At 45.5% G+C, this 72,089-nt stretch overlaps 1 protein-coding gene across 5 annotated transcripts in view; it reads left to right on the top strand.

Moving 5' to 3' along the window:
• SETBP1 (SET binding protein 1) overlaps positions 1–1,146 on the top strand; it is a 585,862-nt gene extending 584,716 nt beyond the window's left edge. For all 5 annotated transcript variants that reach the window (XM_033935289.1, XM_033935271.1, XM_033935279.1 and 2 more), the window contains one exon: positions 1–1,146. This exon is cut by the window's left edge. The gene's annotated coding sequence lies outside the window, so the exon portion shown is untranslated.
• The last annotated feature ends 70,943 nt before the right edge of the window (positions 1,147–72,089 follow it).

Here is a 72,089-nt window from a genome sequence, read left to right as displayed (position 1 = left end):
AAACAGACATTCCGAGAAATGATATGAAACAAAAAGGCCGTCCATCCGTAGATGTAATTCAGATACATACTAGATTTAAATTTTAGGGCTTAAATTAAGATCCCAAACCTTCTTTATATTGCCTACCAATATTCTGAAAATGGGCTTTCCCGTTTTTGTTTTCCAGAGAATAGAGATGTTCTAAGCTGCTATGTAATATATGAATCCTGATATTTCAACAGCTTTAACACCTTGACTATGGCACTCAAGACAGAAAGCAAATATGTCAAAAAGCCTTCATTGCAGTATATCAAACTTGCACCCCCACCCAATAATTTCTCTTCCCATCACACGGTTCTTAGAACTCTATATTTGCCATGTCTATGGACACATTCATGACCAAGCGGCCTGCATTTGCATTGTATCCGAAACTGGGGTTCACTTAAAACAATTAGAAAGCACACTTCCAATTACGAAACATTTTCCAGTTCTTTGTAGATGCCTGCTTCGATTCTGTAAAACACTACAAGCAAAATTTAAATCTTATAAAGATGTGAAAAAGCTGCCAATTGGTCAGCATGGGGAGTGCAGTCGAAAACCCATGCTGGTTTCTCTCTTTTTAAGCTATTTCTTAAATAATAAATGCACATGAAGTGTTACATATGTACATATTAAAAGAAAAATGAATGGGGCACAAGATTGTTTTACAAGTCGTGCTGGCTGATTTTTGGTTTGTATTCATAAGTGGTTTTTAAAAGCCTTTTTTAAAGTGTATTTGCATGTTCAACTTTGATTGTATGTAAACATATTTTAGAGCAAAAAAAAAAATGTATTTGTATTTTATTGAATATAGAAGCAAGAAGAACCTGTACATTGTTTGAAATGTTCTTTTTGTAACAGTTTTTACTCATGAAGCATTTTTGTACATTTAAAATGGATATGGACTTGCTGTTATTTGATCCTTAGATACATCTGGCATGCTTTAACGTCATGCTCTTTCATGATCTTAGATGTTGGTTTTTAAACATTTTTTTCTAAAACAAAGCTCAGTCTTTTCGCTACCAAATCAGGTTAGCAGTATAGAGCACTTAACAAAAAAAAAAAAAAAGTTAATACTATTCATATGTTATTCATTGTGTGAAATTAAAGGAATTCAATTCAGTCTAACATGAGTGGTGAATTCTATTGTCTTATTTTCCATCTGTTTCACATCACTAAAGAGTTTAATAGTCTTGACATAATTTGCTCTGGACATTGTAATAAAAACAAAAGTCCAAATTCAGTTTGCATTTTAAAGCTTTGCTGGTTTTAAAAGCAAAGCACACGGTTTGCTCAAGGTCGCTGAACACGCTTCGAGTTTGGGTTATCTGGGACTCTGGGATAGGAAGGTTTTGGGAGTCGGCTCTTGGGGAATCTGGGGAAGGGCCAAGCCAACAATCTGGTTCTTAAGATTATTGACTCAGCCCACTGTCCTGAAAACCAAGCCTGACAGGTGAATTTCAATGGCAACCTACAGAATTCAAGGTTTATTAAGAATTTTGACTAATCGCCTGAAAAGGATTTAGGTCCCAATTCCTGCCCCATACTCTCTCTCTGTCTGTCATTTGTAAGACAGATGCATCTGGGGACATATCTTAAAGACAAGAAATCATCTTCCAAACATGTCCGCTTTATTGTCAGCATAACACCTCTTTTATATCATTTTACATGAATCAGTGTTGTCAGAATGTGTCAGCATGTGACGTAAATGCAAACCATATATGGACACAGGTCACATGAAACTTTAAAGACATTTACAAGCATTTTCTATCTAAAGACTGAAGTCCAAAGGGTGCCTTGGTCAGCAGAGCCTCTTATCTAAAGCTGCTTGTAAATACAGCTTATGAAAACAAATGAATTCACTTCACAACAAGATAAAAACACATCTTCTCAAACATAAAATGGCCTTGTAGTATTTCAGAGAAGGAAAAACAAACAGGGTCTGGTTTTCTTACAGTTTCAAACACAGCCTAAGGAAAACTACAAGATGTGTCCCTTCATCGCCTATCATAGTTCTAGGCGATATACAGTAATGTGTTTTTTTTTAAAAAAAAGGGGATTTACAAATTTTAAATATTCAACATAGACAAAAAAACCAAAAATCAGACGGACAAGGAGTAGGGATGAACTACAATATAGTAAGAAAACTGAACAATGAGGGGAAGAGCAAAAGGGAAGGGGAAAATATTATTCATAGCTGCCTTTACAGAGGACCGTATCAATGTTCAGTAGCCTCTCTATATAAGAAGCTTTTTAAAGCTCCTTTGAATTGATCTATATTAGATTTCTCCCTGAGGTGGGAGGGCAGAGCGTTCCGGATAAGAGGAGCAGTGACAGCGGATGAAGTTAAACGGCGCGTATGGAAAGTCTTAAGGGAAGGGACAAAGAATAAATTCAGGAAGATTTTTTTATTCAGCTCTTATCTTGTCCAACGCAACTAGCAAAGAAAAGTGGGGAGAAAGGCTGTAATAATGAAAAAAACGAAGCCGAAAAACATAGGGGAACAGGGAAGATTATTAACAAAGAATTACCGTATTTCCCCAACGATTGGCTGCCCCATTCTATAAGCCGCAAAAAAATGCTGGTTTATGTTTAAAAACTGTAAGATAAGCCGCCCCATGTTATTAGCCGTGGCGTTACTTAACTGCATCTATTCAAGCTAATGCCTTATGGAGCGAATGTACCGGTACCTTTTAAAAATTCTGGTTCGCTCCGGGCTCTCCCTCGCTGGACGACTGCCTCCTCCAATCGCACAGCCAGCAGTGCAGGGCCGGAGAGAGCTTTCACGCTCCAGCCTGGCCCCACGCCACTTCCTGAATGGCTGCCAGGATTTGAAAAGGTACGGGGGTGGGGGTGGGAAATGATTTTAAAAGGTATGTGTTTTTAAAAAGAGTTTTCATGTATTTAGATAGGCCACCCCATTTAAGCAAGTCACACCCACTAGTTTGCAAAATCAATTTATAAGCCGCGGCCTATCGTTGGAGAAATGTGGTACAAATAACCTAAAAGGGGGATGGGACTTGATATACTGCTTTTTCTTTGTGGATACAATCAAAGTGGTTTACATATTTTAGACAGGTTCTTATTTGTGCCTGGGGCAATCAAGTATTAAGTGACTTGCCCAGAATCACAAGGAGCTGCAGTGGGAATTGAACTCACAACCTCAGGGTGCTGAGCTTCTCTAACAACTAGGCCACTTCCCCACTCCTGTTCATTAAATGGCACACACTGACTTAAAGACGATGCAAAAACAGGTACTGAAGTGTTGAAATACAGAGTTCAATATTCAGCAAGATGTCGTCTACTTAAAAGATATCTGGATAAGTTACATGGGCAATCTCTAGGCTTATTTTCACACCACATGTTTAAACTGAGCCACTGTGTACAGGGCAGGATTAATTCTTCGAGGTCCCCTGGGCACCCAAGTACACTTGGTCCCCCTGGTCATGCCCTGCCCCCATTTATCTGTTTTCTTATTTACTTATTTATTTCCACTTGCATTTCTTTTTTTTTTTTTTCAAAACAGTGCACAGTTTTTCTTCTATGCAACCCCCAAACATCTCTGAACAAATCCCCCTTCCTTCCCTTCCCACCTACTTACCCAGGACTTTAACTCTGAACCCTTTCCATGCGTATATAAAAGTGTTCAAATATTTGTAAAGCAGTGATACTATCCGAAATATAAGTCTATATTAATAACCAAGTTTACAACGCCTTTCAACTGCCTCACTCTATATCAACCAACTGTAACCCATATGTTCAAAGAAGCGTGGGATGAACACAGAGGATCTAGAATCAGAAAATAATATTAAATATTGAACTAAGGCCAGTCCTAGGCAGACTTGCACGGTCTGTATATGGCCATTTGGGGAAGGATGGGCTGGAGAGGGCTTCAATGGCTGGGAGGATGTAGATGGGCTGCAGTAGGTTTTGATGGAGATTTCAGCAGTTGGAACCCAAGCACAGTACCGGGTAGAGATTTGGATTCTTGCCCAGAAATAGCTAAGAAGAAAAAATTTAAATTGAATCAGGTTGGGCAGACTGGATGGACCATTTGGGTCTTTATCTGCTGTCATCTGCTATGTTACTATGTATAAACAACCAAATCTGTAACTCCTCTAGTACGTTCCACTCCATGTATGTTAACTTGCAACGAAACAACAAGGCAAGCAGTCCACCAAAGAATCCAACATGAAACAAAAGAAGATTGGCAGAAAAATGAGATTCAAATCAGGTTAATTCAAGGTGCTCCCAAGAACCATGCCTGATGCATTTCGCCAAACAAGGCTAGTCAACGCTAACAAAACACCATGTCTTTCATACAAACAGAACACAGAAAACACATTTGCCTAGTATGGAATATATAATCACAAACTAACCTCTCCCCCCTTTTACAAAACTGTAGTATGGTTTTTAGCCCCGGCCAGCGCTAAAAAATGCTCTACAGTTTTGTAAAAGGGGGGGATAAAATAGAAATACATAGACAAAGGTTAAATAAAACCACCAAGAAGCTGGACTCTGCATACAATGCAACACCACAGAAACAGCGATGCAGGTCCCCTAAAGCAAAAAAAATAAATAAATATAATTTTTTTTTCTACCTTTGTCTTCTCTGGTTTCTGCTCTCCTCATCTTCTTGTCACTCTCTTCCTTTCATCTGTTGTCCTGTGCTTCTTCCAAAAATTGTCTGCCTCTCCCTTCCATCTCTTCTTTCCCCCTCCCCATTGATGTGGCATCCATCATCTTCTCTTCCCTCCTCCAATGGTCTGGCATCTCTCTCCTATCCTTCTCTCTCCCACACCCCATGGTCAGTCATTTCATTCTTTCCTCTCCCTTCCTCCCACTTCCATCAGCATCTGCCCCCTTTCTCTCCCTCCAACCCAATTCCATCCAGGATCCTTCCGCCTTATGTCTCTCTCCCCTTTCCTTGCACCCCAATTCCATCAGCATCTCTCCCCTTCCCCTGCACACCAATTCCATCAGCCTCTTTCTCTCCTTCCACATCACCCTGTCCCCTTTCTCTTCCTCCACCACTCTTCCATACCATCCTTCTCACAACCATTCCATACCACCTTGCCCCGTTTCTCTCCCTCCACCACTCTTCCATGCTCCTTTCTGCCTCCCCCTCCAAACATTGCAGCTGCCAGCTCTGCCTGCAATGGATTACCCCCCACGGCAACGCCCCTCCCCCGCAGCAATGGCCCCCACGGAGCAATGGCAACAGGCCCCCCCACAGCAATGGGCCCCCCTACAGCAACAGGCCCCCCTGCAGCAACGGCAACGGGCCCCCCTGCAGCAACAGCAACGCGGCCGAATCTATTACAGGAAAGTCCCGCGATGACTGCTTCTGCCGGTCCATCCCCCTTCGACGTCACTTCTTCCAGAGCAAATAAGTGACGTCGGAGGGGGATGGACCGGAAGAAGCAGTCATAGCGGGACCTTCCAGTAACAGATCCAGCCGCATTGTCATTGCTGCGAGCGGAGGGGGGGGGCGGTCCGTTGCTGCAGGGGGCCTGTTGCTGTTTCTGCAGGGGGGGCCCATTGCCGTTGCTATGGGGGGGGCCTGTTGCCGTTGCTGCGGGGGGGCCGTTGCTATTTAAAAAAATAGCAAGGTGATTTGTCCTTCAGCAGGCCCCCCTCGCAGTTCCAGGTCCTAGGCATGTGCCTACTGGGCCTATTGATTAATCCGGCCCTGACTGTGTACAGCAGGGGTGCCCACACTTTATGGGCTTGCGAGCTACTTTTATAATGACTAAGTCAAAATGATCTACCAACAATAAAATTAAAAAAAAAAACACAAAGCACACTGAAAGGCAGAGAAAATGTTAATTATTCATATTCCGGGTTTTTTCAAAGAGGTCATGGCAGATGACTCTATGCAATGTCACCTCAGTAACAAAATACAAAAATAGACAAATACACCCCCTCCCTTTTTACTAAACCACAATAGTAGGTTTTAGCACAGGGAGTTACGCTGAATGCCTCGCGCTGCTCTCAATGCTCATAGGCTCCCTGCGCTAAAAAACGCTATTGCGGTTTAGTAAAAGGGAGCCATAGTGCAAAATATAGACAGCAGATATAAATTCTCAAAACAGACACATTTTGATCACTAAATTGAAAATAAAATCATTTTTCCTACCTTTGCTGTTTGGTGATTTCATGAGTCTCTGGTTGCACTTTCTTCTTCTGACTGTGCATCCAATCTTTCTTCCTTTCTTTCAGCCTCCTGTATGTTTCCTCTCCTCCAGACCTCATTCTCTCCCCCAACTTTTTCTTTCTGTCTCCCTGTTCCTCCTTCTTTCTGTCTCCCTGTCTGCCCCCTTTCTTTCTTTCTTCGTGCCCTCCCCCAAGCCACTCGGTTTGCTGCCACCGCCATCGGAGAACAGCCCCCAAGCCACCGCCGTCCCAAGCTTTCCCTGCAGAAGCGTCGCGCTGACCAGCATTCCGCTCCCTGATGTCAATTCTGACGTAGGAGAGGAAGTTCCGGGAAAACAAGGCATTTCTCCTCATTCCATCCAGCCTGAGCCCCATCTCTCCTTGATCCAGCATTTCCCTTCTGTGTCTGTCAGAATTACCATTCCACCTATTTTCCAGCATCACCCTTCTTTGTGTCCATCTCACCTATATCCCTATCTCACCACTTTTTCAGAATCTTCATTTGTCTCTGTCCTTGTCTTTACCCCATGTTCACCATTTGCCCTTTCAATGTCTTTATCTCCCCCCCCACACACACACTTTTTCAGCATTACTTCTATGTCTCTATTTCACCTCCTCTTCATGTCCCCTCTGTATCTCTATCCTTATTCAATAGGTCCTGCTTACCCTTTCTCTTCTTTGTGTCACTATCTCCATTTTCAGCTTCCCCCCCTTTTCCTTTGTTACTGCACCCTGTAGCCAGAATCTTTCCACCCTCCCTCCACTCCGGCCCAGCCCAGTATGAAATATTTCCTTTTGTTTCCCTCCCTTCTCTCTTTCTCTCTCTCTTCTCCTCCCTCACCCACGAGTCCTGCATCTGGCCCTCTCCCTTCTACCTGCACCTGGCAACACCCCCCTGCTCCACGGCTTTCTTCAACAACTCGTCAGCAGCGGTGATCAAGACAAGCTGCCGACATCAAGGCCTTCCCTCTACGAGTCCCACCTTTGTGGAAAAAGGAAGTTGAAACAAGCGGGACTCGCAGAGGGTAGGCCCCGACGTCAGAAGCATGTGTCGATCGCTGCTGCTGAGTTGCCGAAGAGAGCCGCGGAGCAGGGGGTGTGGCCGGAAGCAGGTAGAAGGGAGAGGGAGATAGGAAGGCTGAAGAAGCTCCGGAGCATGACACCGACTCTGGCCAGGATGATTTCTTTTTCAGGCTGCTGCTGCCGCTGCCACGCTCCCCCCCCCCCCCCGAAATGACAAAAACAGCCTAATGCCCGGCGTCGGCGTCTTTGACGTCGGGGAGAGGAAGGCTGATAGGCCCGGTAGATCGGGATGGCAACATGAGTCTATCACGGAGCCCGGGATGGGCTCTGTGATCGACTCATGTTGCCTTCCTGAGCTACCGGTCGATCGCGTTCGACGTGTTGGGCACTCCTGGTGTACAGTATATGGTCCAAAACTGTAATACAAGGGGCATTCAATAATTTATCTACCTCAGTAGGAAAGAAAAGAATTTTCAAAAAATTTTTATTTTTCTATACAGTCACCTGATAGGTACATACACTTCATTCACTTTTCCTGCAATGATTTTAACCCCTTTGAAAATAATTATTCTGTTTGACCTTCAGACCAGGACGTCACAACTTCCTTGACGTCTTCATCACTTGAAAACCGCTGTCCATAGAGAGATTTTTTCAAAACTTGGAACAGGAAATAATCCAAGGGAGCCAGGTCAGGACTGTAGGGTGGATGGTTCAGCTGCTGTGAGGTTTCCTCATCTTTTCTCTTTGAGTGACTCCTGCAAAGTGATCATTGATTATGACTCCCTGATTATGGTTGTGTTGTGTGGCATGAACTCCAGAAGCAAAAGTCCTTAATCATTTCAGAATTTTGGTGTGCTACAACTGAATTGACTCCATTTTGGACTCAGGATCTTTGTGATAGATCCAAGTCTCATCTCCAGTCACCAAATGATGAAAAAAATTCAGTTGGTCTTCACGGAGTATCTCCAAGTTCTCCTGACAGCATTGGAGCCTCATGGCCTTCTAACATGGCATCAGCATTCTTGGAACCCATCTTGCACTGACATTGGACTTGCCCAACTTTTCCAAACTATACCTGCCAAGATGCCTATTTCTTTAGATATTCGGGAAACCTTAATTTGTCTGTCTGACAAAATTAAATCATAGTCTTTCTTGCACATTTCGGCGGAAGTTGCTTCCACAGGTCGTCCAGTGTGAGGGTCATCTTCAATGGACTCTATCCTACTTAAACTGCTTGCTCCAAAATTATACTTTGTACGATGATGGGGCAGAGACTCAACGTTAACTGCAGTCATGCGTTCGTGGATCTCCTTTGGCTTTTTTCCTTCTTTTGTGAGAAATTTTATTACTGAAGGGTGCTCCAAATCTATCAATTTCTTACTTGATTTGCACGAAGACTCTATTGACATCATGTCTCTTGGAATGTTAGACTTGCACTGAGCCGCAACTGTTCATGAGTAACCTTGAGACATGTCACAATACGAAAACACTTCTTTCAGCATGCTACTTTCTTTCATGCTAAGGTAGATAAATTAGTGAACATCCCTCGTAGGTAAATTGTCCTTTGCAGTTAAAGCAGATATTTGCCTGATCCTACCTAAATGGTTAAAGTTGTCCAGAGAGAACTGGATGCTGGCCCTATTCAAATATCTTTTAATCCCCACCTCCCAAATTGCTTCCCAGCCCTTTTATTCCTAAAACCATAACCTTGGGTCGGTCATTAAGAAGTCCGGTGAAAAGTTCTGTGGCAGTCAATTATGAATTATCAGACCAAGTAATTTATGCAAGCGCAAGTCAGTGTGCACAGCTGACTTGCATGCACAACTTAATTGTTAAGCTAATCCGCGCTGCTAACTGGCAATAAACACCTAATTGACCCTAATTTGCACTAATTAGAAGTTATGTGCACAATTTGGTAGGTGCACAGCACTTCTAGAGCATAAATCTCAAAGAGGGTGTGTAGCCAGGGGAGGAGCTCTGGAACAACCTTACCTCCCCAATTCAGAATCTGAACTCCGTCCAACTTTTCCGTAAACATCTGAAAACTTGGCTGTTCTGAAAAATGTAATACTTCCTCCCTCTCTGGTATACTAAGCCCCTCTAAACATTCTTTATACTAAGGCCTATATCCCTCCTTGGAGTTCCTTTTCTATCCCAGCTCCTGTAAACCGTGCCGAGCTCTACGATTGTGGAGAGGATGCGGTATACAAACCTAAGGTTTAGTTTAGTTTAGAATATGCCTAATCTGCGCAGTTTAAGTGCAGACATTTAGGCCTGGTTTTCCTTGGCCCAAATGTTTGTGGTTAAATTTTAGGCCGCCTACGGCTGCTAAGCATGATTTTATATATAGCGGGAGTTTATATAGAATCACACTAACCCCCTCTTTCACTAAGGCGCGCTAACCGATTAGCACGCACTAATTGAATTAGCGCATGCTAAGCGCTAATGCGTTCATAGACTAACAGGCACGCGTTAGCGTTTAGCACGCACTAAAATCGATTAGCACACGCTAATTGGTAAACGCACCTTAGTAAAAGAGGGCCTTAGTGGTTTGTTGATCATCACCATTTTTTGGGCAATATAGAGAGGGGGGGGCGGGAAAACAAAAATAATTGAAAATGATTGTTGCACTGCGGCTGAACTCCAGCCTACTGGAGTTTGATTAAGCCTTTGGTGTTGAACGTTGACTGCTGGATAGTTCGGTTTGTGTAGCCATTTCTATTACCTTGATTTGTCACGTGACCAATAAGGACTTGTCATGTGCTGGTGGAGCAGTTGTTGTTATTGCAACTTTCAATAAATACAATTTAAAAAAAAAAAAAGAAAGAATTTGGCCCTTAAATTCCAAAGTTACTCACATACATTATTTTGAATATCATCAGCAGTGGAATAGTTGAGCAAGACGGTGGACCGCCCCAGGTGCTTTCTTTCAGGGGAGGGGGCTGCTGGTGCCAGGGCCAGTGCCTCTCCACCCCTGCCCCCCCCTCCCCAATGTACCTGTTTAAATGTTCGCTGGCATGAGCCATGTCTTCCACCTGCTGCTCATGCCGGCCTCGGCTCCTTTTTGACTTCACTTCCTGGTTGTGGGAGCAGGACGCGATGCCAGAAGGGAGCCGAGGCCAGCATGGTTTTGTGTTGAACAAGAACATAAGAATTGTCATACAGGGTCTGGCCTAAGGTCCATCAAGGCCAGTATCTTATTTCCAACAGTCCCAAGTATCAGGCAGAAACCCAAAGCGTAGCAACATTCCAAAGCAGAGATTGTGATGTCATAATTCCTCATTCCACCAATGCCTAAGAGCCAGCCTCATTAGTGATGTCACAATGGCTTCATTACCCTATACTTGACTCACATAAGAACCTAAGAGCTGCCATACTAGGACAGGCCTATGGTCCATCAAGTCCAGGATCCTGTTTCCAACAGTGGCCAATCCAGGTCACATGAACCTGGCAAGATCCCAAGAGGTAAAACAAATTTTACTCATCTGCTGCTTATCCTAGGATTTCCCCCAGTCCCTCTTAATAATAGCTTATGGGCTTTTGTTTCAAGAAATTATCCAAACTTTTAAAATCCCTTTTAAGCTAACTGCTTTCACCAGCAACAAATTCCAAAGTTTAATTACACGTTAATTATTGGCACGCCCCCTCCCCCCCCCCCTCTTTTACAAAACCGCGAAAGCAGTTTTTAGCGCAGGCTGCTGCGCTGCTCCCGACACTCATAGAGTTCCTATGAGCTTCAGGAGCAGCACAGAGCATTCAGCGCACTGGCCTGCGCAAAAAAAACGCTTTCATGGCTTTATAAAAGGGGGGTATGTGCTGATACTGCCCCAGAATACCCACAAAATAGCTGGTTTTGGCTTCAGTGCTAATTGGGCATTTTCAGTAGCACCATGTGGTTAAGTGCAGCCCGGTTAGCCCCAAGCGAGTGATTTAAAAGGCTAGGAGCCATTTCTGGCTATTTAAATTGCTTTGAACGTTGACCCTTGAAATTTTGGATCCACTGATACCAGGTTATGCTAGAATTCTCTTTGACACACTAGAGCTGAACCCAAATATGGATAATCACTCTTTTTTGGATACTCAGAACGACAACCAAGCAGTAAGCTCAGTGTGGCAGCACTCCTCATTGATCCTTAAAGATAAGTGATTCTTTCATCTTTTACTTTCTTTCAACTTCATTAAAATCATTTATTTACTTATTCAGTTTAATAGCATTGTCAATGACTTAGCTTTTGAAATGTAGTCGCATCAGCCCCCGCCAACGCGGTTCATTATTTCATCAGGGTCAGGGATACTGCTGGTACATAGAATCAAAGCTAGATAGCTTAGCCTATCAAACACCGCCGTGGCTCTTAAAGAGCCTCTTCTTAAGCGCCTCTCCAGACTGGTGCAGTTCGCTGATGGGTAATGGCTTGCCGTGGCCAGCAGGTGGAGACTGGGACAGAACCTTTTTGGCTATGGTGCAGGTGGCTGCGCTTCCCCCTAATATAGCCAGTCTGTTCTCAGTCTCCAAGCAGGTATGGTAAGCTGTTGCCAGGCTTCCCTTAGTTAGTGTAGGACTGTTGGAAGTTGTTTAGTGCCCTTTTTGTCCCCATTTGGTGCCAGACTGAGCTTGGGGGGGACCCTTTCGGGGATCCGTCTGACCTCAGGGGTGTCCCACTCAACGGGTCACGAGTTGAGTCCCTCCCCCCATTTCCTCCACCTCCCCTAATTTTTATAGAGGTGCCTCAGTGATTGTCCATATTTGGGTTCAGCGCTGGTGTGTGAAGTATTGGTGAATCATCATATCATACATTATTGCCAGAAATTACTTGAGAATTCTATTTGGACATCTAAAAGGAGGTGCCACTTATAGAATCATATCTTAATGTGCACCGTACATATGATCTGCCCGAACTCTACCAATATATACTGTATACTGATGCCAGCATTCAGACCACAAGAGGCTAACTCCTGCAGTCGGAGAAACATAGTAAATGAGAGTACATAAAGACCTGAATGGTCCATCCAGTCTACCCTGTCTTTTTTCTTTGTTATCTCTGAGCCATAGACCTTAGAAGTCCACCTGGTACTGTCCCTAGGTTCCAACTACTGGAAAGTTCTTTTTATTATATAGACTTATACCAAAAAAAACCATTACAATTCAATACCTTACAAAGTGACAGCAGCAAATATCATACAAATAATACAAACATAAACTGACATTTCACTATCCCCACACCAAACCTGTACATATGAAACTAAACATCCCCAAACCCTGTACACAAAATGACTAGAAAACCCACCCTCCCTCCCAGCAATAAATAAACATAAATACAAAAACTCAGTTAAAACAAAAACTGTAACACGCATCAGGGAGGCCGAAGCCGCATCCTCTTCCACAGTAAACACCACTGCTGTTCACTCCTTCTTTTTCTCTCTGCTCCTGCAACTTGGCACACTGCCCGCACCACATCCATCGCCACTGTGTCCGGTGCCAGCTATCGCTGCCTCAGCGACATCTGGCAACGTGCCATCCAAATGAAATACTTCAGTATGGATAAAATAATAAAAAAAGTTTCACCATACACCCTCTTCCCCCCACCACCCCCATAAACCCAATCCGCATAATTCAGACTTTCAAACAAACCCACCTGAAACCCCAAATCCCTGGCCACCCTCCTCCCCACCTCAACTGAAAAGGGGCAAAAACACAAAAAATGTTCCATTGTCTCTAACACTCCCTGGCACTCCCCCCTTGGACACTCCCTGTCAGTCACAGGTCTACACTTTAGATTCGCCCGGACATACATCTTGCCATGCATTGCCAGCTATGCCACATCGAAGTACTTAGGGGGCAGGCGTGGCATCGCCACATAACGGAGTGCCTGCTGTTGACGTATCCCCGGGCAATCCTTCAGCAGAGGTTCCACCGCATAACACTGGTGCAGCACTCTTTCCGTCCATGTCTTCCTCCCCTCCACCACTTCATCCACCGTTACCCTCCAACTCCTAACTAAACGGGCCTTGTCCGCCTGACCCGGCACCCCTGCCAAAACCCCCACCACCCGCTTCTTCCCTATTTCCACTCCCCCCAACCAGTCTTTCCAAAACACTGTACCCCACATTTGAACACTTTCTACCCATGCCACCCTTTCCTGCTGTCCCCTCACCAACCCCCCCAAATGGAACTGGAGGAAGAGGGAGGAGAAAAAAAGAATGGGGTTAACCATCCCCAAGCCCCCTTGTTCTTTTGCTAAATACGTTACCCCCCTCTTTATTGGATTTAAGCGGTTACCCCAGAGGCACTGAAAAAAAAGACTGTACATTGTAGCATGCAACCCCTGCGGGAGCAAACACACATAACTAAGGAATAGGAACAAAGGAACCAAATAAACTTTCATTAGACGCACCCGTTCCAGAAATGTCAGCTTCCACTGCTTCCAAGCTTCCACCTTCTGCCGCCCTTCCTGGATTTTTCCCTTCCAATTCTCCATTTGATACGCCTCATCCCCACTGAAGACAACCCCCAGCACCCTTACCCTCCCCTCTGGAGGCAAGAACCCACTTGTACTCTCCACCTCCCATGCCGGATCCCCGAGTTTCAATAAATGACTCTTTTCCTGGTTAATGCACGCCCCTGTGGCTCCTGAATACTCTCCCAGTATTTCCTCCATCCACCTAAACTCTCTATTTGAAGACACAAACACAGAGATGTCATCAGCATATGCCACCACCCTGACCTTTGTGCCTTCCCCCATATCTATCCCTTTAAACTCCCACCCTTCTCCAGCCGCTGCAGCAATGGATCGATGGCAAATACATATTACATTACATTACATTACATTAGGGATTTCTATTCCGCCTGTGCCTTGCGGTTCTAGGCGGATTACAATATAGAAGATGTCTGGGCAATTCCAGTAGAATTACATTACAGGATAAGAGTAGATTTCAGGAACAGTAGAATTATGATACAACAATTTAACAGAATGGTACATAACACAGAGGATAATACATGTCACAGAAGATAATACATATCACAGGAGATATTATATATCGATTGAATCAAGTTAGATCAGGTGTAGTGTAGAAGGGTTACAGTACCTTCTAAATCACAGACAAGGAGATACTATAGGTGGGTGTTTCTGAAGGTGTTGATTGGGAACTCGTTGGGAGGAGGTTAGAGTGATGGGAGATATTTTTTGAACAATAGTGTTTTTATTTCTTTACGGAAATCTTTTATGTCTGTTGTTTTGATCAGTAATTCTGAGATGTCAGAGTCGATTTTAGCTGCCTGTGTCCCTAGGAGGTTGTCGTAAAGTTTCTTACGACGAGTTCCGTTGAGAGGTGGGAAGGTGAAGATGTTCTGTGTTCTCCTTCTTCTGGGTGAGAGGTAGTAGTGGAAGCGGTTGTTTAGGTAACTAGGTGCCGTGCCGTGGGTTACTTTGAAAATGAGACAGTAGAGTTTGAATTGTATTCTTGCTCTTATTGGTAGCCAGTGCGATTCTAAGTATGCATTAGTAATGTGGTCATGTTTGCTGAGTGAGTATATGAGTCTGAGGGCTGTGTTCTGGATGGTCTGCAGTTTTTTTATTGTGTTGATAGGGCAAGGTAAGTAAAGGCTATTGCAGTAGTCTACAATGCTCAGCACAAGAGATTGGACAATGATCCGGAATTGGTCTTTATTAAAAAATTTTCTGATTTTTCTTAGATTTCGCATTGTGAAGAATGCTTTTTGGGTGATTTTTTGAATTTGTGTTTGCATTGTGCAGCATCTGTCTAGATGTATACCCAGGATTTTGAGGGAGCTTTGTATTGGGTACTTGATTGAGTTTACTTCCAGTTCTGTTAGGGATGGTTTTTTGTCCTTCTCTAGCATTAGGAATTTGGTTTTGTCTGGGTTCAGCTTCAACTTATGATTTGTCATCCATTTTTCTACTGTTTCTAGTGTTGTTTTCAGGCGTCCTGTGGAGGTTGGATTGTGGATGTCGAAAGGAAGGAGGATGGTTATGTCGTCCGCATAGCTGAAGGAGGTAATATTTAGGGTGTCCAGGGTGGTGCCTAGGGAAGCTATGAATAGGTTGAAGAGTGTGGGAGAGAGGGGAGAGCCTTGTGGCACTCCGCATGGATTGGTCCATGGTTCTGATAGAATGTCTTTTGATTTGACTCTATATGTTCTAGTTTTAAGGAAGCCTTGGAACCAATTGTGAACTTTTCCTGAAATTCCAATTGCGTCTAGTATCTGGAGAAGTATGGAATGGTCCACCAGATCGAATGCAGCTGAGAGATCAAATTGGATGATTAGCAGTCTGTGTCCTTGGCTGAGGTGTCTTCGAGCTATGTCTAGTAAAGATACCAGAAGAGTTTCTGTACTGTGGTTGGTTCTGAATCCGGATTGGGATGGATGTAGGATGTTGTGGGCATCTAGGTACATGGACAGTTGTTTTGCTACTAGCCCTTCTATTATTTTGACGTATGTTGGGATTGAAGCGATTGGTCTGTAGTTCGATGGGCTGTCTATTAGACCTTTGGGGTCTTTCAGTATAGGCGTAACTATGATTTCACCAAGGTCAGGTGGGAACTGGCCTTCCCTGAGTGTTGTTTGCAGCCATAATATGTAGCTAGCTCTGAAGTTGGTGGACGCTGTTGCTAGTAGGTATGGTGGGCAGTTGTTCAGATCACATGAGGATTTGCAATATTTTCTGTATAGCCTGTCCAGATCAGACCACTGGATTGTGGGGAAGTCGGTCCAGGATCTGTCTGCTGATATGGACTCATCTGTTAAGGGTTTTATTAGAATCTCGTCTATGTTGTTTTGTGAGTTATTGAATGTTGTTCTGATTGAGATGATTTTGTTTTTGAAGTGGTCTGCTAGTTGCGAGGCTGTAGGTGTTAGGTTTCCCTGGGTGGCTAGACATGGTTTGGTGTCGGTAAGGGTTTTTACTAGGTTGAAAAGTTTTTTTGTGTCTGGGTTGTCGGTGCCTATGAGGTTGGAGTAATAGTCTTTACGTTTTTCCTTCAGTTTGATTTTGTATTGCTTGATTTGGATTTTCCATTCTGTTTTAGTGTTATCTTGTTTCTGTTTTAAACCATGCCCTTTCTAGTTGTCTACATTTCCTTTTTAGTTGTAGGAGTTCGATGTCAAACCATTTGTCTGATTGTCTACATATTTTATTTTTTGCTTTTAGTGGTGCTAGTTTATTCAAGGTCGATTCGCTGAGAGACCGCCAGGTGTTTATGAATTCACTAGGGTTACTGGAAACTAATGCTGGGTCCACTGCGCTCCAGAATGTGTTGGGGTCGATTTTCTGTCTGGTCATAAAGCTTGTTTTGGGAGGAGTGGGTATATTTTTGTTTTGCTGCCATTTGATGGTGAAATTGTATTTATAGTGGTCCGACCATAGGGTGGGTTGCCAAGCGCCGTTGGTTATTTGGATGTTTTGTGTATTGAGGTTTAGGGATGAGTATGCTGCAATATCGAGTTGATGACCTTTTTCGTGTGTTGGTTCAGGATTGAGGATCTGGTACGATAGGGTATTGAGGTATGATAGAATATCTACTACTTGTTTGGAGGTGTGGTCTTCTAGGTGGAGGTTTAAATCACCAAGGATCAGATTATTTGTAGAGGAAAGAGAGTTCTGGAGGATGAACTCTTCTAGATCTTGTTTGGTGGTATTCCATTTTCCTGGGGTGATATAGCATAGAAGGCAGTTTAGATTTCCTGTAAGGGTGGAGTCAGAAAGTTGGCAGGCTAGAAGGTCTGAATGAGGGGTGGAGTGCTTGGCTAGTACTTTGATGTTGAAGTTGTTTTTTACTATGATTGCTAGCCCTCCTCCTCTTCTGTTAGCTCGGCATATTAGTTCAATTTTGTATCCGTTAGGGCAGAGTTCTATAATGTGTGGGTCTGTATCAGATGTGAGCCAGGTTTCTGTAAGGAAGAGGCATCCTAGATCATCTTTTATCAGCCAGTCTTTGATTAGTTCTGTTTTTGGACTTACCGATCGTATATTTAAGTATGAACATGCTATTGTGGTTTTTTTGAGGGGGATGGGGGTAGTAGTTATATTTGATAGTATTTTATATGATGTCTGAGGTCTTTGTAAGCTTGTCTTGGCTTTTGTTGTATGTCTTTTACCCCAGGTTGTGGGAATGCTTACTTGGTTGGGTGGTGAACAGAGGATCAAGTTTCTAGGGGTTTGTAGTTTCCTGGTTTGTAAAACAGATTTGTGTGGTACTGTGATGATTGGGATTGGCTGTGTGTGGTATCCTGCTGTTTTCCATTTGTCTATGAAGAGGGATAGCAGTAGTAGCGCAAGGATGAGTTTGGGTGTGTTTGTATCCATTGTGTGAATAGTGGGGAGTAGTTGAAGTGGGATTTGTTGGTACTTTGGTGGGCCTTTTATGGAGGAGTCCGGCTATCTGAGACTTCAGTTGGTACTTTGGTGGGTCAGTTATGGAGGAGTCCGGCTATCTGAGACTTCAGTTGGTTTGGGATTGAAGATGGTTTGTCTCAGGTCAGGTAGGACAGTGAAGAGTTGTTTTGTTTGATTAGGGCATGCAATTGTGGCATGCAGTTGGGGAGTTGGGTCATGCGGGGGGAGAGTGAATGATAAAGCGTGCAGATAGGTGAGAGGGGGTAGTCATACAAATACTTAGCTGTTAGGCTGGTCTGGAATATTCTGGTCAGGTTGGAAGTTTGGAAGCAATCGTCGGCAGGAGGCTGTCTGGTGTGGTTTTGGGGAGTCAAATCTGTAGAGTTGGATGTGGATGGTATAGGGTGGAGAGGTAGCTTTGGGCTCCGCTTGGCCGCTTCGCGAAGGCGCGTGCTAAGGCGCAAGGCACGCGCCTTTGCCGTGCGCCTTCGCCGGCGCGCCGAACGGCTGCGCGCCGTTGAGAGGAAGTCTTATTTTAGATCTCCCGGCGAGTTGTAGGGGGGCGGAGCAAGCTCAAACGCCCAGCCCAGCAGTAAGAGAGTTGTTCGGGAGAGGCAGGAGTAGACGCTGTCGGCGGGCCCAGTTCGGGAGCAGGGCAGGCGGTCTCGGTCGGTGCGTGGTGGGGCAGCAGCCGCTGCAGGAAAATGGCTCCACGCGATGAGAGGAAGTCTTATTTTAGATCTCCCGGCGAGTTGTAGGGGGGCGGAGCAAGCTCAAACGCCCAGCCCAGCAGTAAGAGAGTTGTTCGGGAGAGGCAGGAGTAGACGCTGTCGGCGGGCCCAGTTCGGGAGCAGGGCAGGCGGTCTCGGTCGGTGCGTGGTGGGGCAGCAGCCGCTGCAGGAAAATGGCTCCACGCGATGAGAGGAAGTCTTATTTTAGATCTCCCGGCGAGTTGTAGGGGGGCGGAGCAAGCTCAAACGCCCAGCCCAGCAGTAAGAGAGTTGTTCGGGAGAGGCAGGAGTAGACGCTGTCGGCGGGCCCAGTTCGGGAGCAGGGCAGGCGGGTCTCGGTCGGTGCGTGGTGGGGCAGCAGCCGCTGCAGGAAAATGGCTCCACGCGATGAGAGGAAGTCTTATTTTAGATCTCCCGGCGAGTTGTAGGGGGGCGGAGCAAGCTCAAACGCCCAGCCCAGCAGTAAGAGAGTTGTTCGGGAGAGGCAGGAGTAGACGCTGTCGGCGGGCCCAGTTCGGGAGCAGGGCAGGCGGTCTCGGTCGGTGCGTGGTGGGGCAGCAGCCGCTGCAGGAAAATGGCTCCACGCGATGAGAGGAAGTCTTATTTTAGATCTCCCGGCGAGTTGTAGGGGGGCGGAGCAAGCTCAAACGCCCAGCCCAGCAGTAAGAGAGTTGTTCGGGAGAGGCAGGAGTAGACGCTGTCGGCGGGCCCAGTTCGGGAGCAGGGCAGGCGGTCTCGGTCGGTGCGTGGTGGGGCAGCAGCCGCTGCAGGAAAATGGCTCCACGCGATGAGAGGAAGTCTTATTTTAGATCTCCCGGCGAGTTGTAGGGGGGCGGAGCAAGCTCAAACGCCCAGCCCAGCAGTAAGAGAGTTGTTCGGGAGAGGCAGGAGTAGACGCTGTCGGCGGGCCCAGTTCGGGAGCAGGGCAGGCGGTCTCGGTCGGTGCGTGGTGGGGCAGCAGCCGCTGCAGGAAAATGGCTCCACGCGATGAGAGGAAGTCTTATTTTAGATCTCCCGGCGAGTTGTAGGGGGGCGGAGCAAGCTCAAACGCCCAGCCCAGCAGTAAGAGAGTTGTTCGGGAGAGGCAGGAGTAGACGCTGTCGGCGGGCCCAGTTCGGGAGCAGGGCAGGCGGTCTCGGTCGGTGCGTGGTGGGGCAGCAGCCGCTGCAGGAAAATGGCTCCACGCGATGAGAGGAAGTCTTATTTTAGATCTCCCGGCGAATTGTAGGGGGGCGGAGCAAGCTCAAATGCCCAGCCCAGCAGTAAGAGAGTTGTTCGGGAGAGGCAGGAGTAGACGCTGTCGGCGGGCCCAGTTCGGGAGCAGGGCAGGCGGTCTCGGTCGGTGCGTGGTGGGGCAGCAGCCGCTGCAGGAAAATGGCTCCACGCGATGAGAGGAAGTCTTATTTAGATCTCCCGGCGAGTTGTAGGGGGGCGGAGCAAGCTCAAACGCCCAGCCCAGCAGTAAGAGAGTTGTTCGGGAGAGGCAGGAGTAGACGCTGTCGGCGGGCCCAGTTCGGGAGCAGGGCAGGCGGTCTCGGTCGGTGCGTGGTGGGGCAGCAGCCGCTGCAGGAATGGACTTAAGGGACAGCCCTGTCTCACCCCTTTCCCAATGGAGAAACGCTTCCCCCTCCACCCATTTACCAAGGGAAAGGTTGCTGCCTCCCTATACAGAGTCTTCAACCCCTCCACAAACTGCACAGGAATCCCATACTTTGTAAGAACCCCCCATAAATATTTGTATGGCACCCTATGGCTGTGGCTTGGTCCAAACTAACAAGCACCCGCCCCCCCTGGGTCCTCCGACCCCTCTCAACTGCCTCTCTTACTGTTACCACTGCTTCTACCCTCCCCTGCACGCCACACATCTGTGCTGGTGCCAGTACTGATGCCGCCACCTCTCCCAGTCTTGCGCACATCATCTTTGCTAAAATTTTCCTATCTGTATTAAGCAAAGAAATCGGCCTCCAATTTCCCACCCTTGACCCTTCCTTCCCTGATTTCGCAATCAAAACCAATACCGCCTCCCTCATGGACCTCGGCAAAACAGGCTGACAGCTAAGCTCCGTAAACAGCCGCACCAAGAAAGGTATCATCTGCTCACAAAATGTCTTTAAAAACTCGGCTGTCAACCCATCTGGACCGGGTGATTTCCCTCTGGTCAGGCCGGCTATCGCCCGTCTTACCTCCTCCACCGTCCATGGGCCATTCAGCGCTTCTGCCTGCTCCTCTGTTAACCCTCCCCCCACCCCCGGGGTCCCCTCTATATATTCCTCCCACCCCTCCCTTTCCTCTTGCATAACTTCAAAGAGCCCCCCAAAATGCTCTCCCACCACCCTCAATATCCCTTCTCGTGACTCCTGCTCTATCCCCTCATTGTCCCACAAACTCCCCACCTTCCGCCGCCTGACCCTCTCTTTGCATGCCCTGAAAGGGTCCGGTGAGATGAAATGCCCTTAGTCCCTCTCCCACACTAAAGACCTATATCTATCGTACTGTCGTGCTTCAATTTTTCCCTTGAGTACCTGAATCCCCTCCCCCTTTTCACCCCCTTCCACCCTCCAATTTAATTCCTTCCTCAGGGCTACCAGCCTCCCCTCCCTGTTTTGTGATGCCCTCCTACTTATTTTCTTGAAAAAACCCTTGATCCTACCCTTCACAACCTCCCACCATCCCCCAATGACCCGTATGTGCTTACAGTAGACAGCTGGTCTGTCCAGAACTCCCTAAAGGCCTCCTGTACACTCTCCTCCTGGAGCCATGCATTGTTGAGCCTCCACAGACCCCTACCCATAACTGGGTTCTTCCCCCCTACCTGTATGCTCACCAAAGCGTGATCTGTAAATTCAACATGCTGCACTTGGGGAGGGTCCTGACAGTCTTCCCTCCTTACAAAAAACCTGTCGATACGACTGCGGCATTTCCCCCTGCCAAATGTAAATCCCCCTTGCTTCCCAAAAACTGTATAAATATCAACCAGCCCTGCCCCCTCCCCCACCTGTTTCAAAAATAATTCATCATATCCTAAAGAAAATTTCCTCCCTTCCCTATCCTCCTGCTTCACCACTGCATTAAAATCCCCTCCCCACACCACCCTCCTGGCCGTGTATAAATATGGTCTGATCCGGGAGATTAGAGCTTTACGCTCCCACTTCCTCTGAGGACCGTAGATGTTCACCAACCTTACCTCCTCTCCCTCCACCCTTACATCCAATATCTGCCCTCTCCCCCCCCACCCAATTCCACCACCCTATGCACTTCCACCGCCCTGGAGTTAAACAGAATTGCCACCCCCCCATAAGCCTCCTGGGCTAATACCCAGTATGACGGCCCCCATTTCCAGTCCCTTTTAGCTTTCCACAATAAACTTGGGTGGTCAACCCTTGTTTCTTGCAACATGATAACATCCAATTGTTTGGAAGCCAGGAACTCATAAACCAGAAACCGCTTTCTCTCTGTTCGGAGACTAGCAACATTCAAAGTTGCAATATTCAAATTTGGACCCCCCATCATGACACTAATTTAGATTTCTTCCCCCCCCTTCTCTCCGCTCCCTTCTTCCATTCGCCTCTTCACCACCACCCCTGGCGGGACCTCCTCGCCCTCCGCCAGAATCAACTCTTCCCCAATTCCCTCCCTTTCCTTATCTTCCCCTTCCTTAATCACATCCCTCCCCACCAGCAAAACATCCCCTCCATCTACTTCCATACCCTCCTTCCCACCCACCTCTGTATTTAGAAAAGCCCCTCCCCCATCCCCTTCCTCTCCCACTGTCTCAATCCGCAACCTGTGATCACGTCACACCCTTACTTCAAAGTGCTCATTGGTTGCCAATATCTTATAGGATTACTTACAAAATAGCTCTTTTAGTCTTTAAGACATTAAAATCCAATACTCCGGCTTTCATAGATAGGCTCTTGATCCCATACAGTTCATCTAGAACTCTCAGATCATCTTCACAATGTACTTTAAATGTCCCCTCTTTAAAAATTATTGGAACCCGCCGTGCTTCAATTTTCTCCGTTACGGCACCAATGTTATGGAACTCTCTTCCTTTGTATTTAAGATTAGAACAAGATTTAAAAATATTTAAAAAGAACCTTAAATGTCTTCTTTTTAAAGAAGCCTTTAATTGACAGATTACAAATTCTCATTTTTCTAGACATCCTTTCGGTCTCTCATTTTTCCCCTTATCTCCCCAATGTGTTTCCCTTTTATGTAATCTTTTAACAAATATTGTATTTCCTCCCCACCTTCCCATTGTTATCAGCTGTCTTCTTGTCTAAAGTTGTTTCCCAGTTTGTTTATATGAATAGTAATTGTATAAGTAAGTCCACTTTATTTTATTTATGTAAAACGCTTTGAAATTTTAAAAGCGTTCAATCAAACAATATAATAAACTTGAAACTTGAACCTCTCCAGAATCACCACCGGGTATTCCTGCTGCCCTCCCTCCCGACCTTTCTTCCCTTTCCTCTTCTGGGACACCCCACCTCCATCCTCTTCCTCCTGTGCCAATACACTAAACCTATTAGTATCCTCAACCCTATCCCCCCTTCTTTTCCTCTGGTGTTTCCCAACCTTCTTACTACGTACCTTTTCCCATGTACCCTCATCCCCACCCCCACCCTCTCTCTCCCCCTCTGCTTCCTGCACCAGCCCTTCACCCTGCTTCACCTTTTCCTGGCTATCTTCCTGACCACCCTCCTGATCCCGTTCCTCCTCCTGGGCCCATTCCTGAGGTTCATCCCCTCCCCCATCATTTTCCTCTCGCCACCTGTTATGTGCAGCCCTCAGACATTTGCTGAACGGGTGCCCCAGACATCCACACGAGTTGCACCGAATGAGGTCACACTCCTCCCCAATATGCCCCATCCCTCCACATTTTACACACATCAGGGTAGGACACACCATACTTAGATGCCTAAACGATCCACATCGAAAACATACCCTGGGCTGCCCCTTGTAAAAACATTGGATGCGCTCTCTCCCAATGTATGCCACTGGTGGAACATGCTGTATCACATTACCCACTTGACTTAGCTTCATGCTGGCCGTCCATCCACCAGTCCAGACCCTACTCGGGTCCATGATCTTCACTAATGGAGTCCGAAGCACCCCATACCGATTCAACCAGTATGTCAGGTCTGAACTGGGGATGGACTCATTTCTCACCAACACTCTCACTTGCACAAGGTCAGGCTTACTCACAGGTATGGCTTTAAATTCTGCCCACTGCTCCCTCCCCCTCACCCCCTCATATTTTTCCCAAAATAACTCTAAACCCCTCTGTCTCTGGAAACTGATGTCATATTCCGGAACCATTACCGGATGAATACAGGCATACAGGTCCTCAGGGATGAAGCCCAACTCCAGAACCATTCTCAACACCCTGTCCCTTGTTGGCATATTGCCCACCCCCACCCACTTCAACTAAACCACATTTCTTCTCTTGAAAATACCCCCCTCTCCCCCTCCCCGCTACCCCACCCCCCACCACCATTCCCATTCCCTCCACCATCCTCCCTCCTCCCCCCACTCTCCCCTTGCGCATTCCCCCTCCCCCGATTCCTACCACCCCCTGCCCCGATCCCCCAGCCACCACATCTGCAAAAGATATTCCCCTTTTAACCCCTTTCCGGGCACCATGCCCACCACCAACAGGTCCCCCACCCTCTCTCACCCCCTCCCCCTCTCCCTCCCCAACACCCCCATTTACATCCATAGGGATCTGTCCTGCATTCAGTTCTTTCAACTGCAGTTCTTTAGCTTGCTTTGTCCATTGCTGCCGTTGTGGCAGCACAGCTTCATCACCCACAGCCACCTCCTGCTGTATTTCTCTCTGTAGATTCTCAGGTTCCAGCTCCTGACTCCACTCCACTCCTTCCAACATACTGGAAACACCTCTTTGCTGTACTCTGCACTTTGAATTAGGCTGAGTTCCCTCAACAAAGCTCAGAGAAGACTCCACCCCTTTCTCAGTCACATTCTCAGTCACACAAAAGATTCCACCCACCAGTTCTTGGGAACTCCTCCCCTGAGCTGCATTCTGGGATTTTCCTTGCCGATGAAACTCAGGTGTTTCCAATCCAGGCTGCTGCTCAATCAGTTTCAAATCACATTCCTCCTCCTCCTCCAAGAATTTTAGCAAGTTACTGGGCAAACTAGTCTCAGCTGCCTGCTGTTCCAGCACTCCCTCAGGTGCTTTTATTAAAGTTTGTGGTAGCTCAATTTCTCAGTCCCTGTTAATACTTGCTTAAACTCTATATGAAGTTTTCTCAGTCCCTGTTAATACTTGCTTAAACTCTATATGAAGTTTTTCAGTCCCTGCTTGTTCCAGGTAGTTCACTCTTTGTGTGGCTTTCTTTTTCCTGCGCTCTTTTGTCCGCCCCTCCTCCACTCTGGTTTCTGCTGTGTCTGCACTCTTTTCCCAGCTGTACCAATTCAGGCTGTCTCCCAACTTTTCTCCAGTAGTCTCTGTGGTAGCTTTTTCTTCCACTGCTGTGGGAGTTTCCTGCACTTCTTCCAACTGTCCTGCTTCTGCACAGGGTTCTTCTGCAGAAACTGCTGCCTGTAATTTCCCCTGGTGTCCCTGCAGCCCTGCCATTCTCTCTCTGTTCCGATACACTTCAGCCATGGGGTTAGACACATCTTTTGTAATACCAGCCATCTCTGTTATGCAGTTCTCCACCTGCCGCTGAAGGTATTGCTGTTCTTTCTTATACTTTTTCTTTTGCTGCTCTGGAGCCAGCTTAAACAGAGTGGACACCATACGTTGTTTCTTTTGTAAGTCCTGCAGCTTTTTCTCCAGTCCAGCCATCCCCTTAACTGTTAGTATGGCTCTTGTGGCAAAAACCATGTCCTTCTCCACCTCCTCCTCCCTACTGAAAATATCCTCCTCTGACCCTTGTGAGTCCTCCATATCCTCCACCACTGTAACAGCCTGGGCTTTCTTCCTGCCCATCTCCACCTCCAACTCCCATGCCCTGCCAGACCCCTGTTGTACCTTCATGCTCCTTGGTATCAATTCTGGAACAGGAACCCTTCCTCTAGGAGCTCTGGGGTCTGGCTCTTCTGGCCTCCTCCAGCCTGATGGCCCAGGCTTTTCACCATCTGGTTCCCTCCTTCCTTCCATAGTAGGCCCTCCAAACCAGGACCTTCCCTGGGAAGGGACCCCAGGCTTCATAGCTCTGCCTGGGGCACAGAGCTAGGCCCAGCTCCCACCTTCCACAGGCCTCTGGTTCTCAGTTGCAGCTCTCTCTTCAGCTCCTCTCACAACCACAGTCACACACAGACTGGTTCCATCTACTGGAGCCGCCATTGAAGCCCACTTCGGCCTATCGAAGCCATTTCCATTGCTGGATCCAGACCGTGAACGTTTGCCCATTCATATTCTAATTAGAGATCCTCCGTGTTCATCCCCTCGCTTTTTTGAATTCTTTCACCGTGTTCCCCTCTACCACCTCCCTTAGGAGGGCATTTTGACATCCATCACCCTCTCTGTGAAAAATAATTTTCTAACATTACTCTTAAGTCTGCCACCCCTCAACCTGTCCCCTAGTTTTACCAATTTCCCTTCTCTGGAAAAGATTTGGTCCTATATTAATACCTTTCAAATATTTAAAGGTCTGTATCATATCACCCCTGTCCCTCCTCTCCTGCAGAGTACACATGTTGAGGTCTTCTAGTCTGGTACTTCTTTTGGTGCAAACCCCCTACCATTTTTGCCGCTTTCCTCTGGACCGCTTCAAGTTTTCTTAAATCCTTTGCCGGATACTGCCTCCAAAATTGATAATATTCCAAGTGTGGCTTCACCAACAACCTGTGCATGGACATCAACATCTCCTTTCTTCTGCTGTTGACGCCTTTGTCTATATAGCCTAGCATCCTCCTAGCTACAGAAATCGCCTTGTTGCACTGTTTTATCCCAAGGTCCCTCTCCCCGTCGATGCATATCGGCCTCTCGCCTCCCAGCACATACATCTCCCTCCGATTTCTATTCCCTAAATGCATCACTCTGCCCTTTTTTCCATTGAATTTTATTTGCCAGACATCAGATCATTTTTCCAACTTTTGCAGAACCTTTTTCATGTTTTCCACTTCCTCTGTTACCAATCTTAGTATCATCCTCAAAAAGGCAAACCTTTCCTTTTAACCCCTTGTCAATATTGCTTACAAACATATTGAACAGAATTGGCCCTCAGCACCTATCCTTGAGGCACTCCACTGCTGAAATCTTTCAGGGAAGAAAAGCCCAGATGTCTCAGCTGTCCTCCTTTTTCTGGATACCCAAAAATATACTGGGAACTAGTGTTTAAGCCCGTTACATTAACGGGTGTCTGCCTGGGTTTTTTTCTTTGTCTCTATCTCCTTGGACACTGTCTGTCTGTCATTCTTTCTGTCTGTCTCCCTGGCCCCCTGCCTGCCTGTATTTCTCTGTTACGCCATGCCTGCCTGTCTCTCCGTGGCCCCCTTCTGTTCCCCCCCTCCCAGAGCAAAGCATGATTGAGAAAATCTGGCAGTCTTAAAGTATACAATGCCTTAATGCCTTTTGACTAGTGGCCCTGACGCAGTGGACTTAAATCGATGTCCACGAAACGCTGGCCGCGTCGGCTCAGATAGGCAATGGCGTAGACATATCAACTATAGAATGGGACGCTCAAACTACAATGAATACTGCTTGAGATAAGTAATCTAGCTGCCTGATAAACAAGTAGTACACTCTGTATATGTCTCAAGTTAATACCTTATACTTGATAAGATTGAAGTTTTATCATAACACTTAAGTTGCACTTAGGAGAAGTTTGGACTTTTTATCACAATATTTAAGCTACACCTATATATATTTTAAATTTTTTTTTATAAAATAATAAGTCCAGGAGGTTGGGCCTATGACTGGAGTATGGAGCTGTAAAAATACGCTGACCGTTTAGTCCATGATAGGACTATGCGTATGCTCCGAATCTGCGACCCCCCAGAATACTCATCTCTCCAAAGCAGTCTCCTTTCCCTCTCCCCCTCCACTTCTTACCAGCATGGGATACATGATTGCTGTCTGCCCCCCATCACACCCCTCCCCCTCAAAGCAGTCCCCTTTCCCTCTCCCTCTGCCCCCTGTTGTGCCATGCTTACCTGCTCAGTGGCCCCCTTCTGTTTTCCCCCCTCCCAGAGCAAAGCATGATTGCTGTCTGCCCCCCCAGCACACTCATCCCCCCAAAGCAGCCCCCTTTCCCTTTTCCTTTCCCTCTCCCCCTGGCCCCTATTGTGCCATGCCTGCCCCTGTTGTGCATGCTTGTTCATACCCTCCCTCCATCCCGGCTTCCTGGTGTCTTCTGGCCCACCGGCACGAACCGCTGCCGCTCCTCTTCAAAGCAGCCTGCTGAGGTTCACCACCTGGCTGTAGAGAACCTTGCAGGCCACTCTCCACCTCGGTAGCACGATGATCATGAGTCTCTGGTTGCACTTTCTTCTTCTGACTGTGCATCCAATCTTTCTTTCAGCCTGTATGCTTCCTCTCCTCCACACCTCATTCCCTCCCCCAACTTTTTCTTCCTCTTTCCCTGACCTTTCTTTCTTTCTTTCTTTCTTCATGCCCCCTTTCTTTTTTTCTGTTTCTCTTCTTTCCTTCTGTTTCCCTGCCTGCCCCCTTTCTTTCTTTCTCCCTGTCCTTCCCCAAGCTACTGCCGCTGCCATCCGGGAACAGGACCCAAACGCCACCAATGGATAACAGGATCCAAAGCCGACACCGACGACACCCCATGCTCTCCCTGCTTCAGGCCGACCAGCATTCCTCTCCCCGACGTCAATTCTGCCGTCGGAGAGGAAGTTCTGCCCAGCCAGGCAGCGATTGGCTGGCCCGAACTTCCTCTCCGACGGCAGAATTGACGTCGGGGAGAGGAAGACTGATCGGCCCGATAGATCGCCAAGGCAAAGTGAGTCCTGGATGATCGACTCACTTTGCCTTAGCGAGCTACCGGTTGATCGCGATCGACCTATTGGGCACCCCTGATGTAAAACATGGTCTAAGTCACAAAAACCCACCTAAACTCACCAGATAAGCACTGCAAACACATAACACAGACCCCCACACACTACCCAGTGATCACCAACCCCCCCCACCCCCATAAAAATTTTATTCACAACTTTAAATTTCAGCCTCCAGACCATCATAATCTGGCCACCTGGCATAGGAAAGCCCAGTCGTCCAGCCCAGAGACAGCTTAAGTCATCTTGGGGGTGGGTTAGGGACCCATGGATAGGAGGACCCATGCCCATAAGTCCCTGTAATCACTGCATTGATACTTAAACATGTACACTCCCCTATACACCCCCAAAACCCTTTTTTTACTGGCATATAAGTGGCTCCTACAGCCATAAGGGCTATTGGAGTAGTAGATAAGTGGGTCTAGGGGATTCTGGAGGTGGTTTGGGAGGCTCACCGTCACCTATAAGGGAGCTGTAATGAGGAGAAGCCATGGCACCCTTTTTGTGAAGTTCAAAGCAGTGCCCTGTAAGGTACCCCACTATTTAGGTGGCATGTCTGGGTGTGCAGTCCATCACTTTGCAGACCCCTCCCAGGTCCAACAGGACTTGTTCTAGGCGTTTTGGACTTGGACGGAAAGTTGGACAGAAATGTGGTATAAAGATGGACGATTTAGTGGCTTGGACGATCAGATCGGCAGGACGTATAATTAGACGATTTTCAAAAGTCAAAAAAAGTTGGACGTATCTTTCGAAAATGTGTCTTAGGCTCTTTTTAACTCTGGACGACTTGCGAGATGGACGTAAACGGACTCTCCACGTCTCTTCGGAAAATGCTGCAATTTTAAAACACCCTATGTCCACTAAGGGCTCCTATTACGAAGGCACATTAGGGCCTTAACGAGTGGAATAGCGCACGCTAAAATGCCACCCACGCTAACCGCTACCGCCTCCTCTTGAGCAGGCGGTACTTCTATGTACACCAAGTTTGTTTTTCCCACCAAAGTTTGTCCTGCTTATATTTGACCATGTGACCCCTCTGTTTCATAAAGCTCATTGGTTACCTATCGAGCAGAGGATCTCTTATAAAATGGCATTATTAACTTTTTAAACATTGCTAACAAAATCTCCCCAATTCATAGAGAAATATTTAATTCCCTAAGAACCATCCCAGACTGTAAATTGCTAAACGTCCCCTCTTCTCATATAATAGGCGCCAAGCGTCAGGACATCTTTTCCGTAGTAGTTCCCCCCCAGCTTTGGAACACTCTTCCAACCCGTCAGAGAAGAAAACAACTTAGGTCTTCTTTTACAAAGGTGCGCTAGCGTTTTTAGCGCACGCACTGGATTAGCGCACGCTATAGCGCGCACTAGCCAAAAAACTACCACCTGCTCAAGAGGCTGTAGCGGCTAGCGCATGCAGCATTTTAGCGCGCGTTAAGGCCCTAACGCGCCTTCGTAAAAGGAGTCCTTAGACCGTTTTAAAGGTCTTCTTAAAACCCATTTATATAAAGATGCCTTTAATATTTAAATCATCCCTTTGAATATTCCGCCTCTTCCAAATGATTTACGCGCTTCTCTAAAGAACCAGATCACTATACTTCCCTTCCTTTTGTTCGTTCCTTGTTTGATCTCTATCCTATATTGATTAGATTTCTGCCCCAGATTCCTTTTGTATCAAGTTAGTTTCGTTCTTGTTGTCCTTTTATGTTACGCCATGTACTTAAGTTGTTTTCATCTTTTTAATTGTACTGTCACTGGCGTTGTTTATTTTTGTTTGTGTCCCCGAATTTTAACTGTAAATCGCTTAGAAGTTGTAAAAGCGATAGCATCAAATTTTAATAAAACTTGGAAATTTGACCTCCTTTAATGTATCAATATTTCCTTTTATTTCTTCTTCCTATCTATAACTTCATGTATGTCATATGCCAGACAACATATGGGAGTCAAGGTTGGAAGCTTGTGTATGTCTTTGGTGTGAAGGATGGACGTGAGTTACAGGGATTGCAAGTTTCAAAGACCTTCGTGAATTGGCCTGACTGAAAATTGACAACTGATTTCAGTTATAAATCTATGGTGCAAACTGAGTTAAAAAATCAATAATCAAGGATAAATCTTTTTAGCGTGTTAGCAAAGCCTGGCACTAAACCAGTAATTGGCTGTGCCTGAAATCAAGAAGTCGTAAATCTTAGTTACAAATGATTCTAAAACTCTGCTTAGCTCCTGAATTATTGCCCCCCCCAAAAAAAAAGCCTGTTCGGTTTTGTACTAGCTTATAAGTGTCAGTGATTGAAATACATATGTAGAGACTCATTTTATAAAGGGGATCATACTTTGGGTTCCTTTTACTAAGCTGTGATCAGTAGTAATTCATGCTTACTGTAGCTTAAAAGCACTACAAAAAAATGAACAAACTAGGGGAATGGGCGACGAGATGGCAGATGAAGTTCAACGTTGAGAAAGGTAAAGTACTATATGTGGGAAGCAGAAACCCGAGGTACAGCTATATGATGGGAGGGATGTTATTGAAGGAGAGTACCCAAGAAAGGGACTTGGGGGGTAATGGTGGACATGACAATGAAGCCGATGGCACAGTGCGCAGCGGCCGCAAAGAGAGCGAATAGAATGCTAGGTATAATCAAAAAGGGTATTACTACCAGAACCAAAGAAGTTATCCTGCCGTTGTATCGGGCGATGGTGCGTCCGCATCTGGAGTACTGCGTCCAATATTGGTCACCGAATGTTAAGAAGGATATGGCGTTACTCGAGAGGGTTCAGAGGAGAGCGACACGTCTGATAAAAGGGAAGGAAAACCTTTCATACGCTGAGAGATTGGAGAAGCTGGGTCTCTTTTCCCTGGAGAAGAGGAGACTTAGAGGGGATATGATAGAGACTTACAAGATCATGAAGGGCATAGAGAGAGTAGAGAGGGAAATAAATAGAGAGAGAAAGGGAGACAGAGAGAAATAGAGAGAGCGAGAGAGAGAGAGAGAGAAAGATTGGAGAAACTGGGTCTCTTTTCCCTGGAGAAGAGGAGACTTAGAGGGAATATGATAGAGACTTATAAGATCATGAGGGGCATAGAGAGAGTAGAGAGGGACAGATTCTTCAAACTTAAAAAAAATATAAGAACAAGAGGGCATTCGGAAAAACTGAAAGGGGACAGATTCAAAACGAATGCTAGGAAGTTCTTCTTTACCCAACGTGTGGTGGACACCTGGAATGCGCTTCCAGAGGACATAATAGGGCAGAGTACGGTACTGGGGTTCAAGAAAGAATTGGACAATTTCCTGCTGGAAAAGGGGATAGAGGGGTATAGATAGAGGATTACTGCACAGGTCCTGGACCTGTTGGGCCACCGCGATAGCAGACTGCTGGGCACGATGGACCTCAGGTCTGACCCAGTGGAGGCATTGCTTATGTGCTTATGTTCTTACAGTAGGCATCCCGTGATGGTTTTGGGACTGATGCACACTTTCCATGTGTTACAGAATATAATTTATTTTTTAGTGCTGGGCGCATGTCTGGGGGTGCCGAGTGTCCATCCTGGGTCAGATCAATGGTCCATCTATCCCGGTATCCTGTTTCCAACAATGGCCAATCCAGGTCACAAGTACCTGGCCAAACCCCAAATAGCAGCAACATTCCATGCTAACAGTCCCGGACCAAGCAGTGGCTTCCCCCATGCCTGTCTCAATTGCAGACTATGGAATTTCCTCCAGGAATTTGTTCAAACCTTTTTAAAAAAAAAAACAACCTAGCTATGCTAACCGCTGTTACCACATCCTCTGGCAATAAGTTCCAGAGCTTAACTAATTCTTTGAGTGGAAAAAAAAAATATTTCCTTCTATTTGTTTTAAAAAGTATTTCCATGTAATTTCATAGAGTGTCCCTGGTCTTTGTACTTTTTGAAAGAGTGAAAATTTGATTCTCTTTTACCCGTTCTACAACCCTCAGGATTTTATAGGCCTTAATCGTATACTCCCCTCAGCAATCTCTTTTCCAGGCTGAGGAGAACAAACCTCTTTAGCCTTTCCTCATATGAAAGGAGTTACATAGAAACATGATGGCTCATCCAGTCTGCCTATCATTTTAGTCGCCCTTTGAACCTTTTCTGATTCTGCTACATCTTTTTTGAGATATAGTAGCCAGAACTAAGTGCAATACTCAAGGTGAGGTCACACCATGGAGTGATAGAGAGGCATTATAGAATTCTTGGTTTTATTTACCATCTCTTTTCTAATACAGTTGAATATCAGTTAACTTGTACTCAGTTAACCAGCACTCTCAACCAACCAGCAAAAAAAAAAAAATTGCCGGTGGAAAAAAAAGTCTTCCGAAGCACCATCAGCAGTGCTCCTGAGCCGTGAAGCCCTTCCCTCCCTCAAGCCCCAAAGCAGTAGAATTGGCAGCAGTCCTGAGCCGTAAGCCCCACCTCTCTCCTGACCCGAAGCAACAGCGCAGTAGCGGTCCTGAGCCCCAAATCCTCCCTCCCTCTCTCAAGCCCCAAAGCAGCAGGTGGCAGTCCTGAGTCGCAAACCCCTCTCCCTCCCTCTCCAATGCAGTAGAAGGCAGCAGTCCTGAGCCATGAACCCCATCACTCCCTCCCTCCCTTTCTTACCCAAAGCAGCAGCTGGTCAGCAGGAAGCTACGCTCATAACAGGCTACTTGTGGCTAGCCCTAGCAGGGCCTTTCCTCTGACGTGACTGCTGCTTCGGGGCTTGAGGGGAGGCAGGAGGGGGGTTGTGGCTCAGGACCGCTACTATGCTGGTGCTTCGGGGTAGGAGGGAAGGAGAGAATTGAGATCTGGCAGACACTCCTTGTACAGTACTGTATTATACAGTAACTCTCAGGCAACCAGAACAGTTATCCAGCATCAACCAATCCCCATTGGTGCTGGATAACAGAGATTCCAATGTAATTCCTAGTATCCTGTTTGCTTTTTTCAGCTGCCACCACATACTGGGCAGAAGATTTCAGTGTAGTGTCTACATTGACACCCAGATTTTTTCCTAGGTTCTTTACTTTTCGCTGATTGTTAAGATTGTAATTCATTGGTCTTTAAGATTGTAATTCACTGATTGTTCAGCACTCTTTATTGTGAACTGCCTAGAAGTCTTAAGATTATGGCGGTATAGAAAAATAAAGTTATTATTATTATTATTATTACTCCAAAGGTGGATCCTAGCATCCGTAAGTCTGATTTGGATAATTCTTCCTGATGTGTATCCCTTTGCACTTGGCCACATTAAATATCATCTGTCATTTGTATGCCCAATCTTCCAATTTCCTAATGTCTTCCTGAAATTTTTCACAGCCCATGTGTTTTGGCAACTTTGAATAGTTTAGTGTCATCTGCAAATCTAATCACCTCACTTGTCGTTCCAATTTCCAGATCATTTATAAATCTGTTAAATAGCACCGGTCCCAGTACAGAACCCTGTGGCACTCCACTGTTTACTCTTCTCCTCTGAGAAAAATGGCCATTTAAACCTACCCTCTGTTCTGTGCTAATTGGTTAGCGCAGCTATGGGCTAACCAATTAGCACATGGTTAGCATGTGAGCCTGTAGTCCCAAACTCTCTATAAGGCACCAATATCAGTGGCTGCCTAAAAAGAGTGGCTGCCGATAACATGTCAATCATTCAATGGCGCCATATAGAGAAATGGGCCTTTGGGAAAGACAGGCACTGGAAATGTAGGCCAAGGTTTTCCAGTGCCTGTCTTTGTCGTGAATCACGCCTACATAGGCACTTTAGGCTGCCCAACGCCACTTCTGGCATTAGCCATGCCCACAATGGTGTTAGATGCCCTAAAGCACCTATGGAGGTGCAATTCTGGTGCTGATTTTTTTAGACGTCAGTAGGCGCCTTGAAACTATGTTTAAAACATCATTTCAATGGTCTTTTTTTTAACTGAGATTGAGTGTCAACTGGCACCTAAAAATTCGGCACCGGTTAGAGAATCGTGACCTAACTGCCTAAAAAATAGGTATCGATATATACTTGGGGAAATCCACTGTGTATTCCTGGATAAGCAGCATAAAATATGTTTTACGACTTGGGATCTAACTAGGTAGTTGGGACCTGGGTTGGCCACTGTTGGAAACATGATATTTGGCTTGATGGACCTTCAGTCTGTACCGGTATGGCAGCTCTTATGTTCATAGGTGAGTCAAGTATAGGATAATCAAACCATTGTGACATCACTGATGAGTCTGGCTCTTAAGCCATTGCTGGAATGAGGCATTAAGACGTCACAACCTCAGCTCTGGAATGTTGCTACTCTCTGGGTTTCTCCCTGGTACTTGGGACCTGAGTGGGCCACTGTTGGAAACAGGATACTGGGCTTGATGGACCTTCGGTCTGTCCCGGTATGGCAATTCCTATGCTCAAGTGGTAATGGGCATGGGCTAATGGGCAAATTAATGTGTGGCCATTAATGGGACTAATAGAAAATGGGGGCCATTTTACTGCCGCACCAAAAGTGGCCTCAGCAAGTGGGAGTGACCTGCACTGGGGAAAGCACTGGACACTTTCTAGCAGTGTTTGGTCAAGGAATCCCTTTAAATGATAAAATACCCACTTTGGAGGTATGTTAGTCATTTGCCATAAATGTCTTCTTTGAAATGAGGGCACGTAATTTGCTGGTAAACATGCTCCGAAGTTGAGTTTGGGCAGAGCTTGAGCAGATTGCATGATTATGTACTCATATGTAGATGATAAAATATGTGTGCGGTGGCGTAGTAAGGGAGGGCGGACTGCCCTGGGTGCTGTCTCAGTGGGGGTGCTGGCACCGCCCCGCCCTCCCACACTATGCCACGCTTGGGCCATCTCTTCCTCCTCCCCCCTACCCCATACCTCTGTAGATCTCCACCAGCACGAGCAACTTCTGCCTGTTGCTCGCGCCGGCCTGGTTTGGTGGTTCCCCTCCGAAGCGCTTCCAGGTCACAGGGCCAGGAAGTGACATCAGAGGAAAATCCAACACTGGTGTGAGCAGCATGCTGGAGAAGCCACTTGCACTGGTTGATGATTTACAGAAGTACTGGGGGGGGGGGGTAGGGAGAGAACGAGTGTGGAGTAGGTGCGGAAAGGAGCGAGGGGCGGCTTTTCCTATGGACCCGCACTTAGGCAGGACTATCAGAGGAGGTTGGAGGAGTTGCTCCTCACGCCAGGAACATTACAGAGGTATGGGGGAAAGAGAAGCAGCACACACATGTCAGGAGAGGTCGGAGAAGGAGTATGTGGAGGTGAGGGAGCGGAGAAGGGGGCAGGGGGAGGGGGCACCTCTCACCCTCACTACACCACTGGTCTCTACCTAAGCTAGAGTTTTACGAGTATAGAGAAGCCTTGCCCTTAACATGAGCACCTTGAAAGGCACGTTAATCAGACACCCCCTTACAAAACTACCTCCATATAATTAAATCAATACAGGGTGGGCCAAAAGAAGGTATAGAGGGGCATAATCGAAAGTGCGCTTAAGTCTGAGATTGGATGTTTTGTGCAAGACGTCCACAAACCTAGTGGGAAAAATGTCCATTTTTAAAGCTGCCAAACATCTATCTTTTATTTTTTTGAAAATGAGCTAGGTATAAGTTTTGGTCCTTAGGACATCTACCTTTTTTTCCCCATTTTCAAAAATAAAATGTCCATGTGAAAAAACATACAAAAGCATGTTTTGTAGACATACCCACCAACGACCTTGTCAGATTGCGGCAGAAGGAATCCCTATCAGCTGAGCCGGTTTCGGGGATTCCTAGCGGCTCAGCAGATGGGGATTCCCCCTGCCAGGATCAGCTGAGCCTCGGAGCCCTACATCCTTCCCCCTGACATGCCCCTGACATCCCGGGACCTCCCCCTGACATCCCAGACCTCCCCCAACATCCCCTGATATCTCCGCCCCCACTTCAACATTCCTGGGTCACCCTCCCACATCCCCGGAGTCCCCCCGTACCTTTGGATGAGAAAATGGCAGGAGAGAAGCCCGCTCCCCCATGCCTACTGGGCCGCGTGCTGCAAATGAGGAAGCTTCCCCCTCCCAATGCATCTTGGGATGCAATGGGAAGGGCCAAAGGCTAGGGAAGTTCATGCAAAAAAAAAAAAAAAAAAAACCAACAACAAACCATATGCACACAACAGCTAAAAAAAAATGTTTCCCCTTTGGGAAGCAGGATAGTTCCTGGCTAGTCTGGCACATCCAGAACAGTCACAATAAATATCCTTGGCTCAGACTGTTTATGTAGCATTTAAAGACCATTTATCATCTTATACACTCCCAGTCAAATATAATTATTGCTTAATTAATCATACATAAACATTCTATATCCTTTACAGAACTGGCTGTTTAAAAATCATTTATCAGGTTTGTATGCTTACATGCCACCCTGAATATCACACTCTGATTATATACAAAACCACAGCTAACCTTTTGCAAACTTCTTTGCCCCACCCCTCTTGCATGCATTGTTGAAAGTGGAGAGGGGAAGGATATATCAATGCCTGCTAGATGTGTGTGTATACGTTTGAAGAAATTTGCAGGCAGGAAAATGGACATCTTTTCTTGACATCAGCAATCCAGAAATGTATCATTTACAGGTCTCTGGATAATTTAGTTTTAACTGCAATAAACAAACCCAGAAATGACAAATGACTTTGCGATTCTCTTGTGACAAAAGTACTTTTGTACGTACCTTCATGGAACATCGTGTTCTTGTATAATAAATTGACATTTCCAAAGGATGTTTCTATTTTTATGATATTATGGCATCCTTTTATTATAACAATGGCTTTCCACAATGAATTTATCCATCCATGCTGGACTAACCTGACATAATCATGACCTGTTAATATTATGGGTTGTTGTTTTTTTTCATATAAGCTAGTGGTAGATTGTTATTCTGTAAACCAGATCAGTGTATGACCTTCAGGGTCTGGCATAGACTATTATATCTTTTGTTTCACTTGTAGACATGGAGAAATATTTCTTTTTGTTAGACATTATTTCTTAGATACTATTGACAGCATGACACATTTTTCAAACCCTCTCATATTCAGTGAGAGTTATGCAATAGCTGCTGGGTAACCAATACACAATGACCCATCTGTCTATTTACATATTTATTGAATGTAACCAATCAACAATTGTTTAGTGATTCCCTTCTGAGGGGTACAGCGGCATCCATCTGCAGACCAGACATGATGTCCCAGGAGGTGTTCTGTCTCTTTGGTGCCAAAATTCAAGATGTTATGGAGAGCTTGCTGAGACTTATCAAGCCTAATGACTATTCCCCGATGCTGTTCATCCATGTTGGATATTGCTAGGTACCCCTCCGAACGTATCAAAAGTGACTTTGTGCCTCTGGGAGAGAAGGTGAAGCAGTCCTGTGTGCAGGTGGTGTTCTTGTAAATCCTCTCAGTCGAGGATAAAGGCCAAGGCAGAGATGCTCGCATCTTGGAGATTAATGCATGACTTTCTGGATGGTGTTGTTGGGAGCGTTTCGGCTTCCTGGACCATGGGATGATTTTCCAAGGGCTGCTGAGCAGAGATGATGTGCATCTATCCAAGAAGGGAAAAAGTGTCTTTAGCAGCAGACTCGCTAACCTACTGAAAAGGGCTTTAAACTAGAGTTGTCGGGGCAGGGTGATCAAAGCTCCCGGGTGAGTATAAGCCCTTAGGTAAGTGAATCACTAATTACCTCTACACAAATGAGAAATAGGGGCAATGTCTGGAAAGTAGTAAATACTAATGTTCAAAGTATGGGAAAACAAGGTTTTGGATCTAGAGGCTGTGATGGAAGAGGCTGAGTTGGATTTAGTGGCGATCACGGAGACGTGGTTCATGAAGATCCATGACTGGGATATGCAGTAGAATCCCAGTAAGCCAGCACTCAACTAACTGGCAAAAGAAAAAAAAAATTGTTTCACGCGCTCCTGACTTGATAACCCCCCCTCCCTCCCTTCAGCCCCAGCAGGGCCTTTCCTCTGCCACATCACTTCCACCATGTTTACAGCACTGCCACTGCTGCTTTGGGAAAGCCTCAAGTAAGAGATACAGGGTGAGGGGCGGGGGGGTCCATCGCAGGCCAGACCTTCAAAGAGGGAGGGCAGACCCGAAAGAGGGGGAGGATGAGACATGGATGCTGGACCTGCAGTGTGAGGGAGGGGGGGAGGGGAGATGGATGAGTTTGTTTTAATCTAAGTTACTTGAAGTTGAAAAAAATGACGTTAGTGAAGTTCACTAAGTTGAACAGTTTATTGACTGCCATTTAACTATAATTGCACACTACTTTTACAAAGATGTTTTCTGCCTTAATTTGCTTTTATTTACTGTATTTCAATATTAATATCAAGTCAATACAGAGTTTATAGTATGTTATGGGGTATGGTATTAGTTAGGCCTATTTTTTTATAGTAACTCTTAAGCAACCAGGAACTACATTTATCCAGCATCTATCAATCTCCATGGGTGCCGGTTAACTTAGAGTCTGTTGCTAAGTCTGGGTGACCAGTCCATCACAATTCTGGTCTCTCCCACATCCAAATGGTCTTGTTCTGGGCATTTGGGACTTAGACAAATTTTTGGTTGAAAATGTGATATCTATATATATAAAATCGGAGGTATGTATGTGTGTATGTATGTGTGTATGTGCCGCGATCACGCAAAAACGGCTTGACCGATTTGAACGAAACTTGGTATGCAGATCCCTCACTACCTGGGATGATATGTTCTGGGGGTCTCGCGGCCCACCTGCACACGTGGGCGGAGCTACAAACAGAAAATCAGATTTCACCCATTCATGTCAATGGAAAAAATGTAAAAAGCTGCCATTCTCACAGTAATTCAAAAACGGCTTGACCGATTTGAACGAAACTTGGTATGCAGATCCCTCACTACCTGGGATGATATGTTCTGGGGGTCTCGCGGCCCACTTGCACACGTGGGCGGAGCTACAAACAGAAAATCAGATTTCTCCCATTCATGTCAATGGAAAAAATGTAAAAAGCTGCCATTCTCACAGTAATTCAAAAACGGCTTGACCGATTTGAACGAAACTTGGTATGCAGATCCCTCACTACCTAGGGTGATATGTTCTGGGGGTCTCGCGGCCCACCTGCACATTTGGGCGGAGCTACAAACAGAAAATCAGATTTCACCCATTCATGTCAATGGAAAAAATGTAAAAAGCTGCCATTCTCACAGTAATTCAAAACGGCTTGACCGATTTGAACGAAACTTGGTATGCAGATCCCTCACTACCTGGGGTGATATGTTCTGGGGGTCTCGCGGCCCACCTGCACACATGGGCGTAGCTACAAACAGAAAATCAGATTTCACCCATTCATGTCAATGGAAAAAAATGTAAAAAGCTGCCATTCTCACAGTAATTCAAAAACGGCTTGACCGATTTGAACGAAACTTGGTATGCAGATCCCTCACTACCTGGGGTGATATGTTCTGGGGGTCTCGCGGCCCACAACTCTATGTTGCTTGCTCAAGGCTGGGTTCACCCAAGAATTTATATGTTCTTGCTCCAGGAGGTGAAACTAAAAATGTTGTTTATAATCACGTTTTGCGTTAGTTGTATTGTATTCATTTTGTCAAATATTTCACATTATAATTTGAATATTGTACTTTTTATTAAGCTGTAAAAAAATAATTTCATTCACCACTATAAAGTATCTTTATTTGAATCCATTTACAGTGTTATTGCTATAATTAAATACCCGTGCAACGCCGGGGCATCAGCTAGTAAACTATAAAGATAGATGTACTGGCAGTCTGGACGATCAATGGCTTGGACATCCAGATAGACGATTTTCAGGGGAAAAATATACTAGACGTAATTTTTTTGAGCCTTTGAGCTTCTAACGCCATATGTCTGAATTGGACTTAGATGTTTCTTTTGATTAAGCCCCTCCACAGGTAGAATGTTGAAATCTGCAACATTCAAAATTTCTTTCAAAAATCTCTTAAGCGCCTTTTTTGCTGACATCAAAGATAATTGTAGAAAATTAACCAAATGCAGATTACAATTGCGAGCTGAATTCTCTAGGTTTTCAATCTTCAATTTTTGCAAGGAGACATCTTTTGCCATAGTTGCTTGTAAAATCTTTAACTGCAACCATTCAACTGAGTCACTTCCAAATTATTTTGAATTTCTTGTACTTTCAAAGTCCTAACTCTTCTAGCTCGGCATGAAGTCCAGAGACTGAATGTCAAATGTGACTCGGACAAGAGGTCATGGACTGAAACTGAAGGGAGACAGGACCAGGACAAATGTCAGAAAATACTGTTTCACACAGCGAGTGGTGGACGCCTGGAACGCACTCCCGGAAGAGGTTGTGGCGGAAACTACCATTCTAGGATTTAAGGGCAAGTTGGACGCACATCTTCTTGCAAGACCCATTCAGGGATACGAGTGACCAAGGTCCTCGTCGGGGAACACCTAGCTGAGCCTCCGCGAGTGCGGACCACCGGACTAGATGGACCCATGCGGTGATCCGGTACGGGCATTTCATATGTTCTTATGTACTAAATAATTATGCAGCAGCCTATGTGAACCCTTGAGAAAGCCAGCAATTTTGGCGACACAGGTCCTGTCAGGCTGTGGCTGCCTGCTACATTTGAGATAAGTAAATTTGAAGATACATTGAATAGTACTTTAAACGAATATGCTTTCAAAAGAAGACTTACCCCCTCTTTTACCAAAGTGCGCTAACCGATTAGTGCAAGCTAAACGCTAACGCGTCTATAGACTAACATGCACGCGTTAGCGTTCAGCACGCGCTAATCGGTTGGCGCACCTTAGTAAAAGAGGGCCTTAGTGAGGAAGATTTTATAAATATCAATATTAAAAAGAAGAAAAAATTAAAAAAGAATAAGAACTTAAAAAGGAAGGAGGAGGTTTTTTGTAGGATCAATGAATGAAACATAAAACCTTGTCAGACTTGGCTGAGGTTTATTCCCTGTCACCAAGCCGGTTTCCGAGATCCTTTTCCTCCCCCTTTTTACACCTTATGCTTCAAGCCGGGGGATCTTTTCGTTATTTTTGAGTTGTTCCAGTGGGTCTCACTTACCACCTTTAGTGTATAGCAATGTGTTACTGTGCTTTGAAATTATCCCTAGGTCCCCTTCAACGTGACATAAACACGCTCTAGAAACGGGCCGCGACATGGCAAATGAGGTTTAACGTGGATAAGTGGAAGGTGATGCAGGTCGGTAACAAAAATCTTATACACGAATACAGGATGTCCGGTGTGGTACTTGGAGAGACCCCCCAGGAAAGAGACTTGGGAGTACTGGTCGGCAAGTCGATGAAGCCGTCCGCGCAATGTGCGGTGGCTGCGAAAAGGGCGAACTGAATGCTAGGAATGATAAAGAAGGGGATCACGAGCAGATCGGAGAAGGTTATCATGCCGCTGGACCAGGCCATGGTACGCCCCCACCTGGAATACTGCGTCCAGCACTGGTCGCCGTACATGAAATAGGACCCGGTACTGCTCGAAAGGGTCCAGAGAAGAGCGACTAAAATGGTTAAGGGGCTGGAGGAGTTGCTGTACAGTGAGTGACTAGAGAAACTGGGCCTCTTCTCCCTTGAAAAGAGGAGACTGATTGAAACGTTCAAGATAATGAAGGGAATAGACTTAGTAGATAAAGCTAAGTTGTTCACCCTCTCCAAGGTAGGGAGATTGAGAGGGCACTCTCTAAAGTTAAAAGGGGATAGATTCCATACAAATGTAAGGAAGTTCTTCACCCAGAGAGTGGTGGAAAACTGGACCACTCTTCCGGAGGCTGTTATAGGGGAAAACACCCTCCAGGGATTTAAGATAAAGTTAGACAAGTTCCTGCTGAACTGGAACATACACAGGTAAGGGCCACCGCGTGAGCGGACTTCTGGGAACAATGGACCACTGGTCTGACCCAGCAGTGGCAATTCCTATGTTCTAACCCTTATGGAATTCTGTATATTTTGCTTCCAATACTCTTACAGGAATTTCCATCCCCTCACCTAGACATAGGAGAAGGCTTTGATGGCAAACTCAGAGCTGTTTCAGCAAAATTAAGGTTACCTTCCATCCCCCACCCTTGGGTGGCGCTCTAGTTTCTTTTAAGCTTTTAATTCAGCTCCATACTTTCTGGGTCACTTGAAGTGCATTCCATCAGATCTATCCTCTTTTCATCCTCTTTCTCTGGGGATATCGCACTCGCATCCCAGTCCAGCCCTGCTGAGGCTTCTACCTCGTTCCTCGATAGTTCTCTCCTCCTACTTCCCCAGGTGTCTCCTGTCCTCGGGAAAAGCCAGAGACTAAATTCTGAGGAAAGACTTGTGCTAAGGACCAAGTAACCTATGCATTTCCTTCCTCCCTACTTGTACTCATCCAGGGTTTTGTTGTTTTTTTTTTAAATTGTTTCAGCCTGAGGTCTCTGTGGAGGCCATTTACTGCAATCAGGGAAAGTTTGTGACTCAGCTGGACTATCTGCTGGGTTCAGCAGGGGTGGGGAGCTTAGCTTCTGCCACTGAGAAGCTCTGCTTAAAGGCACAGGACCCCTTTTCCTTCTTGGCGCCGAAGTGTATGTTTTCCCCTTGCTTGCCCTTTCGCTTATCCTCGCCCTCAGCCTATCTGCCCCTCTTGATTGATGTTGTGGCTCTTCCTGTGAGTCATTAAGGCAGGAAAGGAAATAAGCATTTTGATGCTCCTTTCCGATGTATAGGTTGAAAAGAATAATCATGCGGGGCCAAGTACCACTAGATCAATCTTGGGTTAGAGTCTTTCATCCGATGGAGCCATTTCAATGGAGCATGGTCTGTCACCAGGACAAATTGAAGCCCCATTAAATAAAACGTATTTTAGAGTAGCAATGGTCCACTTTAGGGTGAGGCATTCTTTTTCTACCGCTACAGAACTTTGTTCATGCAAAGTAGCTTATGACTCAAGTATGACACCAGATGTTCATACCTAGAAGTGTCTGTAAAATGAATTGCTTGTCAAAATCTACACCCTTAAGAACAACGACATGACATAAGGCACCCTGAGGAGTCTTAAAGGCTTGTTGTTCAGGAATTCTCCAGGTCAACTGGTTAGGACAACTTTTCCTTAACATGTTAGTGAACTTTGAACTGTACACCCGTGGCTGAATTATTGATATCTCCTCCTCATGACCAGATACTTGCGATGGTCGGTATATCAATTTACAAATAAACTTGAAACTTGCAACTAGAACATAAGAATAGCCTTACTGGGCCAGACCAGTAGCCCGTTCTCACGGTGGCCAATCCAGATCACTAGTACCTGCCCAAAACCCAAGGAGTAGCAATATTCCATTCAGAATCCTAAAGAATAGCAAGATTCTGGAATGCCAAAGAGTAGCAAAAGATTCTCTGAGAGAGAGAAAAAAATTCCTCTTATTGATTTTAAAAGTATTTCCGTGTAATTTCATCTAGTGTCCCCTAGTCTTTGTAATTTTTGATGGAGCGAAAAATCAATCCACTTGTTCCCGTTCTACTCCACTGAGGAGTAGAATGGAAACTGCCTTGATTGTCGCATCGTTGAGGCCTCCTTTGGCTTCCTTTTTGGTGTTGCCACAAAGCTATGACCAGAATCCTCCAAACCACATCATAAAGGGGCCAGTCATGGTGCAAAACAGATGCTCCCTGAGGCCCTGCCCCCATAACAAATCCCTTTCTTAAAGCCCTACTCACCTGTCAGCTGGAAAGAGCGGGAATTATAGTTTATAGTTTATTTAATTTTTGATTAAACGCTTTTTCGTTTCTTCAAAGCGTTGTACAGAATATAAAATAACATTACAGCAAAAAAGAAAATATAACATTTAGAACAATTTTTCTATAAACTACATAACTGACTATAGAACGTACTAGGTAATTATGGGCTGGCATGCAATAAACACGAATGGTAAAGGGGGAAAGAAATACAATTGGTAAAGTAAATGAAAGAAACATTTAAGGTAAACACAAAAGGAATTAGGGAAATGGGCATGAATTAAAAACAAATATTATTTAATCTCTAAAATGAGCCCCCCTTTTTTTTTTTTCAGTTAAAAGCGTCGTTAAAAAGGAAACATTTTAAGTTGCTTTTAAATTTTTTAAAGTTTTTTTCCATTTTTAAATATAGTGGAAGAGCGTTCCAGATTGTAGGGGCTGTAACTGAAAAAATTGAGGTACGGCGTGTGCCAATATTTTTTAGGGAAGGAATATTGAGGTTAAATTGAGATATGGACCTTAGGGATCTTGGTGGGTCGTATGGAATCAGTAATCTATCTTAGGGATTAGGGATTGCTCCTGTCCTTGAACCTACTAGACCCCCAGGGATACTGAAGGAAGGCTGGTGAAGAAGACCTATGGGTGGGTGTGTAGGAGGTGGGGGTCTTTGGATGGGACCTTCAAATTTGAGGTAGTAGTTCCAGGTGAGGGAGGGCATTGATTCCAGGTGGCACCTTTTATTGCAGTTTGATGATTTATTTACATCTCGCTCCCTGATGATAGGATTGAAACAGGACTCACGCCGGATGAGGTGGGGTGGCAAGATAAGTTTATTGTTTCTCACCTTAGTGAGAATTTACAAAAAGCTGACAGAAAGGTAGAAAGTTAAATGAATAAGAATATTATGAGATCAAACGATTGAGATAAACGAGGATTACAGCCAGTCTTGAGTTATGCTACCGGTTTGGCAGTCCGAAGTTCCCTAGATTTCTTTATATATTTAATAGGTGCTGCTTTTGGTTATGCAAGTCACGGTATCAATACATGAAGTGTAAAGAATAGCCTTGACTTTGTGAATTGACATTTAAGAGAGGGGCAGTTCTGGTTCAATGAATGGAGCATTGGAGGAGCACTTCAGGTAGGGGGGGGCTGACAAATTGGGAAGCCTTTGGAAGAAGAGTTGTGATTGGTGGGACTCTAGGGAGGGACACTTGTTTTAAACTGCAGCTTTCTTCAGAAATTTTTTTTAAAAAAAAATCTTTATTAATTTTCAAATATTAACAGTGCATTGCAAAAATTTTAAACATAAACGAATCAGGAAAAGCACTTTAAATATACAAACATTCTGAAAACAATCATTTTCTCCTCCCCCCTTCCTCCCATTCATCCATAAAAGTATAACCACATATAGAATTTCAATAAACTAAATACAAGAAATAATGATGCCTTCCCACCCTGGATGTGTAAGAAATTAACTAAAAAAAAGGTACATGACAACTAATGTGATTCAACAAATGATGTCAACGGGCTCCACACCCTTCTAAATGCATTACTATATCCCAAAAATTCAGCGTTCATTCTTTCGTATTTGTAACTGCAACATAAGTTCGCCCACCAAAAAGTATAATTAAATCTATCATAATTCTTCCAATTGCATGTAATCATCTGCATTGCTATTCCCGCCATTATTAAGAAAAGCCGGCTTTTATAACAATCCAAAGAAGGTTTAACTTCAGAAATTATTTTGATTTTTCTGCTTTCAAGGATTCTGGTGCAGTCCTTGGTTCTCAGTCATTTGGATTATTGCAATATCATTTACTTAGCAAATACGAAGAAAAACCTAACAAAGTTACAAATAATCCAAAATACTGCAGTTAGGCTCATTTATGGACTGAGGAAATATGACCACATCACACATTGTCATTTCCGTTCTCACGGAGGTCACTAGGACCTGGCCAAAACCCAAGGAGTAGCAACATTCCATGCTACCGATCCAGGGCAAGCAGGGGCTTCCCCCATGTCTTCCTCCAGGAACTTGTCCAAACCTTTCTTAAAACTAGCTACACTATCCGCTCTTACCACAACCTTTGGCAACGTGTTCCAGAGCTTAACTATTCTCTAAGTCAGAGGTAGGGAACTCCAGTCCTCGAGAGCCGTATTCCAGTTGGGTTTTCTGGATTTCCCCAATGAATATGCATGAGATCTATTTGCATGCATTGCTTTCAATGCATATTCATTGGGGAAATCCAGAAAACCCAACTGGAATACGGCTCTCGAGGACCGGATTTCCCTACCCCCTGCTCTAAGTGGAAAAAAAAAAATATTTCCTCCTATTGGTTTTAAAAGTATTTCCCTTTAACTTCATGTCTTGTCTGTCCAAGTTAGATTGTAAGCTCTTCTGAGCAGGGACATTAGTGTGGGCAGACTGGATGGGCCTGGCCCTTTTCTGCCGTCAGTTTCTATGTTTGTATAAATGATAAATATTAGTAGTTGTTATCGTGAACTGCACTGGTTGCCCGTGGAGGCACAAATTCTTTTTAAATTGGGCTGTGTTTATTATAAGATACTGCTGGGTCAGGTCCCTTCTTACATGACAGATTTGTTCTGTTATTCCTCTACTCATTGTTCACGTACTACTAAAGCTTTCTTTGGTTTTCCACCATTCAAGAGCTGTAGGCACAAAAGATATCACGATAGAACTCTCGCTTTTCAGATTGCATTGTGGGATAAAGATTTTAAGCGACTCTTATCCTCGTCTGTTTCTTCTCTTGACTATAGGAAACAACTCAAGACTTTCTTGCTCTCTAAATTTCTTGGTTCTTAATATTAATGTATCCATCCTTATGAATTATGTTTTCTAGTTAATCTTTTGTTAACCGCATTGAACTTTACGGTAATTGTGGTTTAGAAATGAATTCTTCTGTTATGTTATGCGGCTGACTCATTTCAGATGTTGCCCAATGCCTCTGGGTCAGTGGAATAATACCGCTTACACGGTGGCTCCCAGTGGTATTCATTGACCATGAGAGTCCGAAACCTACGGTTCTGATTTCCCACCGGTTGGTAGCGCCTGTAGTAAATCAAGTAGTGTAAAAAGCCTGGACTTTTATCGCACTTTGATTTCTCCCCAAACAGTGCTCAGAAAAAAGTTAATGAATCCCATGCACAATAATGCAGATTACAAATTTTCTCAATAACTCCCTTGTTTAATTGAAACTAGTCTTTCCTTATGTAAGAAAAGGGGGTGGAGGGCGGGGGATAGAAATTAAACAATTCTCCATTTCTTGAGGCACAACAAGATATAAAGTAGGAACAATAAAACTAATTCAAAATTAGTGTGTGAATTAATAAAGTGAACACCTGGCTCCCTCCGCCTGATTAATCGGCTAATTGCATTCACTGTGCATTTGGAGAATAACAATCTACTTCCCCCCCCCCCCCTCAAGGATTTGATTTGAATCTGCTTAGAATTCAGCTTTTTGCATTCTGTTCTTTTGCATTGGAATTCTATTCCTAAGTACCTCAAAGATAAGTCTTCTTTGCCTTATTTGGAGTTGGCGTGAAGGCTTATTCTTTTACGCAGGCTTTTGGGGAATGAATTCTCTAGCTGGCTCTTGCCATATTAACGTAGAACAAAATCTTTTCCAGAGAAAGGAAAATGGTAAAACCAGAGGACATAATTTGAGGTTGAGGGGTGGTAGATTCAGGGGCAATGTTAGGAAATTCTACTTTACGGAGAGGGTGGTGGATGCCTGGAATGCGCTCCCGAGAGAGGTGGTGGAGAGTAAAACTGTGACTGAGTTCAAAGAAGCGTGGGATGAACACAGAAGATTTAGAATCAGAAAATAATATTAAATATTGAACTAGGCCAGTTACTGGGCAGACTTGCACGGTCTGTGTCTGTGTATGGCCGTTTGGAGGAGGATGGGCAGGGGAGGGCTTCAATGGCTGGGAGGGTGTAGATGGGCTGGAGTAAGTCTTAACAGTGATTTCGGCAGTTGGAACCCAAGCACAGTACCGGGTAAAGCTTTGGATTCTCGCCCAGAAATAGCTAAGAAGAAAAAAAAAAAAAAAAATTAAATTGAATCAGATTGGGCAGACTGGATGGACCATTCGGGTCTTTATCTGCCGTCATCTACTATGTTACTATGTTACTATGTTCAAGGTTATACCCTCTAGGTCAGTGGTTTCAAACTCGAACCCTTAGTGGAGCCACATTTTGGATTTGTAGTACTTGGAGGGCCGCAGAAAAAAATAGTTAATGTCTTATTAAAGAAATGACAACTTTGCATGAGGTAAAACTCTTTATAGTTTATAAATCTTTCCTTTAACAGTTAAAGGAAAGATTTATAAACTATAAAGAGTTTTACTTTATGCAAAATTGTCATTAACTATTTTTTCTGCAGCCCTCACATTTAAAGTTTAATACCTTTCCTTTCTCAAAACTGACACATTTCAATCACTATATTGAAAATAAAATCATTTTCCCTACCTTTGTTGTCTGGTGACTTTATTTTTCTGTGCATTTAACTATGTTTCCAGGCCAGCCATCGCAATTGAGGAACAGGCCAGCGCCCGAGGTCTTACTTCTCCCTGCCCTCCCCCAAGCCACTACCATCGGGGAACAGGCCGTGCCGAGGTCTTAACTCTCCCTGTTTATCTTCCCCAGCTCGGAGCCGACCAATTCTCGCCACCCGACGTCAATTCTAACGTCGGGGAGGGACTTCTGGGCCAGCCAAGCAACGATTGGCTGGCCCGGAACTTCCTACCCGAGGTTAGAATTGACGTCGAGTGGCGAGAATTGGTCGGCTCCGAGCTGGGGAAGATAAACAGGGAGAAGTAAGACCTCGGGCGCTGGCCTGTTCCTCGATTGCGGTGGCTTGGGGGAGGGCAGTTGGAAGGGAAGTAGATTGGAGACCCCTGCTTTAGTCGAGGACAGATTGCGGGCCGCAAAATAGTCCCTGGGGGGCTGCATGCGGCCCACGTGTTTGAGACCATTGCTCTAGGTGCAGACATTTTCCTTTTGATTTTGCTGAATTTTTTCCTTGATTTTTTTTTTTTTTTTTTTAAATGAACTTCTCTGATCTGTATCAAAATTTGTAGTAAACGATAAACAGTAAATATTTGGGTGATAAGTCATCTCTTCTGCAGAACAAATTTTCACAACTAAGGACATCCTTTCCTCTGCGAGGGGCCACTGAAAATTTCTCAGCCCAACCAACAAAGCTGCGTCAGTCTCCATCGAGGGCGATACACATAGGGCTCCTTTTACTAAGCTGCAATTGCGGTTTTAGCGTGCGCTAAATTGCCCCGCGCGCTATACGCTAACGGCAGCATTGAGCTGGGGTTAGTTCTAGCCGCGTAGCGCGGGGTTAGCGCGTGTGGCAATTCAGCGTGCGCTAAAAACGCTAGCGCACCTTGGTAAAAGCAGCCCTTAGCCGAGTGACCTTCCACTTTTTTTCACTCCGTTGAAAAAAATATGGAATGAAAAAAAGTAGAAAATTGATGGACTTAAGGGCTCCTTTTACGAAAATGCGCTAGGGCCTTGATGCGCGGAATAGCGCACGCTAAATTGCCACGTGCGCTAGCCGCTACTGCCTCCTTTTGAGCAGGCGGTAGATTTTCAGCTAGCGCGTGCTATAGCGCACGCTAATCCGGTGTGTGCGGTAAAACCCGTAGCGCACCTTCGTAAAAAGGAGCCCTAAGTGTATAACTTTCAATGGAAACTGCCCCGACTTTGGAGCAGTTGGGCTAAGAACTGTTGGTTGGGCTGAGAATTTTTCAGTGCCCCCTCATATTGCATAAAGGTACAAAAAGTTTTGAGTGTGCTCTTCACCCTAAAATGATGAGTTCTTACTAACCTTTAAGGTGAAACTATGATTAATTGTCTATCTATTGTCTATCCATGTCTATCTATGATTGGAGGAGTGTGTGGTGCGGTGGTTGAAGCTACAGCCTCAGCACCCTGGGGTTGTGGGTTCAAACCCTGCGCTGCTCCTTGTGATCCTGGGCAAGTCACTTAATCCTTCATAGCCCCAGGTACGTAAGATAGATTGTGAGCCCATCGGGACAGATAGGGAAAATGCTTGAGTACCTGATTGTAAAAAACCGCTTAGAAAACCTTGATAGGCGGTATATAAAATCCTAATAAACTTAAAAAAAAAAAAAAAAACTTATTAAAGACTTAGGGCTCATTTTACTAAGGTGCGCATAGCGTGCGCTAGCTGAAAAATTATCGCCTGCTTAAAAGGAGGCAGTAGTGGTTAGCGCGCGGGTCAATTTAGCGCGCGCTATTCCGCGCGTTAAGGCCTTGGTAAAAGGAGCCCTTAGAAACACTCATAGTACTTGAAGCTCTTTTCTATCCGGACAGCCTAACAAGATCATTTTTTAATAAGAACATAGGAGTTGCCACACTGGGACAGACCGAAGGTCCATCAAGCCCAATATCCAGTTTCCAACATTGACACAAGTATCATGAGTATCTGGCAAGATCCCAAAAAGTAAAATAATTTCATGCTGCTTATCCTAGAAATAAGCAATGGATTCCCCCAAATCCATCTTAATAATGGCTTATGGACTTTTTCTGTTAGGAAGTTATCCAATCCTTTTTTAAACCCTGCTAAGCTAATGGCTTTTACAACATTCTCTGGCAATGAACTCCAGAGTTTTTTTAGGTTTTTAGATTATTTAGATTTAATTAATTCATTTTTTTTTTTAAATTTTTATCTTTGTGCTATTTTGACTGTCTTTTTTCTTTTGCTTTCCTATTTTACATGGCGTTCCTTTCTTTTCTTGTTTTTTATATATTTGGTACACCATGCTGTTGATAAACCAAAGTGTGGTTAAAACTTTTAATAAACATAAGTTGAATGAGAAAATATTTTCTCTAGTTTGTTTTAAATCTACCACTTAATAGCTTCATTGCATGCCTCCTAGTCCTAGTATTTTGGGGAAAAGTAAACAAGTGATTCACATCTACTCATTTCACTCCACTTAGTATTTTATAGCCCTCTATCATATTCCCCCTGAGCTGTCCCTGTCCCATCCCCTTTATCATTTTCATCGCTCTTCTCTGTACCTTTTCTAATTCTGCCATATCTAGGGTTATCAGATGTCTGGATTTTCCTGGAAATGTACTCTTTTTGAGGAATCTGTCGGACTTCCGGGCAGCTTTTAAATTTTAGAACTTTTGTCCTAGTAACCTACACTCACTCACCTATCTGGGGTCCTCTTCTTCCTCCTCCCTCGCACGCACACCTATTCAGAGTCTTCCCCCTTTCCCCCCTCCCCCCCGTGGGATCCTGTGCTTGCTCAGCCAGCGCCTCTGTAACTCTTTGTGGCATTAAGAACATAAGAAATGCCTTCACCGGATCAGACCTTAGGTCCATCTAGACCGGCGACCCGCGCACGCGGAGGCTAAGCTAGGTGTTCCCTGATGAATACCTTGTTTACCCGTATCCCTCAATGTGATTTGCAAGAAGGTGTGCATCCAACTTGGCAGAGGGAATTAACTAAACACACTGAAATCATTTAGCATAGCAGGGTTTAAAAAAGGTTTGGCTAATTTCCTAAAAGAGAAGTCCATAGGCCATTATTGAGATGGCTTGGGGAAATCCACTGCTTATTCCTAGGATAAACAGGATAGAATCTGTTTTGCTATTTAGGATCTAGCTAGGTGCTTGGGACATGGGTTGGCCACTGTTGGAAACAGGATATTGGGCTTGATGGACCTTCAGTCAGTCCCATTATGACAATTCTTATGCTCTTATTATTTCTATAGTGCTGCCAGATGTATGCAGTGCTGTACATTAAACACACAAGAAACGGTCCCTATGCAATGTCATGTTGTTTACAGCAGCGCTGAATAAGCAAACACTGGATCCAGAGGGGGGGGTGGGGGTAAGATAGATGCTGGACTGTGGGGATAGGGAGAAACTTGAAAGAAAGATGTTCTAGACCAGCAGGAGAAGAAAGGGAAGGGGAAGATTGAGTACCAGACCATGGGAGGAGAGGAAGGGAAGGAGAGAGATGTCAAACCACTGGATGGGGAAGGGGGGGGATAAGAAGAGAGAAATGTCAGACCAAGGAAAGGAAGGAGGAGGGAGGGATACCTGACTAAGGGGGAAGGGAAGGGAAAGATCACAAAAGGGGGAGAAGGGAAAGGGTGAAGGGGAGAGAGATGCCAGACTGCGGAAAGGAGAGGTGAAAGATCCCAGACCATAGGAGGGAAAGAGGGAAGACAGATGTCACAGCAAAAGAGAGGGAGGAGATGGTACACAGGGATGGAGGGGAAGGGGAGAGAGAGGGAGGGCACAGTCCAATATTGGTCGCCGTACCTTAAGAAGGATATGGCGATACTCGAGAGGGTTCAGAAGAGAGAAACATGTTTGATAAAAGTTATGGAAAACCTTTCATACACTGAAAGATTGGGGAAACTGTGGCTCTTTTCCCTGGAAAAGCGGAGACTTAGGGACATGATAGAGACTTACAAGATCATGAAAGGCATAGAGAAAGTGGAGAGGGACAGATTCTTCAAACTTTCAAGAACTACAAGAACAAGAGGGCATTCGGAAAAATTAAGAGGGGACAGATTCAGAACCAATGCTGGGAAGTTCTTCACCCAAAGGGTGGTGGACACCTGGAATGCACTTCCAGAGGGTGTGATAGGACAGAGTACAGTATTGGGGTTCAAGAAAGAATTAGATAAATTTCCTGAAGGAAAAGGGGATAGAAGGGTATAGATAGAGGATTACTATACAGGTCCTGGACCTGATGGGCCGCCGCATAAGTGGACTGCTGGGCACGATGGACCTCTGGTCTGACCCAGCCGAGGCACTGCTTATGTTCTTATGTTCTTATAGTGCACAGGGATGGGAGGGGGTTGGGAAGTAGAAGGGGAGAGCAAGGGAGGAGATGGGGCAAAGGTATGGGAGGAGTGGGGAAGGGAAGAAAATGGAAGAAATGTTGTTTATAGATAGATGGGAATAGGGGAGAGGAAATAGAGAGAAGATGGTACACATAGATAGATGGGAATAGAAAAGCAGATAGATTTGCGGAGGAAGCAGAAAAATTGAAGAAAGTTGAATGTTAAAAGTTAATGCCAAAGATGGATGTAGGGCAGAAAATGAAGAAGGAGAGAAAAACGGCAAATGGATAAGAAGGCCCGTGCTGTAGACGAGAGGCGCACTTAAGACACACCCTCTGTGGACTGTCTGTTGCATTGATTTTCTTGGAGATATGCTGATTGTGTGTGAGACACATATACTGAATGACTGGTCATTACTCATATGTTTGCAGGACCTAGAAGCGGTTAAAGAAAGAACTCAGTTTATGTAAAAATTAATAAGAACCTATTGAGCCCTGGATCAGTAGCATGGAATGTTGCTACTCTTTGGGCTTTGGCCAGGATTAATGTCCTCCTGGATTGGCCACCTTGAAAGCGAGCTACTAGGCTTGATGGACCACTGGTCTCACCCAGTATGACTGTTCTTATGCTCTTACGTGTGCCAAGTATAGGACAATCAAGCCATTGTAATATCATTGATGAGCTTGGCTCTGAGGCATTGTGGAATGAGGCATTATGACATCACAATCTCAGCTCTGGAATGTTGCTCTCATTGGGGTTCCGGAATCTTGCTAGTCTCTGAGATGCTGGAATGTTGCTACTCATTGGGTTTTGGCCAGGTACTAGTGACCTGGATTGGCCACCGTGCGAACGGGCTACTGGGCTTGATGGACCATTGGTCTGACCCAGTAAGGCTAGTCTTATGTTCTTACGACCAGATTAAATTCCTGCAAGGGAACTTCAGGAAATGGAAGAGGTTGTTGCATCAGGAATCAATTAGGATTGTATAGATTCCTTAAGACAAGTGAAGGACATGCAGTCTCACTATTCAAATGAGCATTTAAATCATAACCAGATGCTGCCGCCTGCCTCCCTTTAAGAAATAATATTCGGGTCCTGTGAGGGCTGCTTGACGAAAGCACTGAGATTGCACTACATTTGGGCCGCCGCGGGAGCGGACCGCTGAGCAGGATGGACCTATGGTCTGCCTCAGCGGAGGCAACTTCTTATGTTCTTATGTTCTTATCTCAAACGCTATTGCATATTAATTGCTGCAGGGAAAATTAAGCAGCCAGCAACTATTATGCAATTAAACACAAATGCAAAAAGAAAGGGGAAGGAGCAAAACGCGGACCTCATGGACCTGATGGACCTCGCGGATCTAAATCCGCACGTCCTTAAAAATCCGAAGTTCGTGAAGCTTGTAGTTAGTCTCTGGCTCTGACAGACCTCGGTGACAATTTAGCTCTGACGGATCCATCTCAGCATAGGGAGGGAAAAGTATTGGGATCCGTCAGCGCTAAAATGTCACCGAGGTCTGTCAGAGCCAGAAACTAACTACAAGCGGCACGGACCTTAGATTTTTAAGGACGTGCGGGTTTAGATCCGTCAGGTCCGCGAGATCCGCGTTTTACCCCTTCCCAAAAGAAAACAGCGTAGGGGGCAATATTTTGTAGCATAGTCGCTTCATATTCAAAAAAATTAGCCAGATATTTTAACTCCCTCTTCCTTCCCCCTCCTCCCCCCCGAATCTCTCCCCTCAACCTCTCCTCTCTTCCTGTCATATTCCCCTAAAACTCATCAAAGCATCCAGCATCCACTACGTAACTTCTCTGAAACGTAACCCATATTCTTCTACCTATCTTTTAATCCCTCCTCACGACTCTATTACGTAATCAGCTCCTCAAATTGTAATTTTTCCTGGAAATGTCCAGCCATCTTCTGATGTAATCTGCCTTGAACTGCAAAGTACAGGCGGAATAGAAGTCAGTAATGTAATGTAATAAAGATCGGTGGCCCTCTTTGTTTAAATAGGCCAGTTGGCCATGGACTCCTAAACTTAATATAGATAAGTTATCCATTTCAGTTAGGAATGCCTTGAACACCTACGTGCGTAAATAACAATCATTCAGTTGCATGTTATTCTGCGAGAACATGCTTTTTCTCATGGCCAGGAAAGGGCATACACTTAAATATGTAAGCTTTAGACAGGGGGAGAGTGTGACGCAGTGGTTAAAACTACAGCCTCAGCACCCTGATGTTGTAAGTTCGAACCCATGCTGCTTCTTGTGACCCTGGGCAAGTCACTTAATCCCTCCATTGACCCAGGTACAGTAGATCACTTGTGAGCCCACAGGACAGACAAGAAAAAAAATGTTCTAATGTTCTTTTGCGAGCCAAATATAGGACAATCAAGGCATTGCAACATCACTGCTGAGCTTGGCTCTGAGGCATTATGACATCACAGTCTAAGCTCTGGAATGTTGCTCTCATTGGGGTTCCGGAATCTTGCTATTCTTTGAGATGCTGGAATGTTGCTACTCTTTGGGTTTTGGCCAGGTACCAGTGACCTGGATTGGCCAACGCGAGAACATGGACTTGATGGACCATTGGGCTGACCCAGTAAGGCTATTCTTATGCTCTTATGTGTGCCAAGTATAGGACAATCAGGCCATTGTAGCATCACTGATGAGGTTGGCTCTGAGGCACTGTGGAATGAGGCATTATGACATCACAATCTCAGCTCTGGAATGTTGCTCTCATTGGGGTTCCGGAATCTTGCTATTCTTTGAGATGCTGGAATGTTGCTACTCTTTGAGTTTTGGCCAGGTATTAGGGACCTGGATTGGCCACCGTGAGAACGGGCTACTGGTCTTGATGGACCATTGGTCTGACCCAGTAAGGCTATTCTTATGTTCTTATGCTTGAGTGCCTGAATAAATTCAAGTAAACCATTCTGAGTTGCCTTGGGAGAACAGTAGAGATCAGGTGATGCACTGGCTCAGGGTGACAAAATGCCAGTCCAGTCTACCTTCAAACTCCTAGAGGGATAGATGCTGGACTAGAATTTTGGTGTCATATACGGTCAGCAGTGTCCTCATCTCATGTGGTCCTGCGGGTAGAGGGACTGAAAGCATAGGAGAGATACTGGATCACAGGTGGAGAGAGGAAGGATTACTGGATTGTTGGGGGAGGGGGTGCGCTTGGCTCTGGGCACCACTGTAAGTTATGTATCTCTTGAATCGGTGTGAGCATTTACTCCATGGTCTGGGATCTTTCACCTCTCCTTTCCGCAGTCTGGCATCTCTCTCCCCTTCACCCTTTCCCTTCTCCCCCTTTTGTGATCTTTCCCTTCCCCTCCCTCTTAGTCAGGTATCCCTCCCTCCTCCTTCCTTTCCCTGGTCTGACATTTCTCTCTTCTTATCCCCCCCTTCCCCATCCAGTGGTTCGACATCTCTCTCCTTCCTTCCCCTCCTCCCATGGTCTGGTACTCAATCTTCTCCTTCCCTTTCTATAGTTGGAATTCAGTGTTCGTGCCTAATCACATACAATCCATCAGTGGCATAGCTGGGATTCAGTGGGTCCTGGGTGAGAAGACAGAGATGGGCCCCCTCCCCCCCTTCACCACTTTGGGTTTGGCAGTGTGCCTCCCCAATCCACCATTCTCAGCTACTTACCCAGTTATCTACAAGTTACAACAGCAGAGACAGCACTAAAGGCTGTCTCTCTAGTTTCCTCTGCTACATCCCTGTCGTTGCGATCCTATGAGGTATATCTAGAGGGCGAGGTATCATTAAGGTGACCATACGTCCCGTTTTCAATGTGACAGTCCAGTTTTTCGGACTGACCGTCCCATTGTCCCGACCCACCACTTCGGGACACCGAAATGTCCCGTTTTCAGAGACAGCTGTGCGCAGGGACACCGGAATGGGCGATCGCTTTCCCTCCCTGCTGCGCCGATTCAAAGCCCGGTCCGCCACCGCTGCTTCTTGCCTTCTTGACGTCAGAGAGGAAGTTCCGGGCCAGCCAGTCGCTGCCTGGCTGGTCCGGAACTTCCTCTCCGACATCAGAATTGACGTCAGGAAGAAGGCAAGAAGCGGCGGCGGCGGACCAGGCTTTGAATCGGCGCGTCAGGGAGGGAAGGAGGGAGGCTGGCAGGCAGCAATGGTACACAGGTGGGGGGGGGGGGGTGTTTGAATCAGGCACTGGAGGGAGGGCGAGGTATCATTAAGGTGACCATACCGGCCGGCGGTTTAGAGCTCGCTATTATGCGCATTACACCGCTAACGCGCCTACGTAAAAGGAGCCCTAAGTGTTTTGCATTTAGGTACTCAAGCATTTTCCCTGTCTGTCCTGGTAGGTTCACAATCTATCTAATGTACCTGGGGCAATAAATGACTTGCCCAGGGTCACAAGGAGCAGCATGGGGTTTGAACCCACAACCTGGTAGCTCTAACCACTGCGCCACACACTCCCCACACAAGTTAACGTGTAAATGCCTCTCTGCTCTGATACAGTACGTTCTGTGTGTCTGCAAGAATTCTACCTGAACAAGTATAGAAGCTTAATTTAAAAGACAATCAAAACATAGCAGTGCAATGGAGAAAGTGTCTGGAAAAAATAGAAATCTATGCAAATGCTACCCAACATATGGAAAATATTTGAAATATTTTTTTTTCCTGAGACCTTTCCTTTCACCTCTGCTTCTCATAGCAATTCCAGATGGTGCAGTTATTTTCTCTTGGGAATGACAGAACAGCACATAGACTTTGAGGGACCCCCCCACCATGCTTTATTCGGGGAGGCATAATATTGTTAACTTGAAAAGAATATCAAGTTCTGTAATCTATAACATTCTGGTTCTAAATAACCTGATGGGGATCAGACTCAAGTCTCCTACTGCAATAAAATGCGTCATTGAGTTCATGGGAGGACCTCGGTACGAGTACCTTTCCTTTCTTAAGTCACGTAAACACGCTTTGTTTATGCTCATAATTCCTGTAGTATTACCATATCTCTGTATTTTTTCTTCTTCGTGACTAAAATGTTCACCACAAAAAAATCACTTAATCAAGTACAAAAGTGGAAGAGCTGAAGAGTGTGTAAGCACCTTAGAAAAAGCGGATTAAGTGATTTGTTGGTGACGGGACTAAATCGCGCGAGAAAACAGCGCGCCGACAACTGAGCGCAGAGAACTGAGCGCAAGGTTGATGGCGCGCCGAAGAAAAGCACTATTTTAAAGGGCTCCGACGGGGGGTGGGGGGGACCCCCCCACTTTACTTAACAGACATTGCGCTGGCGTTGTGGGGGGCTTGGGGGGGTGGAACCCCCCACATTATACTTAAAACTGAACTTTTTCCCTAAAAAACAGGCAAAAAGTTCTGTTTCAAGTATAATGAGGGGGGTTACAACCCCTAAACCCCCCACAATGCCAGCGCGATGTCTGTTAAGTAAAATAGGGGGGTTCCCCACCAACACCCCTCGTCGGAACCCTTTAAAAGTGCTTTTCTTCGGTGCGCCGTCAACCTTGCGCTCAGTTGTCTGCGCTCAGTTGTCGGTGTGCTGTTGTCTCGCGCGATTTTATCTATGAACCGATTTGTTGATAATTCTAAGGTAGTAGCCATTGATACAAAAAAGGCACAATTTCTGAGTCCTCAACTTTTCTATGCTTTCCAGTGCAAAATATAAAGAAAAAAATGGGCAAATTTTATATCTCAATTAGTAAATGGGCTTCAATTATAAGATTTATCAAGCTCATAATTGAAAAAATACAAATTAATTGGGCTGTAGGCCCCTGTCTTCTTAATGGTGCTTAACAGAAAAAGTAAGCATGTTTAGGGGTAGAGAGTGACTTAGGCCTCACTGGGCATGATTTACAAAGGCGCACTGGCGGTTTAATGCGCGTAATACCGTGTGCTAAACCACCGACCGCACTAGTTGCTACCGCCTCCTCTTGAGCAGGCGGTAGTTTATAGGCCAGCGTGGGGGTTAACGCGTGATGAAAAGTCGCACGCATTAACCCCGTTAGCGCGCCTTCATAAAAGGAGCCCTTAGGGGCTTATAATGTAGGTGGGTTATGAGGAGGGGGAGCAAAGTCCTGTAAGCTCAGTTGAAGACCCCCGAGAACTTCCCTGTCACAGCAGTAGCAGGCCAAAGCAAGGCCAGTACAGCTAAGACCTAAAATGGTTGTTGAAAAAGCAAATGGGCTCTCTGACTAGAAATTGTCAACTCTGAGAGAAGCTGTGAACTCTGAAAGACACTTCTGCTTTTTCTTAGAAACAAAGGCAAACAGAGAGCATAGTTAGAGAGAGAAAAACAATTCTAATGAAAAATATAAGCAGCATGATAACTTTATGAAAGTTTCACCAGAGGAAAGACGAACCCCAGACAGAAGTATACAAGAAGGCTAACCACAGAGCTGGAAAACCATTAGGCCCAGGTGCTCGAGGGAGGTTCTTGATATATTAAGAGAACACTTATGGGGAAAGGAGGGTAGAATTAGATTAAAAAGGCGTGACACAGAATCACTCAATCATATTAACCAATCCATAGCTTAATATATGAGATACTGAATATGATTAACCAATGAAAGTGTGAAATGTAACATGCACCAACATGGGCCCGAGCTGCCAGAATCATATAAAAGAAAGCTCCCTGGACCATAGTTTCAGAACTCATCGGAGGTGCTCCATCAGCCTGGCCAGCCTGGTGTATGCTCTATCACTCTGTATGCTGTGTGTTTTGTTCCTGTAAGCTATTGCTATTTGATTATTAAAACTCATATTATTAGTATCAGCATAAAGATAGTTGAGTGGTCTGTCTATGAAGGCCTAGGGTCTTCAGTTACCAGATTTTCCGTTTGGAAAATCCAGACCCCCTAGACCCGCCCCCAGGCCTACCCAGTTCCATTCATCCCCGCCCGTTATGCATTAACCCCAATTCCACCCCCCGCTACCTGCTTTTGTTAGGAAGGAGGGCATCCGCACATGTGCGGATATGACATGATGACATCACACAGACATGTTCGGGGAAATCCAGACGTCTGGTAACCCTAAATGTAGGCCTTTAAAACCATGGCCTACATTTCAGGTGCCTAAGTTTTAAGTTTCCAAATGAAGAAAGGAGACCGCTGTTGTTTAATGTATTTATCAATGACCTAGAAACAGGGACGAAGTGTGAAGTTATAAAATTTGCAGATGACACAAAACTTTTTAGTGGGGTTAGGATAAGGTGACCATACGTCCCGTTTTGAACGGGATAGTCCCTTTTTCAGATCCCCTGTCCCGTTGTCTCCACTCACAGCTTCAGGACGCCGAAATGTCCCGTTTTCAGAGAGGGCGTCCCGAAGCTGTGAGTGGGGACAACGGGACAGGGGATCATAGCCTGGATTTGGCAGCATCATCGCTTGGGCCCCACTGACCCTCCTATCTCTCCCCACCAAGCGAACCCTTCCGACCCTCCCAGAGAGATGACCAAGCAGCAACACTCCCTTCAGTAGCGCTGGCAGCCGCAGCACGCTAAACAGGCTGCTTCGCGGCTTTCTCCTGCCGGTGAAGTGTCACTGATGACGCGGCAGAGCAATGTTAGGAAATTCTACTTTACGGAGAAGGTGGTGGATGCCTGGAATGCGCTTCCGAGAGAGGTGGTGGAGAGGAAAACAGTGACTGAGTTCAAAGAAGCGTGGGATGAACACAGAGGATCTAGAATCAGAAAATAATATTAAACTAAACTAAACTAAACCTTAGGTTTGTATACCGCATCATCTCTACATTCGCAAAGCTCGACACGGTTAACAACAGTTAGGGTAGAAAGGAACTCCAATGGAGGGAAAAGACAAAATGAAGAGAAAATTAAGGACTAGAGTAACCAGAGAGAGGAAGAGTTACATTTTTGAGAATAACCAGGTTTTCAGATGTTTACGGAAGAGTTGGAGGGAGCTCAGATTCCTAAGAGGGGAGGTAAGGTTGTTCCAGAGCTCAGTGATTCTGAAAGGGAGAGAGGAACCTAGTTTTCCTACAAGGGAAACGCCTTTTAGAGAGGGAAAGGAAAGTTTCAGTTTTTGGGTGGATCTGGTGGAATTGGGGTTAGAGGAATTCCAAGAAAGAGGAATAAAAGGAGGGAGGATGCCATGTAGGATCTTGAAAGTAAGGCAGGCACATTTTAAGTGGACTCTGGAGCAATGTTCCCTCTAAGGATTGATGAGGTGTGTGCAAAAAAAAATATGCATGAGCGACAAGTTACATATTCCACAAATTTATGAGCAGGCACGGAGGACGCATTTTTAAACAAATGTAGTTTATCCTTGTACTCCTTATGTATTTTTAATCATCTATGGATATGTTTGTATGTTTATTGTTCAAATGGTTTTATTTATTTCCCAAAATTTATTTTTGTTATACACATTGAAAATATTTGATATTGCGTTTAAATCAAAATCTCAATAAACTTGAAACTTGAAATGAGTGCCCATGAGATTGTGGGAGGGTTAAATACTCAAAACTTAGAAGAATAACAATTTACTTAAAGTTTTTGCTTCGCCAGCTTTCTGGTATCTTTACATAATGTAGTGGTGTACCTAGCATATGTAACACCCGGGGCCCATCATTTTTTGGCACCCCCCCCCCATCTGTACGAAAAACATGATTTTTAGTAACAAGCCACACGTCACACATGAGTACCTAGGAAGAGGCAGCATCTTACATATTGCAGTGAACAGTACATCAATACACCCATTGTAAAACTAAACAAGCCAGACCAACACAGATCAATCCTACACCGTCAATCCTAACAGAAAACTATGTCTTTCGAACACACAGAACACACCTTCGCCTAGTATGGAATATGTAATCACAAACTAACCCCTCCCATAGACAAAGGTTAAATTGAACCAGCAAGAAGCTGGACTCTGCATACAATGCTTCACAGAAACAGTGACACATGTCTCCTAAAGCAATAAATAAATAGAAATTTTTTTCTACCTTTGTCTTCTGTGGTTTCTGCTTTCCTCATCTTCTTGTAACTCTCTTCCTTCCATCCACTGTCTGCCGTCTCTCTTCCCCTATATGGCATCTTCTCTCCTTCTATGCCTCTTCCAGAAACTGTATGCCTCCCCCTTCCATCTCTCCTTTCACCCCCATTGGTCTGGCATCTCTCTCCTCTCCTTCCCTCTCCCACACCTCTCCTCTGCAATCCCTTTCCCTTTTTTCCCTCATTTCCCTTTTCAATTTATTTTCTGCATCTGTCTAGATTATGCTCTTACTACTCTCTCATCAATGTTCTTTTTTACTGTCTACCTAAAGCTTGCCACCTCTTTCCCTCACCCCTCCAGTGTTTCCCTAACTCAATCCTTTTCTCCCCATCATGTGTCCTCCTTTTGTTTATCCCCTCCTTCCATCATGTACCCTCTTTCTCCAACCCTACCATCTAGTACCTTCTCCTCTCTCTGTCCACTTATCATCCAGCATCTGCTCCCCTCTTTCTCTCCTCCCATTTCCTTCTGGCATTTGCTCCCTTATCTCTCCCATCTGCACTTCCATCCAGCATAGGCTCCCCACTACCATCCAATGTCTGCCCTTTCTCCCTCCATCCACCCCTCTTCAATCAGCATCTTCCCCCTTTCTTTCCCTCCAATATCCTTCCCCCTTATGTCTCTCTCCTCTCTCTGTACATCAATTCCATCAGCACCACCCTTCCATACCACCCTGCCCCCTTTCTTTCCCTCCACCACTCTTCCATTCCAGCAGTCCTGCTCCTTTCTCTCCCTTCATGCAGCAAGGTCCCGCGATGATTGTAGCTGCCTGCTGCCAATCCACCCCACTCTGACGTACTTGCTCTAGAGCGGACTCAGCAGCCGCATGCTGGAAGGGCCCCCGATGACTCGTCTGCTGGCTCTGCTCTGGAAGAAGTAAGTTACGTTGGAGGGGGTGGGCCCGGCAGACACAGGGAGTTGCGGCAAAGTCCCGCAATGATTGTGTCTGCCGGGTCCACCCCCTCCGACGTAACTTACTTCTTCCAGAGCAGAGCCAGCAGACGAGTCATCGCGGGACCTTACTGCACCTCAGCGCGGATGCTGACTCTGCTGAAGAGAAAGTAAGTCAGTGGTAACGTGACCATTTATTTTTTTCATCAAAAGGGGACATCTATTAATTGACTGTGTATCCTTTCTTTCTTTCTGCACTCAGGCCCAACAATTGTCCCTTTCTATTCCCTCCCTCCTTCCTTCCCATGTCCTTAGTGCCCCCAGTGCCTCCTTCCAGTGTCCATAGTGCCCCCAGTGCCTCCTTCCCATGTCCTTTGTGTCCCCAGTGCCTCCTTCTTATGTCCCCCCACTGCCTTCCAGATTTTGCCCACCCCCTAAGCCAGCCAGCTCTGCCACCTCTCCATTTTTTTCTCTCTGTCACCACCCCATCCCCTATGTTCTGGCATCTCTCTCTTCTCCTTTCTTTCCTTTGCACCCCATAGTCTGGTATCTTCTCTTCCCTGATTCTCTGGCATCTCTCTCCTTTCCTTTTCTTCCATCTTTCCCTCCCCCTCCATGCTCTCACATCTCCCCCTTCCTTTTCCCTTAGTCTGGCATACCTTCCTCCTTCCCTCCAAGCCCTAGCATCTCCTTTCATTCCCTTCCTCATCTTCCTTCTCCCTCCAGCTGGGTACCGCAACACTCTCCCCTGCAGCTCTGGACTTCCCCACACCTGCTCCCCCAAAATTGCCATGCTTCAGTTCCTCTTCTTCCTTCCTCCCTCCCCCCGCGGGACCCTGCAGCACCATCAACTCTTACTCCCTCTAACGCCGGCCCTGCAGCTCCGGACTTCCCCGCACCTTCCCCCCCCCCCCGATCGCTATTATTTTAAATGTTATAGCGGCGGCGCTGTATCCATCAGTGGAGACGTCTAACCTCGGCCTGCCCCGGAACTCTTACTGCAGCAGCTGCCCGACTAGGCAGGAACAGGAAGTCACTGTTGCAGTAAGAGTTCCGGGGCAGGCCGAGGTTAGACGTCTCCACTGATGGATACAGCGCCGCCGCTATAACATTTAAAATAATAGCTATCCGAAGGGGGGGCAGGTGTGGGGAAGTCCGGACGGAGCTGCAGGGCTGGCGTTACACCAATGAGAACAAAGGGCGGACCGCCCCCCCCCCACTTAGTACGCCACTGATTGCGGGGATCATGAAAGGAGCCGCCGCTGCTGCATCTTAGGCGAGTAGGGCAGACCGCCGCCGCTTCCTCTCACCTCCGCTCGAGTGAGCGACACCAGAAGAAGCATGAGCGACGCCACTGAAAATAGTGAGCGATCGCTCATGCTCTCACCTTAGAGGGAACACTGCGGTCTGGAGATTATCGGAGGCCAGCGAAGGCCAGTACTGGACAGACTTGCACGGGTTGTGTCTGTCTGTATATGGCCGTTTGGGAGAGGATGGACTGGAGAGTGCTTCAATGACTGGGAGGGTGTAGATGGGCTGGAATAGGTTTTGACGGAGATTTCGGCATTTGGAACCCAAGCACAGTACCGGGTAGAGCTATGGATTCTTGCCCAGAAATAGCTAAGAAGAAAAAATTTAAATTGAATCAGGTGGGGCAGACTGGATGGACCATTCGGGTCTTTATCTGCCGTCATCTACTATGTTACTATGTAATTACTTTTCTGACATTGTAGTCTCATTTCTAATCTTTCTTCCCTCCCTGAACATACAGTCCTCCAGTCCAGGTTTGCCATCAGAGAATATGGATATTCTGAGGATATGTTGTGAAACAGAAGACATGGCCGCCATGTTTATTAGCTCCAAATATCTCTGGAATAGATTTTTCTGGAACTGTTATTAATTAGGAAGTCTTGTCTGTTTTCAAAGTAAGGCCCAAACTGATGGAAGTAAATTGATCCTATTATGATATTGCTAGACAAAGGCATTATAATGTAAAATGCTAAAGGAACATTTTTTTCCCCATATAAGTATATTTTCTTTACTATAGTGCCTCACCTCATATAATCCAGTATTTCCCTTGAGTCTAATAAAGCGCTATCACTCTCTTTTATCTGATTCAGTTGTTCAGATTAGAAAGAAAATGAGCAATTATGGAATGTCTCAAGAAAATGTTGAAAATGAACATATAGGGCTCCTTTTACGAAGCCGCGTTAGCAGTTTAAAGCACGTAATAGCACGCGCTAAACTGCCGGCCGCGCTAGCCGCTATCGCCTCCTCTCGAGCAGGCGGTAGTTTTTCGGCTAGCGCGGGGGTTAGCGCGTGATAAAAAGTCACGTGCGATAAAGCCGCTAACGTGGCTTCGTAAAAGGAGCCCATAGAAAGATAGACTTTGCAGTTTCTCCTTTGGACTTGAATAATTTTTGCCATGGCATATACTGGCATTATTGCAGTAAGTGGCATTGATGGCAAAACGTCTTTGGCAGGAGCTGGGAACAAAATGATTCAATGATCGTCGCCTCAAACGAATGGTCTTACCACTTATTTATGACCGTTGGGTTGGAGCACTGAGCACATTGCACGATATTTAATTCAGTATTGTTATTAAATAGTTTTAAATTTAAAAATGTTCAGCCCCGTTGTATTGAGGTATTTCATCGTCAGTGCTGTAGTTAGTAACAAGTTTCCCAATTAATTGAAGGCGTTAACAGCATAACAACAATGACATAACCAAATGCAAACATAAATACATAAACTCAAAATCAACAAATTCAAACCTAATAATAGAAGTGCATAAAACAGTATAAAAAATATACACATTTAACAGCACTGAAATTCAGGTAACATAGATATAATATGATGTTGGCATAACAGTAATGACACACCTCGGGTTCCTTTTGCTAAGCTGCTATAGTGGTTTTAACGCACGCGTTAGACCTTAATACCAGCCATTGAGCTGGCGTTAGTTCTAGCCACGTAGCGCGGGTTTAGCACGCGCTAAAATCCAGCATGCGCTAAAAACGCTATTGCAGCTTAGTAAAAGGAGCCCGTAATAACTAAGCACACATTATAGCTTTCAAAGAACATAGATATGATGCATGTCGGTGGCAAAAATCTCATGCACGAATGCAGGATGTCTGGGACGGTACTTGGAGAGACCTCCCAGGAAGGGGACTTGGGAGTTCTGATCGACAGGTCGATGAAGCCGTCCACGCGGTGTGCGGTGGCAGCAAGGAGGATGAGCAGAATGCTGGGAGTGATGAGAGGGTTCACGAACAGATCGGAGAGGGTTATCATGCCGTTGTACCGGGCCATGGTGCGCCCAGTGGCGTACCAAGGGGGGGGGCGGGAGGGGCGGTCCGCCCCGGGTACCAAGCCCTGAGGGGGTGCTCCCGGTCCGGTCCAGTTCTCCCCCCCTGCGCCGGGTGTCGCGTCTGGAAACAGCCTGCAGCAAGATCGCGATGCCAGAGATCTTTGCCTGCTTCGACTGTTTCCTCCGCCACGGTCCTGCCCCTCCTCTGATGTCAGAGGAGGGGCGGGACCGCGGCGGAGGAAACAGCCGAAGCAGGCAAAGATCTCTGGCATCGCGCGATCTTGTTGCAGGCTGTTTCCCCAGGGCAGTAGCGTACCAAGGGGGGCGAGGGGGAGGTCCATCCCGGGTGCCGCCTTAGGGGGGGGGTGCACAGCTGGCCCGGTCCCTATCGCGCTCCTACCCTCCCAGCGAAAGCAGCATCGGCGCCATTATCGAAAAAGGTAATGGCGCCAGGCCTTGGAGCACCAAGGCAGACCGCTTCTCCCCCCTCCCAGCCGAAACCCCGCTGACCATCCTATCTCTCTCTCCTCCCCCAAGTGAACCTTTCCGACCCTCCCAGCGAAAGCAGCAAACCTCCCTCCAGTAGCGTCGGCTTTATCCTCCCTCTGCCGCATCACTGATGACGTCATCAGTAACGCGGCAGAGGGAGGAGAAAGCCGCGAAGGAGGTTTGCTGCTCTCGCTGGGAAGGTCGGAAAGGTTCACGGAGGGGGGGGGGGAGATAGGAGGGTCAGCGGGGGTTCGGCTGGGAGGGGGGAGAAGCGGACTGCCTCGGTGCTCCATTACCTTCTTCGGGCAGCAGCAGCATTTACAATTCGCTGCTGTTGCCGGCTTCAGGCCTTGTTCTCTGCCTGGTCCTGCCTACTTCCAGTTTTCATGAAGACAGGACCCGACAGAGAGGAAGGCCTGAAGCGGGCAACAGCAGTGAATTGTGAATGCTGCTGCTGCCCTATGAAGTTCAGGACATCAGGACATCGGGGAAGGAGCAGGAAGAAATCGGCTGCTGGCTTTGTGCGGGCTAGGGGGAGAGAGAAAGAAAGGAAAAAATAAAGAGGGGGGGCCAGGGGGAGAGAGAAAGAAAGGCAGAAAGAAAGAGGGGGACCAAGGGGAGAGAAAGAAAGGCAGAAATAAAGAGGGGGTCAAGGGGGAGAGAAAGAAAGGCAGAAAGAAAGAGGAGGGCCAGGGGGAGAGAGAAAGAAAGGCAGAAAGAAAGAGGGGGACCAAGGGGAGAGAAAGAAAGGCAGAAATAAAGAGGGGGGCCAGGAGGAGAGAGAAAGAAAGGCAGAAATAAAGAGGGGAGCCAGGGGGAGAGAGAAAGAAGAAGGACCAGAAGAAGGACCAGAGACTCATGAAATCACCAGACAAAAAAGTAGGAAAAATGATTTTATTTTCAACTTAGTGATCAAAATGTGTCCGTTTTGAAAATTTATATCTGCTGTCTATATTTTGCACTATGGCCCCCTTTTACTAAACCGCAATAGAGTTTTTTAGCGCAGGGAGCCTATGAGCGTCGAGAGCAGCGTGGGGCATTCAGCGCAGCTCCCTACGCTAAAAACCGCTATCGCAGTTTAGTAAAAAGGGAGGGGGGATATTTGTCTATTTTTGTATAGTTGTTACTGAGGTGACATTGCATAAAGTCATCTGCCTTGACCTCTTTGAAAACCCGCGGAATATAAATGATAATTAACATTTTCTCTGCGTACAGCGTGCTTTGTGTTTTTAAAATTTTATTGTTGGTAGATCATTTTGACTTGGCCACAAAGGTAAGGGGGAGGGAGGGAGGGGAACTGCTGAAAGACATCTAGTAATCCTTGTAGGCTTGACTGCAGGGAATTATTTTTGTAAAATCATGTTTTGTTATGTGACTGGCATTATCTAGACTTTAATTTCTATGAATGAATAGAATGAAAATGATATAAAATTACTTGCTTGTTTTTATGTGCGTGCGCTGAAGGAAAGTGGAGAGAGAGTGGGCTGAGGATGCTGAAGGGAAATGGGGAAGAGAGTGGGGAGAAGACGCTGATTTATAAATTGACAATTGTACAGAATATTGTTTCTTTTTATACTTTAATATAAACAATTCAAGGCTTGTGTGGATGGAATCAGGTGGTTTGCGGGGATGGGGACCGAGCTTACGGGGATTAGTCCAATAAAATGGTATTTTTTTATTTCTCATTATTTGTTTTATTTTTATTTGTTAATTTATAAAGTGGTGATTGTTATGTATCAGGTTTTTCAAATTTACATCTACTGTCTTTATATTTTGCACTGTATTAGAGGACATGTGTTACTGTTTTTTGTGGTGTTGCATTGTATCCAGGGTCTGGTTTCTTGGCGGATCAGTTTAACTTTTGTCTACATATTTCTATTTTTAGTTTGTGATTATTCCATTTTGGGCGAGGGTGTATTTCTGTTCTGTGTGTTCTGAAAAAGACATAGTTTTCAGTTGGCATTGACTACAGGACCAATTGACTGTGCGGGATCTGGCTTGTTTAGTTTTACAATGTATGTGTTGGTGTTCTAGTGCTCACTGCAATGTTTAAGATGCAGCCTTTTCCTAGGTACACTCTTGTGGTGCGATATGTAGATTGGTACTAAAAATCATATTTTTCATATAGATGGGGGGGGGGGGGTGTCAAAAAATGATGGGCCCCGGGTGCCACATACCCTAGGTACGCCACTGGGTGCGCCCTCACCTGGAGTGCTGCGTCCAGCACTGGTCGCCGTACATGAGGAGGGACACGGTGCTGCTCAAGAGAGTCCAGAGAAGAGTGACTAAGATGGTTAAGGGGTTGGAAGAGCTGCCGTACAGCGAAAGATTGGAGAAACTGGGCCTCTTCTCCCTCGAACAGAGGAGATTGAGAGAGGACATGATCGAAACATTCAAGGTACTGAAGGGGATAGACTTAGTAGATAAGGACAGGTTGTTCACCCTCTCCAAGGTAGGGAGAACGAGAGGGCACTCTCTAAAGTTGAAAGGGGATAGATTCCGTATGAACGCAAGGAAGTTCTTCTTCACCCAGAGAGTGGTAGAAAACTGGATCGCTCTTCCGGAGGCTGTTATAAGGGAAAACACCCTCCAGGGATTCAAGACAAAGTAGATAAAGACAGGTTATTCAACCTCTCCAAGGTAGAGAGAACGAGAGGGCACTCTCTAAAGTTGAAAGGGAATAGATTCTGTACAAACGTAAGGAAGTTCTTCTTCACCCAGAGAGTGGTAGAAAGCTGGAACGCTCCTCCAGAGGCTGTTGTAGTGGAGGACACCCTCCAGGGATTCAAGACAAAGTTAGACAAGTTCCTGCGGAACAAGAACGGGCACTAGTAGGGCTAGTCTCGGTTAGGGTGCTGGTCTTTGACCAGAGGGCCGCCATGTGAGCGGACTGCTGGGCATGATGGACCACTGGTCTGACCCAGCAGCGGCAATTCTTATGTTCTTATGTTCTAATGTTTTTCTAGAAACACAGAAACATGATGGCAGATAAAAGCCAAATGGCCTGTCCAGTCTGCCCATCCGCAGCATCTACTATCTCTGCCTCTTCCTAATAGATCCCATGTGCCTGTCCCACTCTTTCTTGCTTTTGGAGGTGGAAGGTGTGGCTCACTGGGAGAGCTGCTGCCTCGGCACTCAGAGGTTTCTGAGATCAAATCCCAGTGCTGCTCCTTGTGGGCAAGCCATTTAGGGAAGAGTGTGGTGCAGTAGTTAAAGCTTCAGCCTCAACACCCTGGGGTTGTGGGTTCAAACCCATGAAGTCACTTAACTTCCCCATTGCACTAGGTACAGTAGATAAATTGTGAGCCCACTAGGGCAGACAGAGAAAAATGCTTGAGTACCTGAATAAATTAGTATAAACCATTCTAAGCTCCCCTGGGAGAACAGTATTGAAAATTGAATAAATAAATAGTGTGAAAAGCTTCAACCTCTGGTAACCAGAGCTGGTATTGTGACATCATAATACCTCATTCCACCAATGTCTAAGAGTCAACCTCGTCAGTGATGTCACATGGCTTGATTGTCCTATACTTGGCTCACATTTGCTACACTTTGATTTCTAGAGTAGCGTAGTGGTTAAAGCTACAGCCTCAGTGCCCTGAGGTTGTGGGTTCAAACCCCTGCTGCCCCTTTTGACCCTGGGCAAGACACTTAGTCCCCCCATTGCCTTAGGTATATTAGATAGAGAGTGAGCCCACTGGGACAGACAGGGAAAAATGCTTGAGTATTTGAAAAAATTCATGTAATCTGTTCTGGGAGAACGATATAGAAAATTGAATAAATAAATACATTTGTCTCCATCACCTCTACCAGGAGACTATTCCATGCATCAAGCACCCTTTCTGTCAAAAAAAAAAATTTCCTTAGATTACTCCTGAGCCTATCAGCTCTTAACTTACCATATAGCTGAAGGGTCAAGTGTAGATATATAGATGGGGACATGATGGGCGGTACATGGTCCTTTGAGAAAAATAGATGGATGAATAAACTCAAGGCAAGTTCTTTGTACAGTTAACTATATATAAGGAACTGATCTAAGTTACTGTGTGTATATCATTAAGCATTCTTGCTAGTCCAAGAATCTTCTTATTTCGTGGTTCTATATTATATTCCATAGAGCGTTAACCTACAATTTTGCTTCAAGAAATTGTTTTGGGGGGGGGGGTATTTTGTTATGACTCTTTAGGAGACAACCTTCTCTGCTCATTTTATAGCCCCTGTGAATAACAGCTATAATTTTGCAGGCTAACTCCCTTGGCAAGGACGTGGAGAATGTTCAATTTTCAAAATTGACTGTCATCAGATCCCATCATTGTGCAACACTTTCCTTTGGAAAAGGCTAACGCTCAGAAAGAATATGAACTGTGTGCAAGACCAGACACGCTCCCCTACTGTACTTAAAGGAAGAGCTATATTACATTTAAATATGGGATGTCTCTAAACTTCAGGAAGGAAAGTAATCAGTCCAACATTCTTAGTAAGAACTTGTCTTACGTTGAGGTTTTGATTTGACCAAATTTGTTTTGACATCTGGAGTACAAATGACAATAATAATGCACACTATTTTTTTTAATTTACATATTTTTTTTTTTAAAGTATTTCTTTAAAATCCTTCAATATAGGGCTCCTTTTACTAAGGTGCGCTAGCGTTTTTAGTGCACGCACAAGATCTATAAGCAGACTGCAAAAGTTGCATGTTTGAACTTCTGCAACATTTATTTTTTCATATATAAGAATGGGGTTTGTCTGATCGAGAGGGGTCAACCTCGATCTCGAAGGGCGAAGTTTCGCTCAGCCCTATTGGTCCGGGAGCTCCCCCACGCACAGGGAGGATGTCGGGGACGCCAACGGCGTTTCAGGAAGCAGAGGGGACGATTAAAACCCCCACCTGCGCTCTTCAGCCTACCCTTGACCCCGGAGGCAGTTCCAGTCTCGCTGGTTTCCCAACATCAATCGCCAGCGACTGGGAGATCTGGAATTCAGGGAGACTCGGGAGGTAGAACTTTAAATACAAACTTAGTAACGGGAGTTTCCTTAACAATTTCTACTTCTCTCCTGAGCCCGCTGAAAAACCCACCGGTGATAGACTTGGAGGCACTCTGGAAGACTATCGAAAGCCTTCATAAGGTATGCGCCTATTCTATTTCTGCTTCACAAATTTCCTCACTATAGTTGATATACTTAGAAGGGAAAATTCAACATCAAGACCAGAGATTAGACAAAATTGAAAAACAGGTCTCTGATTTACAAAATTCTTCTGAGAACATAAGCAATGCCTCTGCATTGAGGTCCATCGTGTCCAGCAGTCCACTCACGTGGCGGCCCAACAGGTTCAGGACCTGTTCAGTAATCCTCTATCTATACCCCTCTATCCCCTTTCCAGCAGGAAATTGTCCAATCCTTTCTTGAACCCCAGTGCCGTACTCTGCCCTATTACGCTCTCTGGAAGCGCATTCCAGGTGTCCACCACACGTTGGGTAAAGAAGAACTTCCTAGCATTCGTTTTGAATCTGTTCCCTTTCAACTTTTCTGAATGCCCTCTTGTTCTTT

The sequence above is a fragment of the Geotrypetes seraphini genome, chromosome 1, assembly GCF_902459505.1.
Source record: "Geotrypetes seraphini chromosome 1, aGeoSer1.1, whole genome shotgun sequence".
NCBI classification, from domain to species: Eukaryota; Metazoa; Chordata; class Amphibia; order Gymnophiona; family Dermophiidae; genus Geotrypetes; species Geotrypetes seraphini.
Note: the sequence above shows the minus strand (reverse complement) of the source record. Positions and strands in the feature narration are given on the sequence as shown.